Source organism: Cryptomeria japonica, chromosome 5 (assembly GCF_030272615.1).
Source record: "Cryptomeria japonica chromosome 5, Sugi_1.0, whole genome shotgun sequence".
NCBI classification, from domain to species: domain Eukaryota; kingdom Viridiplantae; phylum Streptophyta; class Pinopsida; order Cupressales; family Cupressaceae; genus Cryptomeria; species Cryptomeria japonica.
In genome coordinates this window covers 547505358-547577446 of record NC_081409.1, presented here as the reverse complement: position 1 = coordinate 547577446, position 72089 = coordinate 547505358, and the positions used below count along the sequence as shown (strand labels likewise).

Genomic DNA, 72089 nt, shown 5'->3' with positions numbered 1-72089 from the left:
AAGGTTGAAAGAACTCAATATCAGCCCAAAGGAAGCTGAATATGAGAGAAGAAAAGATATAGAAAGAAAAATAGAAGAAACAAATCAAACACTATATGAACAAATCTGCAGATTGCGAGCTGCAAGTGAGACAAATTCTAATGAATGGGAATGGGATTCCTATCATTCTGAATAATTAGTTGAAGAAACTTTCTTTGAAAAAGATGTAGGTGTCGATGTAGTTCATGCGTATGCGAGGCAAACATTAGGAACTAGCCCACTTGAATTAGAATCATATTCGGTTGACTTGAACTTAATCGGGGATGATCAAGAGCTACTTGCAAGAGGTCATTCTGACGAGAGTATCGTTCTAGACATTGAAATACATATCGAAAACTTTGACATCTCTATCATGACCCTTAATACCTTCGAAGCATCTCAACTTGAGGACCCCTTACCTCTAATCCCTCCTAAACTTATTGACTGGGAAAATGAAAGACATACTACCATTGATACCTTTCCTAATGACCATGCCATATCCTTATAGCTTGATGCAATCGAACCCGCAACAACTTTCACCAGGAATTTCAAAAACGCATCTTCCAGTCAAGTGGGTGCCAAATCTCTCAGTCGCAAAAGTAAAAATAAAGAAAATCATATCAAGTCTAATGCTGAAAACCATTTATTGGCAACATTAGACCAAGAAAAAGTAAAAAGAAAGGACGCATCTAATAGTGAAAACCTCTTTCAGGCATCGAAAGATGGGAGATTTGACACTTTACCTGAGTTCTATCAAGAAAGGTCATCCATATTGATCGAACCACCATTTATTGGCAACATTAGACCGAGAAAAAGTAAAAAGAAATAGTGCATCTAATGGTGAAAACCTCCTTGAGGCACCAAAAGATGGGAGATTTGACACTTTACCTGAGTACTATCAAGAAAGGTCATCCATATTGATCGAACCAACAAAAGCAATTAACATTGGGACAACAGAGCAACCAAACATTCTACATCCAACAACCTCTCTATCAGAACAAGAAATGTAGAAACATATGAAATTCCTCAAACAATGCCAAATCAATTTTGCTTGGTCATATGCAGACATGCCAACCCTAGATCTAGATCTTATTATGCATCACTTAAATGGCAGTCTAGGAGCCAAACCAGTTAAACGGAAATTAAGGAAGATGCATCCTCATATCGCTCTTTTTGTCAAAGCATAACTAAAGGAATTACTGGAGGCTAGGATTCATCAGACTTGTAGCGTAACCTCAATGGGTATAAAACATAGTTCCTATTTCCAAACCGGATAAAAGTATCAGAGTATGCACAGACTTCAGAGATCTCAATAATGCATGTCCAAAGGATGACTTTCCTTTGCCTAATATTAACATCATTGTGGATTTAACCACTGGACATTCCATGTTTTCCCTAATGGACAGTTTCTCAAGATATAATCAGATTAAATAGCTCCAGAAGATCAAGAAAAGACAGCTTTCACATGTCCATGGGGTACTTTTTGTTGGAACGTCATGTCTTTTGGATTAAAGAATGCAGGTGCTACATATCAAAGAGCCATGACAACTATATTCCATGACATGATGCATACATTTATGGAAAAGACTATGTTGATGACATATTGGCAAAATCATTTACCAGAGAGGAACATATAGGAATACTAGAAAATATCTTTGACCGATTAGAACAGTACAAGCAACAACTCAATCCCAAGAAATGTGCCTTTGGTGTTACTTCAGGTAAGCTATTGGGATACATTGTTTCTGCTATGGGTATCGAAGTAGATCTAGCCAAGGTCAAAGCAATCATAGAAATGACATCTCCGAGGAATATTAGTCAACTCAAATCACTACAAGGAAGACTACAGTCAGTTAGCAGATTTGTTGCTCAGCTAGCAGATAAATGTCAACCATTTACTCATCTATTGCACAAAAATGTTAATTTCAAGTGGGACCACCAATGTGAAGAAGCATTCAACAAAATCAAAGAATATCTCATGCAATCACCAGTCCTAATGTCACCAATTCAAGGAAAGTCGTTGTTACTATATGTATCAGCCACTGAAGTATCATTAGGAGTTTTACTCACACAACATGATAATGAAGGAAAAGAATGAGTTATCTACTACATCAGCAGAACATTAGTAGGATACGAGCTCAACTATTCATCAACAGAAAAAGCATGCTTGGCGGTAGTGTTTGCTTCTCAAAAATTGAGACACTGTCTAATATATCACTCCATCAAGCTAATTGCTAAAATCGATCCATTGAAGTATTTTCTCAACAAGGTGACATTAACAGGAAGATTAGAAAAATGGATCATGATCCTGAGTGAGTTTCATATTGAGTATGTGGATAGAAAAGCTATCAAGGGACAAGTTATTGTAGACCAACTAGCAAAGGCACCGCTTCAAGATGATCGTCCTTACACATTGAATTTCTAGATGCTAATATCCTAATAGTCACCACAAAGACATGGCAATTGTACTTTGATGGTTCATATACACAACATGGATCAGGAGCAGGCATTCTATTTATCACACCACAAGGTCATACAATTCCAAAGGCATACAAATTAATCTTTCCATGTACCAATAACACAATAGAATATGAAGCTTTGGTCACAGGAATAAAGATGGCCATAGAGTGAAACATTACACAACTACAAGTCTTTGGAGACTCTCAACTCGTCATCAATCAAATCAATGATGATTATCAAACAAAGGATGAAAAGATAATGCCTTATAAGAAGATGGTTGATGATGTCAAGAAATACTTTGTCGAAATAACTTTTGAGTAGATTCTGAGGAATGACAACAAAGCAACAAATGTCATGGAAACACTTGCTTCTCTACTTCAGACATAGGAAAATCAAGGGCGTTATGAATTCCTAGTGGAAGAATTGTTTTACCCTGCACATAGTTGTCCTAATTCCCAAATTATCTGTCACCTTGTTGGGCATGATTCCTCCTGCTATGGCCAAACTTATACATACTTGAAATATAATACCCTCCCTCCTGACTTGTCAAAGAACCAAAAGAGAAACTTTATTCGCCAATCCTCCCATTATACTCTTGTCACAAATACCCTTTTTAAACTAGGTCTGGATGGTACTCTCTTAAGATGTCTCGAGCAAGAAGAATTTGAGAAGGCCTTAAATGAAGTCCATAATGGCATTTGTGGCACTCATTCAAGTGGTCTTACCCTTTCAAAGAAACTCATATGCTTGGGCTATTATTGGCCAACTATGGAAGGAGATTCTTTTCAAATAGCTAAAACATGCAAACAATGTTAGATGCATGGAAATTTAATTCATGCACCAGCACAAGAGCTTCATGCTTTGGAAACCTCTTTGCCTTTCTGCCAATGGGGTCTTGATCAAGTGGGAAAGATACATCCTCCTTCATTCAATGGTCACAAATTCATCTTTGTAGCTACAAAATATTTCACAAAATGGATTGAGGCGGTACCTCTCACATATATTACAAGAGAACAAATTGTTGCATTTATCTTTAACTACATCATATGTCGCTATGGCATACCCATGACCATTATCATTGATAATGGGCGATCGTTCAAGAATCAAGATGTACAAGAGCTATATGAGAAATTCAAGATCCAATACAGATTATCCACACCCTGTTATCCCCAAAGGAATGGACAAGTTGAAGAATCAAACAAAACTATTCTGAAAATCCTCAAAAAGACAGTAAATGATGTTGACAGAGATTGACATATTCAATTGAACCATGCTCTATGGGCCTACCATACCAGTATCTGCACACCAACAAGCGCCACACCTTTCTCTCTTATCTATGGATCATAAGAAATACTGCCAATAGAAATAGAGATACCTTCCCTATGTGTATCCTTAAAAGGCCTTATCCCAGATGAAGAACAACAAGTATCTAGACTACAAGAGTTAGAATTGATCCATGAACGAAGACAAAATGCCTTTGATCATTTAAAGGTGTATCAACAAAGAATGTGACAAAGTTATAATCACAAGGTCAAACCACGATCCTTTCAAGTTGGAGAACTAGTACTAAAGGAAAATCCACGCAACTAGGCAGATCGAGAAAATAAAGGGAAGTTTGAATCAAATTGGTTGGGTTCGTTTGTGATCACAATAGTATTTGGGTCAGGAGCATATCAACTATCAACACCCGACGAGGATCAACTTGAAGAACCCATCAATAGCATGCATCTGAAGAAATTTTGTCTGAAAAAGAAGAAAAATCCAAAACAGTGAAAAAGCAGAAAATCAAAAACAGTGAAAAAGCAGAAAAATAAAAAACAGTGAAAAAACAGAAAAATCAAAAACAGTGAAAAAGCAGAAAAATAAAAAACAATGAAAAAGCAAAAAAATAAAAAACAGTGGAAAATCAGAAAATACAAAAACAATGAAAACAGAGAAAAAAACTAAAAATCAAATATGAGAAAAAGTGCAATAAAAATAGATGGTGAAAACCTAAAAACATGCGCTATTTGTTAGCTTTTCATTCATTTCAATCAATGTTGTTCATATCCATAATAAGCCTTTGTACATACGCAGGTGATTTCTCACCATGGTTTGGATCATTAGGTTTATCATAATAAGTTTGTTTCTCTACTGGGAGCAAAATCCTGAACCTAGCTGGGGGCAAAAAATTTCATCGTTTTGAGCTTAATCAAATACATAGAACAATAGTTAGACAACTCTTGTCAAGCGAAAACTGAGGCACATCTAACGTTGAACACATGATCAATTTATCAACCCTCAAACTATCACATGTCAGTCCAAGCACATCACACACTTATCAATGGATTATATCTTTGGACTACTGATTTGAACACTTTGGTTCAACTTATCTATCTTGATTTTCGCCATTGTGATTTCTGAGTGACTCCAGGATGTCTTTGACTAGAGGAACAAGGAAGGAACAAGGAAGGAAAATGATATTTTTCTTGTCTGATGTTTATAAATTAATCATTAATATGTGCAAATTTGTCTCAGGACATGATCATCGGAGTATCATTGAAGACATTTATGATTTGCATATAGAAATGGTTAATACTGCCTGTTTTACACAAGCAACACTCAAGTCATCTTGGTTCAATTATACCTTGAAGCTTGTGCTAACTTGCAATATCAAAATCTAGGAAACTAGTGCTCAGGTCATCATGGTTCAATTATACCATCGATGTTTGCACTCACTTCCCACATTTAAAAAAAGCTCAATGATGACAAAGAGCAATAACCCAGTGACTAGTGTGATCGCAGCATTTCATTTGCATTTGCATTTAGCTTTCATTTCATTCTTGCATAGGATCACACAATATTATCTTATCCAAGGCCAAATCTATCACAGGAATCATCCATGTATCATCATAGGTGTATACACAATCAAAATGATGACTCATCTATCTCCAGATGTTGTCGACCCAAAGCGATCTAATGCTATTCCCTTGAATGTGCCAACATCAGCATATCTGAATCTCCCTGCACCATGATATCAACAAAATGTTAGTTCTTTGTCCAATCAATCTTATCAATTATATCAATCCATCTCCTCTGATCCATTCTATCATGTCTTATATAGGATGTATCTTTCCTGGAACCAGACGTTTTGATCAAGTCTTATACAGGATATATCATTCCTGAAACCAGACGCTTTGATCATCTTTGTCTTATACATGAAGTGTCATTCATGAAATTAGACTGGATCTCAGTCTCATCAATCTAATCAATCTTGTCAATTCAATCAAACTCTATCAATCATCACATCATAGTGATCGAAGAACTCACACTTTCATCAATCAACATTGCAAATATCAAATCATTTCTAATCAGGAAATCAATTTCGCAAAGATTCAAACACTTGAACGGTCCATCATCTCAATTGATCTCCCGAGGGGGCATCATCGTATCGCAATTTATCAATCAATGTCTGGGGCATCTTATCAAACCAATATCACATCAACATCATCAAATTGAGATTATTCTTTGAACCGATGCATCATCACACCTCACTTCAAAGAGGGGCAAAATGTATACACCTAAAAATGGTCTGAAGATAATTAATTAAATAAGCAATTATTTAATTAATCCCCCTTCCCAATTTAATTAAATTCATTAGCAATTTGATTAAATTCCCCATTCACCTGCTTATTAATAAATCTAAGGATTTATTTAATAAGTTCATTTCAATGGTCCCTTTGATTAATTAATCTAAATTGATTAATCCTCCCCCCATTTAATTCATTTCTTCTAATCCACTAAATAATTAAAACAAATCAATTTACGAGTTGTTGAAAGTTAATTAGCCTTTTCCTATTATTTGAATTTTTAAATTCAAATTTCCCACATGCCTCCTAACTTCTAACCACCTAACCTAACCACCCCCTAACCTAACTCATTCCACCTAATCCTGGGTTTTAACTAACCCTATCCTCTTGCACATCCTAACTTCCTTATCCTAACCTCCTATGGGTTGGATATTATCCTTTTGAGACACATGGCACTTATGCCACATGTCTCCTCCCTTGGACACTTGCCCTCTTGTGAGCAAGATTCCTCGACACTTGTCACCACAAAGATGACAAGTGTCCCTCCCTCCAATCTCTTCTCCAACCTCCTCCAATTTGACCCTTGATATCTTCAGACTCAATCTTGACCGTTGACTCCTGCCCTTGGAAATCCTATAAATATCCCCCATCTTGGAGCACAAAGGATCCCATCTCAAGCATTGTTATTATAGGCATATCATTTCTAGCATTCTAGTTTAGCATTGTTATCATTTATTGCATCTTAGATCTAGCTTAATTTGATCATCTTCTAGCATAATTGCTTAATCATATAGCATAATCAATCTCTCATCTATCTTAATTGCATCATCATTTAGCATAATCAATGCATATCATTAGAACAATTAGCTTCTTGGATCAATCTAGCTTAATCATGCATTCATCTAGCTTGCATATCATATCATTTTAAATCCTCCATCTTGGTGTAGTCAAGTCACTGGGATTGCTCATCTAGATCGGAGAGAAAATCCACACTCGCATCTCTTAGGAGGAAATATGTTGCTTTGCCATGGTTCATCTTTCATTTGATTTCAATTTTCTAACTATGCTCGTAATGATCTATTGAGTGTTTGTGTTGCAGTTGTAGGTATCCTACTTCACACTCACAACACCTCCTACCTTGACTTCTTTTCTCTAGATTGTATGGTGTATTTGGCCTACTTTCATACTTTGGCATATCTGGTTGGAGAGGAATCATAGGATTTTTCAAGGAGAAAAGCTTTTGGTCCCACAAGTTTGGCACAGAGTTGTGGGAATGGTCTAGGAGACGGTGGAAGCAAAGTGTGAGGTGATGTTTCCTCTGGATAGAGGGGATGCTAAAATTGTGGGTACATTGGGTATTCAAGGTTTGTCTTTGGTGTCTGCTTGTGTCATAAGAGGTAGATGTGCGAAGAAGAAGGTTCAAAGGGAGGGTAGATGGTTGCCTCCTCCTAAGGATCTCTTGAAGATTAATTCTGATGGCTCTTTGCGTGGTAATCCTAGACCAGCTGTGATTGGTGGTGTGGGCAAAGACTGGTGGGGTAAGGTTATCTTTTTATTTTCTATTCATAAAGGGCAACAAACCAATAATTTTATGGAGGGACTTGCTATTATTTATGCCCTTGAACATGCCTATTCTCTAGGGTGGCATAAGGTTATTTGTGAATCAGACTCATAAATTATTGTTAATTTGTTGATTGAACAGAAGGTGACAGATGTGAACTAGCAACTTGCCTTGGTTGTCCAACAGATTTTGCAAACTAGTTCAAGGATGGAGTAGGTGTCTTTTGTCCACATCCCACATGAGTGGAATAGGGTTGTTGACTGTTTGGCTAAGTGGGATTTTGAGCATGATGGTGACTGGAAGGTTGAGGGTTGGGGGAATCTATCTCCTATTTATTGCCAAGATTTAGAGAGGATATTTGTGGGGGATATGGGTGGTTATGATGTTGGTGTTTTTTTTTCTTTCGGAGCTTGGGGTTCCTTGATTTCTATGTAATCTTTGTTTCTAAACTTCAATAAAGTTTTTACCCCTTTATTCAAAAAAAGTCAACACAACAAATGTTAAGTGCTAACCCATTATCAATTAAGGTACCTCTTATTTGTTGTTCATAAATGCAAGGAGTGATTGTAAGGGGATCATTTCTATTTTTAACCTCTATAGAAGGCAATTCATCTTGTGAGAATGTAATATAATATGGTCTAGAAGAAGAATGAGGAACCACCTTTTGTAAGGCATCTTGAATCAACTTATGGTATGAAGGTGAAGTTTGAATCAAGTCCCAAAGGGAGATTTTAGCTAAGATATCATGGAGTTTCTCAACAAGATTAGGTTCCTTATCAACATATTTCTTAGGATGAGGGGGGGGGAGGAAAGGAAGTGAGAAAAACATTGGGATATTTCTTTTTGACAGAGGCATTAAATGAGTGATTTATTTTAGAACCATATTTTTGTTCTAGTTGTCTTTCCAAACCACCTCTTACACATATGTATTTTGAAAATTTAAGGATATTGGGAGGTTTATTGGGGTTAGGATTCTCATAACCAGAAACATGAATGTTGTTGACTTGATTAAGCTCTTTGTTATCTAATGATGCATCTTTAGAAGGGAGAGCATCAAGTAAATTTCCAATGATTTCATCCTCTTTCTCCAAGGTACCTTTATGGGTAAGACAAGTTTTAGGAGAAGGACAAACATAACTCACTAGTGCTTCATCTCTAGTGGGAAATTCATTAAAATGAAAAGAGGGTATGGTATCACTGGGAAAGGTAGCTACAATATCATCTGCTTGCACCAAATGATCCTCATGGGAGAGGTAAATTTTAGGAGAAAGATGAACATCACTCTCAAAAGATTCATCCTTAGGAGGGATATCTTTGAAAGAAGTGCTCATAACCTCTTCTTGCACCAATATTTCCTCATTTGTAGGACCAAATTTGGGAGAGGGTATATCATAGCTACGGAGGAGATAAATAGCTAAATTGTCACCATATGCATAAAAGAGAACATCATGAACATCTTTATGGGCATGACAAAAGTGGGGAGAAGGGTTAACACTACCCATTAATGCTTCATCTCTTGGAGAGGGACCTTGTATGGAAGGTAAAGTGACATTGAGGAATGTTTTTATGATATCATCCTCTTGATCTAACATACTCTCATGGGAGAGGCCATTTTAAGGAGAAAGATCAACATCAAATTTCAAAACCTCATCCCTAAGAGGAAGAGTTGCAAAAGAAGTGTTAATAATCTCTTCTTGTACCAAATTATCCTCATGAACAAGAGAATATAAAAGGGATGAATTATCATGGTTCATTAGGGCCTCATCTCTAGGAGGTAAATCTTGATAAAGAGGATTGTCAAACACATCAACTTCTATAATGAAAAAAGCTTGTTCATAAAGAGGATTGTCAAACACATCAACTTCTATAATCACAAAAGCTTGTTCATAAATAGGATTGATAGAAGGTAAAGGTTCATAAAGCAAATTTTCATGCATGATAATATCCTTGTGAGTTTGTGGAGATTTAGAGGATGATTTAGAGGTAAAGGTGAAGTCATCAAGAGTTTCTACCAACATCTCAAGGTCATCACTACTAAATGGTATATGCATTATGTTGGTTATCCTTTAGCAAAATGATGGTTGAGAAGATGAGGGCCTAGGATAAGGGAAACCATCAAGAGCCTCCTCAAGTTCTTCTCTACTACATACTTCTTTGAAAGGATAGTCATCATAAGCAAATGGATTATCAAGGGCACAACAGTCTTGCAAAGAGTAATTTGACATTTTTGAAAATAAATGCTAACTATTGTAATGAAATAATCAAATGTAATAAAGCATGTAAACACACAAAATGCATAAAACAAGTTTTTTTTGTACTTTTATTTTAAATGAATCTACGAGTGTATAAACTATCAGAAGTAAGCATGAGATATGTTGGGTTCACCAAAATGTATAGTATGAAAATGGAACCGGGTAGAACATAAGACCAAGATCCACTTTATACCAACATTGGACTGCAAAACCACCTAGAGGAGTGATCAAATTTGACTAACTCTTGTAAAAGTGAGTCAACTGACACTTATAGGGTTTCTATTCCTTTATTGCTATGGAAAGTGAATGAATTATCGAGAAATGTTGAAGTGGTGTAAAATCATGGCTAAGGTATGAAGAAACTAAACACTTAAGTTATTGTAAAAGACTGATAGATAATTAGAAATGTTGTAACAAACACAAAACTAAGCATCAAATCTAACTGTGCATTTGTGACTAAAATTTGATACTAATATGGCAAGACTAGGGCACTATAACACCTAACTCTTCTAAGTATGAGTTGTTCTAAAAAAATATAGAATTTGAGACTGTCTAGAATCAACCCCTAAAAATTGGTGCAAAATCTTGAGGACTAGGGTGCCCCAACACCTTGGTCCTAGAAAATCATATCCAAATTTTAGGATTAGATTTGTATCAGGATCATGATGTTGTCTGAGGTCTTACGACTTCGTCGGGTACCTATAGTTGCACATAAGATTAAAAAAGGGGTTGTGGATAGGAGTAGGCCTTAGGTCAAACCCTGAGTTTGGAATTTAACCCTAGTTGAAATAAAAATTAAACTTTAATTGAATTGGAAAACTTGTCTTTTGAGGGCAAGGAATTGAAATGCTTAAATGCAGATGATTATACCTTCAATAGGTGATGCAATATTCTTAGGATAAGACCTCCATGTGTTGATGCAATAACATGATAAATCACATAAAATCAATGATAAAATCATAGACTAAACATAAATGGAAGATGTGTTGATGTAGTTTGATGCTCCTTGAATCAAATATGCTATTAAGGAAGAATAATTACTCTTGAATTGGATGATAATGTTAGCATAAGATAAGATGATGAAAATGAATTGAGAGGGATACCTTATATAGGGATTTCATAATTTAAATAACCTTTAGATCAACTTAGATTTGATATTATTTTGCATATAGCTAGATTTGGATAGGGTAGGACTATCTTATTATCCTCCTAAAATTCAACGAAAAAAGTGCGGGATCGGGATGGTAGGGCGTCCTAGTCTTGACAATTTTTTTTTGACTTTTGAGGAATGTGAGATAACGAGGTTCTAATGTCGGCTTGGTGACTCAAACTATAATATATAGATATGTGAGATGTGCTTTGAAAGTTGAAATTAGGGTAAGATTAAGATTAAATTAGGATAAAATAATAAAAAGGGGCACACTTTGTTGGCAAGAGACACTGAATAAGTGTAGATGAGTGTATAAGAGTTGTCATTGATGGCAACCCTGCTCAGAGATTCCTTCCGGTTTGTATAGATTCATCCTACCAGAAGTATGAAATTCAATTTTGCTTAAGTCTAGAAGGTGGAACATATTATTTGACAGTATGGGAGTATTTTGAGTAGAACTTCACTTTGGTTGCACATTTTGCTTTGCGGTGATACAAGTAGTTGGTTGGATGTCTAGAGTAGCTTATTCTAGAATCTTAGCCTCTGGTGTTGTCTTTTGTGCAATATTGAAGATCCGATATTCGACACTTCAGGAAGAACAGTGCTATTTGGCCGACTAGTGATGTAACGTGTTTTGCAGAATTATTAGAATGATTTTGGTGATTGATTTTGTGTTCAAGGTTTCTTAGCCAACATGTGGGAAGTGTGTAGTCAATTCTTTTGGGTCCGCATATATGCATTGGTGAACGGATTCAGCCAACACATCTTACACGTTTCATATTTTGCAAGTATTCTTGAAGCCGACTTGTTGGTGAGCTAAATTCATGTTGCGGATATATAAGAGATTGGAAAGTTCATTTTGGATATGAGAGAGTATGCAAGTGTTGTGTATGTGAGATTGTGTGTAGTTCAACGTACGCCATTGAAGGATCTTTGCTCTGGACTAAAGCATATCAATAGAACAAAGCATTGAGATAGTTGTATTTTGTGCTTAAACCGAAACTATTCCAGGCATTTGTAGATGTTAATTTATAGTTCAATCTTGTTGTTACCTTTTGTAATTCCTTTGTAAGGCAGTGAGCCTTCCGGGGTTGTATCCCTTAATGTAATTTGAGCATTGAGCTCTAGGTAGTGTGCCTGAATGCATGTGCATTCCTATGTAAAATTTTCACATACTTTTAACATGGTATTATCTCATTGTGGGTAGGTTCCCACCGTGGTTTTTTCCTTAACTGGGTTTTCCACGTAAAAAATCTTGGTGTTATGGTGGTATTTTTGCATGTGCTTTGCTTATGCTTATCTCTCTTGTTCATTTGCATTAAATGGTTTGAAGGACTGGTCAAGAAAGTTAAAATTTGCTAGAAACATTGATTCACCCCCCCTCTCAGTGTTCATTTATTCCAACACACCTAGGATCAAGGGCCCAATTTTATGATATGTAAATTGATAAGAAAGGACTTAGGTTTAATTAAATTCCTAAGGAAGTCTTGTAATGCATAGAGGAAAGGGAAATACTAAAATAGGTGCTAGGAGGGTGTGAAATTGGATACTCTAATAAAGGTGTACAATCTATGATGCTACAGTTAGCCCCCACTTTAGCTGAGTATGATCTTACAATCATATTCTCAGTAAAGTAGATATGAAGAAATAGAGCATCTAAGAGAAAGACAAACCAGGGATAGGATAATACTAAGGGATGGCCAAGCCCCCAAGCATAGGATCTTATCAACCCATGCAAGTAACCTTCAAATATAAACAAAAGAAAACAACATTAGTACTATAACACAAAGTTTTGAGACAACTAGTTGAAGAAACCTCGATAATCAAAATGTCTCAATCGCTAATATCATTCTCGACATTTTATTGCAAGAGAACAAGTGGACTTATATAAAGAACAAGGACATACACCAATTGAAAGCATAATAAACCATGATCCAACACTAGCAAAGTGTGTTATGCTATGGGTTCATGAGAGAGAGAGAGAGAGAGAGAGAGAGAGAGAGAGAGAGAGAGAGAGAGAGAGAGAGAGAGAGAGAGAGAGAAGAAACATGGATTCTATGGGCTAGCGAGTTGTGTTATGCTAGTTCCACTCATCTTGCTAAAATATCATCTGGTTTCAGAAGTTAAGCATCTCGTCTAAGACTTTGGTCTAGTTTCAAGCATGCAACAACCTATATAAGACATGCAATAAAAAAATGATGTGTCTGGTTTTAAGAACGAAACATCTCGTATAAGAGTTGGATCTAGTTTCAAGAACGTACACCCCATATAAGACATGCAATAAGGACAACCAAGCAATATATTATGCAAGAAAATCAACAACTTAAATTATAAAATATGCTACAAGGAGGCCATGATGTATGATCCCTCTTAAAAGGTCAACATGACAATATGTTAATGTATTAAGAAAGATATAAATTAGGATACACATCTTCAACACCAAGGATATATCCTTTAAGTAACAATCCATGCATTCCAAGCTAGGAAGAAAGATACTTGAATAGGCTTCGTTTCTTTAAGCAAGGAAGAAATAATTGTAAAAGAGATATCTTACAAAAAATGTAAAGGGTCATAGTTCCTAAGTATACTGATCCTGGTAGACTTGTGGTTAACGTCACCATTAGTGAAATGCTAATACCAAATACATTGATTGAGCTAGGGGCGATGATTAATATAATGACTAGAGAAATAATGCAAAGTTTGTAATTGTTATATTTAAGGCCTACACCTACAATATTGTAAGTAGTTGATAGTTGATAGTAGCACCAAAAGGGATTATGGAAGATATAGTTGTAACATTATATTATTGGAAGTATCATGCAGATGTCATGATCCTACAACTGAAGGCCAACTTGGTGGGTGCTTGCTCATCTTAGGTAGACCTTGGCTTGCTATTGTAGATGCTTTCACATGATGCATATTAGATGAAATGATAATTTCAAATGGCAATGCTACTAAGAAATTTGTTTTATATCCACTAGCCCAACCACATCAAGATGTTGATTAGACAATATGGCCTGACCTTAAGGATAATGAGGAAAATACCTTGAAAAATCTAATGTAATAGACAGAAGCCCGATACTCCATTTACAAGATGAAGATGTAGTCCAATTTGCCATATCAAAATGACTGCAAGAGAGATGAAGAAAATCCATCTTTCTTACCTTGCTCTTCTTATCCTCTGCATTCTTTACTTCCTACACCATCGTCAAAGAATTACTTATCTTCTACATGTATGCTTCATCAAATGTTTCCTTACACTAGTAATCTAGGTATCACATGCATGAATGAGTCTTCTCACCACTTAGGTTGAGATCAGTCCAGGTAAACACCTCGATATCAGCAACAAGTTTGATTAGCAACAACAAATACAGTTAAATTTTCTGCTCCAAGAACACATAACAACTTTTTCCTGGGATTATAGTGACATGAAGGGGCTTGATTTGAATCTTTGTACATATAGGATATATATTAAAGATGAGTGTAGACCAATCAAATAACCTTAGAGGAGGATGAATCTAACTATCAAGGAAATAGTCAAAATAGAGCTACATAAGTTATTGAATGTTGGATTTGTATGTACCCCATCTGCGACAGTCAATGGGTTTCACCTCTTGTTATTTCCCAATAAAGGATGGAAAAAGAGAGTTTATGTGGACTACAAAGAGTTTAATTCAACAACAAGGATCATTTTTTATCTTCCTTTAAATGATCATGTCTTAGACTCTCTAGTAGGCAAGAAGTATTCTCATTCTTGGATGGTTTCAATGGCTACAACCAAATAAGGATTGCGCCAGAGGACCAGGACAAGAAAATATTCACTCATCCTTGGGGAACTTATGCATATGCAATCTAGCCCTTTGGCCTTTGCAATTCTCCTACTACCTTCACTTGGACAACACATTCACCAATTCATTCCCTTCATGCAATGTGTGAATGATTTTAAAGTTTTGAAAGTTGTTTAATTTCATTCTAATTAACTTGATTATTATTTTTAATTTCTAGACATGTCCCTATTAATTATGGCATTTTGTGATTATTTGTGAACCACCCTCAAAGTGGATTTTTTAAGTCAACATTTTTCTCGCCATGTTTATGGTGAGAAAAGATGACCTTGCTTTAGCTTCGTTATTCGTCCCATCTTCGAGCCTTTGAGAACTCCATAGTAGAACGTTGCCTGACTAATCACGAGCAACACATCTAGCTGTTGATGGTCCTAATTTGCCTTTTGATGCCCCAAAAATATGTTTTTTGATCCAACCCTCTTCAGGTTTGAACCATTCCACCATTTTTGCATTTTTACAACTTGGATTAACCCAACGAGGCCCATTAATAGGCATGTATTTAATCAGTGACTAATTCAATTGAATGAATATATTAGAATATCTGAAAGATTGCTTAATCAGGTTTGTTGTTGATGCAGTTGAGCTCACCAATTTTGAAATAAAATTTTCTCTATGGATGAGTACACGAGACAATGATTATTCCTTCTCTTGGAAGATTTTCTATTCCTTTCTTTTTACACTTCCCTAATTAGAGATAATAGACTAACTTGCCAAACACTTGAGAAGGTAGATTTTTTACATTTAGTCCTCCAACCTTCAAACATCTCCTTCAAAGTTGTTGGAGAAGGTATTTTCCATTCTAGTTTTTAAAGTATAAATATCTAACAATTAGTGGCAAAATCACAATGCAACAGTAGGTGATTTAGTGTTTCATCATTGCCTTTGTACATCATGCATTCGAACATAATTGAGAAGCCGATCTTTTTTAAATGTTCTCCTATGAGTATCCACCCTCTCAGAGCCAACCAATTAAAGGGGCCTTCTTTGGGGAGACAATGTCTACTCCAACATAATTGAATCATCCAAATTCTTCTTCTGCAAATTTTTCTTCTAGCAACTTGTACCCATTTTTCACTAAGTATTTTTCTTGTTTAGAGCCACACCATATTAGCTCATCTTAAGAGTTTGTAAGAAGAACTTTTCTTTCAGATACGATTACTCTAAAAAGTTTATCCTACTCATGATTTAGGTTCAACTCATTAGTATCATTCCATTTCCAAACCTCTCGAGCATGTTGCATCCTCTTTTCCATGAAGTCTGCTGCTTTCTTACCCCATCCTTCTTTCACAATTATTTTTAGATCCCTTAACCTTGAATTTTCCTCTTGGACCCGAAAGCCCTCCCAGGAATCATCCCAAAAATTTGTTACTTTCTTGTCACCAAGTTGCCAAGTTATGTGGTTTGTGATCACGATCCTACAAGGCGACATAAAATTCCAAATTGTTGATCCTTTTAAGGGATTTTTGATGGTAAGGATTCACTCTCTGCTTTGCATATCTAGATATTTTTCTTCAAAATCTTCATGTATTTCTATTCTGGATTGTTGTATAGATTCTAGATCAGTTTGGCTCCCATATCCTTATTCATAATATTTCATCTTTTGATTCTAGCTCCTCCCACCTCTTTTGGTTTGCAATTTTTTCCCATGCTAATAATATAATTTTATCATGATCTTGATTCCCATTCCAGAAGAATTTCCTCATCTTTTGTTCCACCAGGATTAATGATGTTGGGTGGATTTTTTAGGCACGTTATTGAGTAAATAGGAATGGTAGAAATCACTGATTTGCGCATAAGAATTATACCTATAGGTGCCAACAATTTACTCTTCTAGCCTTCCATACGTCCAATGCAGCTCTCAACTAGTTTGTTCCAAAGATTCAAGCAGTAAGTGCTTGAGAAGAGAGGGACTCCCAAAAACCTACCTAGTAATTTACCAGGTTTAATACCAATAATTTTGGCTATCTTACATTGCTTGTCATGACTGGTATTGAAGATTTTCTTTTTGATTTATTCTAGTTGATCTTTTGTCTTGAGTAGTTGCAATATTTCTCTAGTGTTGATTTCATACTATGTGCTTCCCTAAAGGTTGACTCCCCCATTAATAGTATGTCATCTGCAAATTGTTGGTGAGGTGTAGCTTCCATTCCTAGTGCAATGTTTGACCCTTTCCAACTCCCTTCAACCCTTGCCTTTCATATTAGTCTTCCCAACACTACAACCATAATGATGAAAAATAATGGTGACTAGATGTCACCCTGTATCAAACCCCTTGAAGCAAGAAAAAGCCTTGTGGATTGCCATTTAACAAAATGGAAAACCTGGGAGTGTTGATGCAACTTTTGATCCAAGAGACCCACCTTGGTTTGAATCCAAAACACTCTATAACTCTCAAAAGAAAGGATCCATCAACTTGATTTGAAAAAGCCTTTTAGATATCCAATTTTACTAGCATACAGTTAGTTTTTTCTTTCTTTATGGAGTGTAGTGCTTCATGTGCAATAATAATCCCCTCAACAATCAATCTCTTTGGAATGAGCCCACTTTGTTCTTCTAAAATTATGATACAATATTTTTTTCAACCTATTTGTCATCACTCTTGCTATGACTTTGTATATTGTATTATATGAGGAAATCGACCTGAAATCCTCAAACTTCTGCACCATCGATTCTTTTGGGACAAGGGAAGTGCTATTTAGATCTTTAGATAAATATGGCTTTGCTCTTGATTCCTCCACAACCCCCCATAGGTCAAACTTGATAGTCTCCCAAAAAAATTGGAAAAAGGAAGGCAAAAAGCCATCAGGCCTAGGGGCACGATCCCCTTCCATGGAGAAAACAATCACATGAACCTCTTCCATTTGGACTAGATTCTATAGCATAGCATTCTATTGGTCAGTGATGATTTTAGGAATCACTGCCAACACCTCTTCACTGGCCTTTGCGTTTCTATTAGCATTTGTATTTAAGAAGATCTCAAAAAAAATGGATTGCCTCTGAATTAATTTCTTCTCTATCTATGAGAGTGATACCAACAACATTCTTAATTTCATATATCCTATTATAAGTTCTTTGTGCTTTCACCGAGTTATGTTTTTTTTGGGTGTTTCTATCACCGTCTTTCAACTAGCACTCTCGTGACTTATGATTCCAAAAGATATCTTCCCTTGCTACAATTCCATAATAATGTTGCTTCAATGACTTTTCTTTGTGGAGGTCTGATTCTAACATGCCCTTCCTAATCACCACTTTATTCAGCTCCTTAAGTTCCTTTTCTAATTTGAGCTTTTCTACAAAGATGTTTTTGAAGTGAACACAATTCCACTCTTTGAGTCTCAACTTTAAAAATTGGAGTTTCTTGAAGAAAATATATGCCTTGTTCCCTTCTATATGTGGTGAGTTTCTCCACCAAGAGTCCATGATTTCTCTGACACCCTCATCCCTCAGCCACATTGCTTAAAATTTAAAACGGCATGTGAGTGGAACTGCATCATTTTGGATGATGAGAGAAATGGGCAAATGATCTGACCTTGAAAAAAAGGAGGATGGAGGGTTCATATACTAGGGGTTAGATGCTCGGTTACTAGTAAAAAAAAACTTGTCAAGCCTTTCTGCAATATTAAAAAAAACCTTGTTTTCTGTTCATCCATGTGAATGAACCATTTGCAGGTCTAACTTCCAAAAAACCATTGTTGATGATGAATTTTGAAAGTTTGATTGAACAATTCCAATGCACCCTTTTCCTCCTTTCTTATTCTCTAGGCCGACCATAGCATCAAAATCACCTCCCATGATTGCCATCGAGTCCTTTACTATTTGAATGACTTGTTATAACTGGTCCCAAGTTGCTCTTTTCTAACCTGTCCTTGAAGGTCCATAAACATTAAGAAAATAACACTTCACCCTTAATTGCCTCAAACCATAATTTAATCAACTACCAATTTTTGTTTTGAACCACTTCCTCCACTCTGATTAACTGGGGGTTTGAAAGGAAACCCGAACTCCCTATAGCCTTAGAGGCCTCCATAAAAATTCCTTGCTAGTATTTCCAACTTCTCAAAATTTATTTAGCTTCTTCTTTGTCTAGCCTAGTTCTTCGAGCAGAACTATATTAGGTCACGATTGATTAAGACACCACTTTATCAGTCACCTTTTATTAGAGGCATTGTAGCCTTTGACAATCTAGGACAAGGTTTTCATTGCTCTTTCAGAAGTGCAAAACCCTTCCCAAATTTAAGTTTCCTCTATCCTTTTGCGCTTCCTACCAATTCTAACATGAATTTATTAGATTTCCTTCTGCTTGATTTCCTCTCTCCCACTTCGATCTTATTATAGTAGATAGAGTCTGACACACAATCCTCTTTTCCAATATGTCTTCCTTGTCATCCATGTTTAAGATATCTTCTTCATTTGAGGCTTGCATACTATCCTCCATTCCTTGCCCTGACTAGTGTAATCATGAGCACCTCTTCATTTATTGCTTGCACACATTGGTGAGGGTTGGGGGAAAACTATTGAATTCCCTTATCATGACAAAGGAGTTTCTCATATCCTTCCTCTAATAAACTACTTGATGAGCCATTTTACTAGGGCTCCCACCATTACCTACACTTTCCTCTGTTCTAATCTCCTCCTTAGTATCCATGTCCCCACCATCTCCCTTGTTGTTGGGGTTCGAGTCTCTAGTATCAACGTGGTAGTAATGGGCCTTTATTGAAGTTTCTAGACACTTTGGATTCATATGGGCCCTATTGAAAAAAAGAAGGTCGGTATTTGACTCCTTCAATTCAGATCCATCCACATTTACCATTGATTGTGATGTTTTCCTTGATCAATTTCCAACAATCCAACCCTCTAAGCTTATGCCATTCTCCACAATGGCCTGTATTACTTCCTTGATTCCTAATGGATCCTTTGATATGAGAGTATCTGCATTCTCTCACCATGTGTTACAATGACCACCTTCAACTCTGTTAGCATGAAGCTTCTCCCCTTTATTTGACTCTTTTTCATTGGCCAAAGATGTAATTTTGTTAACTAGAATCTCACTCTCTTGCTCTTTTTGTTTCTTATTTTTGATACATTCTTTTGTAGAATGACAATCCTCTTTACAGATCTTGTAGTTTTCCATTAATTCTTCCACTTATATTTGTTGCCTCCAAATACCTTCATTTGACCAAGTTTCTATTGCTATTGGAAGAGGGAAAAAAGAGCACCACAAAATGCACATTCTTGTGCATATGTTGTGATCCTTTGTCTCCACCGCTTCATCAACCTTTATGAATTGACCCAATTTGTTTTTGATGAGTTTTAGGGTTTCCATCTCCCAATATCCTTGAGGGAGATTGTAAAGACATATCCATATTGGAACTTACTCAATGGTTGCCTCCAATGGGTTGAAGTTTGGTGCCAGTCTTTAATAAAGAAACCCATCCCCCACATTAAAAAGGGGCTACTATTCAAGATCCATTTTTTTTTCTCTTGCATTCTCACATATGACTAGATAAAAGCCATTCAAAAGTGTTTTCAATATAATTTTTTTCCCTAGTTTTCATCACACCATTTACCGACCCTTGTAAAATAGGCCATTCTCCCACCAATTTCAAAAAGAAGGCTCACTCTTTTAGGCTCGAAATAAACTCCTTCCATTCCATATTATCAATATTTAAATAGATTATTCCATTATGCTTGGTTTAAATACTAACTTGATCTTCCTTAGTTGGGATTGGGTTTTCTTTTAGTTGCCACGTTTTCCTTTCTATATGCTTGTAGTTCAAACCTTATCAAAATAAGATTCTGGCAAAGCCCCATTTGGATGGAGAGGTTGTTTCTCTTCCATTGCTATTCAAATGACCAAGAGCTGGTTTGCTTTGCTGATTAAGTTGTTGATCCTCCCAAACCCTAGCAGGGAGCACCATGCCAACATTCTTCCTCTTTGAAAGCTGCAACCACGACTCCACAACTGATTCACACGACCATGTCTGCCAATCTGAAATCCTAAATGACCGCCATGAAAAGCCATTCTAACTGTAGACGTATAAAATGACCATATTCTTAAATGAATATTTAATGTTCATTTTATTCTCATTCCTCTATTTAGTTAAATCTAATTTAATTAAATCACCCACATTCCTCTATTTAAATTAAATAAATTATTCAATCTATTTATTTAAATTCACTTAAGCCTTTTATATCATTTAATTAAATAAATCATTTTATTTAATAAAATCCCTTCTCTCTACTTTTAATTAAATTTACATTTAATTAAATAGTTCATCCCAAATAAATAAATCTAATTTATTTAAATTCCCCACTTACAACCAAATTAAAATAAAACAATTTATTTTAATTAAATCCTATTATCCCTCACCCACTTGCATTTTCCTACATCTCCCACTTGCCTCCTAACCCTCTTCCTAAATTCTTCTAGAACCCTTCTAATCCTAATCAATTAACCTAAACCCATCAATTATCCCATTTCCCTAAATTTGAGGAGGTCACTTCTCAAATTTGGAGGAAAGTCTTCCAAAAGCATTAAAGCCTTTATGCTTTCAACAAGTTAAAGTCTTCCAAAAGCATTAAAGCCTTTATGCCTTCAACGAGCTAACTTGTTGAATATCCCCAAATTTGGAAGGACTCTTACAAATTTGTCCCCAAAGTCTTTCAAACCATTAATGGTTAACTAACCCTTAGTGGCATGGTTAGAGACTTTTTGCCTAGCTCAACCCTCATCTAACCCAGGGGTCTCATCAAGCATTCATTGCTTTGACCACGATTATCCCTTTAACCCTTGCACAAGAGTTTATCCTTTGGGTAAAACCTTTATCCATTGGATAACCCTTTATCCATTGGATAACCCTAACTTAACCTTAACCTTTACCCCCTAAGGTAACCATGAGGTCTTCTCAAGCATTTAATGCTTCTTACTTCTCCTCTCAAGCAGTCTTATGTTGACAATTCTCACCATTTCATTGGTGAGAATTGCAAGCCTAGATTGATAACTTTCAATCCTGACCCTTGATTAGATCATTCAATCCTGACCATCCATTGCCATGTTTTTCCTATAAATAGAGCCCTCATCCCTCCATTTTAGGATCCAAGTCTTTAGCATCATACTTATACTTAATTTTAGCAAGCATTTAACCTCTTTTTGTAATAGAAATAAATCTAATAACCATTTTAGAGTATTTCTATCATCCTAGGTTAAAACATATAACTAGTATATCATGTTAGAATATTATTTTTACTAACCTTGTCATCTTATCATCTAGTTTATTTCATTTGTTAGAATCATGCATAAATAGGATGCATTCATACTAAATTTGATCTAAAGCATCCCTCATTTTTGCCTTTGTCATCCCTAAGTCACTTTGCTCAGTGATCTGAGAGAAAAGACATTGGCTTGAGGGACCTTGTGAGATAGAGAACCATGGAACACTCCTTGGGAAGTTGAGCTATTCCTCATGGCTCCATAACTTGCACTAAGAGTCCCATGGGTGTGTGGGCAAGTCTTTGAATATTTTCACAATTTAAGTTTCATTGAACCGCTTTTCCCGCATACACTAATAATTTCATAAAATAATTTTAAATAAAATTCACACTTTTGAATACATATATTTGAAAATTCTACATTAATCTATTTTATTACAAATACAAACTAACTACTAACAAAAATAAAATTGAAATAAACATATTTAAAATTTTTTTTTCACCTTTTAAGCTAAGAAGCGAACACCGGACATTAATAAATAACTTTCTAATATCAGCATATAAAACTTTGTGAAAAATGTATTCACATTACACGCTGAAGGGAGGTCACAAGTTCGACACTCGCGAATTCATACTCCTGCTCTGCTCTTGCCGACCTACAATTTGCTCAACAGTAATAACAAACTAGTTGTAGTCCCATTGCCGAAAATGGTGAGTTCCCATTTTCTCTTCAATTCTGTAAATTTTCCCTTAAATCCTTTGGGTATAGACCATCTTTTTTTGCTTCGATTGGATGTCTCTGAACGATTATCTGGAGCTTGGATGGGTTGTCAATAATGTTTTCTTATTTGACGTCATCTAATTTTAAGCCGAAAAAATTAAACTTTCAGGCAGTATAAACATTCCTTTCGTCAAGTCTGATAACTTACAACCACTCACGTCTAATCGTTTTTAATACATTTATCTCTACAAATTTTATTTGATCTTCGAATCATATCAGATTTCAATAGCCCTAAAATCTGATTTATTGTCAATATATTGAAGGATTGGTTTCCGTTTGTCTCATTTAAAAAATATCTGGTATGGTATGCTTTCATTTTTTTTTCTTGCAAACTCTGCCAATTTGTTCTCATGGGCATCATTTTTGTGCTGGATCTTGAGGTAAGTCACTTACCATGGTTTGAGTGAGTTGTATTGTTTGGAATCTGAATGCAACGGGATGTTTTTTTTTTTTTTTGTGTTTTATTTGATTCTAAAACAATTCTGTTGTTATTTGCACACACGAGGAAAAACGACTTTCAGGCGGCTAAAACATTCCTTGCCCCGTGCCAGATTAAAATTATAGACGACTTCAATTTTAGGGTTTGAATGTTTTATCTTCTTGGTATTATTATTTTGCACTGACTTCCAAATTTCTTTGGCTTCGTAAATCCAGTGCTTGGAGTATTTTGCCAAAGGTGTTGCCTGTTGAGGGTGTTTTTATTTTTTATTATGGAACAGAGGATTTATTTTTCTTGGTAAATCCTAGCATTGAAGAGATGCACCTTTGTTGTATGAGGTTGGTTTGCCCTATGCTGAATGAAGATGTGACTGGTAATTTAGTTGATACCTCTACTAATATTAAAATGGGTATTGCAAGTAATAATGACGAGATTTTGCACCCTCAAATTGTCAAGGAAATTTGTGAAGTTTATATTTTTATTACTCTAGCTTCCAATTGGTCTTTACTAGTTTCTGATGTTAATGGAAACATTGTTATAATGAACTCCTTTAATTAAACCCTTTTCTTAAATAATGATGTATAAATGAGTAAAATTTATAAACTTTGTTTCTCTTTAAAAAACCTAACGGTATCATTTATTCATAGAAATTTATTTACATCCCACATTGGCCATGCTTTCCAAAAGGATACAGCCCTCAACCATAGCAAGAGAAACTTCAAATATACCAGTCAATCATGTCTTTTTGTAAACAGATGCACCCTTTAAGTGCTAAATCCCTGGGGTTTTCCTTTTGCAGCCTTTAGACACCTATCCATATTTACTATCGTTAATAATATTCATGTAGATCTGTCACAAGCCATCTCCATCCCCAACACCTAGCTTATCATCCAAGCTATTTAGTTCATAAAAAACTATCTCACAAGCAACTGAGAAAAGCTTCAGGTAAAACATTCACTGACATTCCTAGTGAATGTTGTTCAACATTGGTATAAATTATAACATACCTTGAGCATCTTTGGAAAGGCATAATGTATCAATTTACTTTCACATTCATTTCTTCTGATCGATGAGTGAGGTCTATTTATATAAATAGGCAAAAACATCCGATTTGGAATTACAAACTAACCACTAAGCATAAGCCATGCTGTTGAACAAGACTTAGAGAGTTGGCTCCAGAGAAAGCTTTGGGTTGCACTATAGAAAAGGCCATGACATCAACTATACTCCATTGAAGCCTGAAGGATTGATACAGTGACTATGCACTATATATATTGTTGGCAAAAAAATTCCTATTTCCACCATAGAGAGCATCAAATTTCTAAACATCAACCATCTCAAAGAGACATCAACTAATTTCTTGAAAGTTTATATAGACTTGTAGGATTTAAATGAGTAAGGTATACACAGCCAAGATGCAGTAATATCCCTTGATCCATATAGTCCTTCATAAGCTATAAGCATGGCTTTATGAACTTGTAAATAAGACAGATTCTTTACGCTCGAGTCTAACCAATCTCCCTACGGTTGCTGCTTCCATATATTCACAACAAAACAAAAGTAGATCTAAAGATATTATTTGCTATTGTGAGATAACTTACAGTTGCTACCTAGAAGACATGCAATTCAAAATGTGGAAGGCATGTACTCTATTTGGGGATGTGGTTCTCGTTTATTACTTCCAACTTTACCCGATTATTTTGACCATATACAATCTCCTTTCATATATTTTTAATGTGTTTGTCCTACTAAAGTGTGGTTCTTTATCACAAGATCAGATTTTAATTACACTCATGGTTTTGAATTGAGTGTAAGTTACTTTATGGAGTGACATTTAATAGCTTTATTATAGTGAGTGGTTCTCATAAAGTGTAAGAGTAACACTAATGTTCAATTAATCCAAAGACAATACTATCTCATCCAATTTCAGGCTACTTCAGAACCTACCGTTTCTGTTGTAGACAAAGATGACTGGCTACGAACAGGTGATCTCTATTACATTGATGATGAAGACTACATCTTTTTAGTAGACATGCTGAAAGAGATGATTAAATATGGTATAGCTTCATTTTTTTGAAAGATTCAACTTCTTAGTTTCCAGCTTGTCTTGCAAATTTTCTATGGATTCAACGAATTATTTTTTTTAGCTTTAACCAAAATATTATAATTTTATTACTGATACAAGTTACTCTGCTGAACTAGAAGCACTTATACTTTCTCACCCTGAGATTGTGGATGTTGCAGTGATACTATAAGTAACAATGGTCTTTGAATTCATTTGAATCTAATCTCATCTGAACAATTTTATGCAAAGAGAAAAGCATATACTTGTTTATTATACTGCCATAAATTTCTATTGTGATGATTATTTTCACCAATGGTTGATGGGAAGGAGAAAATGTTTTTCATTTTCTATATTATTATAATTATATATTTTGCATGTCCCATATTCAAAGATTCTTTGGGATTTTAAGAATTTGTCTATTTGAATATTTCCATGGAGAGTAGAATTTTTTTTTCATTCTCTAAATTTATGACATATTATACTTTTACAGAGTTCTAAAAGTTGTACATCCTTATCAAAATTTAAAATCAATCTAATTCATGATTATATTGCAATCTTTTGCAATAAATGCAAGGATAAGTTCTTTTGGTTCACCTTTACCACTAACCTAACTCCTGCCAATTCTAACACCACTTAGAATTGTTCTTAAATACATTTCAAAATAATGTATTATATGCACAAATCGAATTGTTCTTTCTAACATATTAACATACATATATTTTTCTATCGCCATAATTCTTGCACCCCTTCTGGTGCAAGTGCTAGTGTTAAATCACATGAAGTTGGAATCCAAACCCGTTTGAAATTGCATGAAAGTATTTTCAATGAATTTAATTTTTGTAATGTAATGTGTTATTGATAAATTCTAGGTAACCTAAAAACACGGGGTTGGAATAACCATATATGGCTTGAACATTTACAGTAACTCTGAAGATATTGAAAGGACACTCGCTGCCAAACCCAGCTTCAGATGGACAATATTCAGCATGTAGATTAACAAACTCATAAGCTGCACCTACTTCAATCTGATTTTTTGAAACATATTGGCAACTATAAGTCAATTGCTGCTGAAAACACCCCAAAGATTGTTTTGTCTGATATGTATAAACAGAACATCATAGTCTGGATAGAAATACCAGATTTAAACTTAGCAATATGCTCAAGATTCTCTGGAATGACATCATTGTATAGGGTCGGCACTGTAATCATGTGATGGTTCAAATGTATCTCAGTTCCTCATTTTATACTCCTTCAACATCTTTTATCACGTTTGGATGGTTTAAACTTTATTAATGTGTAAAAGTAAAATGCATAGGGTTAAGGATCCCGAGACCCGGCATAATTGTTCATTGAGATGCCAACTCCTAGCTGACGTTAACCTTCCAATCTGGAAAAATAAAAATATGGCATGAATTTCAAAATTCCAATTCGAGCATAGTAATTTCTGACTTGAGGAATTATTTTTCCTTTAGCTTCAAGCATATTGCACCTGCAAAAAAGTTTGCAAAAATAAAATGCTACTATCTGGTTCCTGTTAATTGCTTAATTCTTTAGTGCCCCTAAAAGATGTGGATACCAATATCTGAATAACTTTGGAAACCGGCTAGATCCACCGTGCATTGGTGACAAATAACTCAAAAAGCAGCAGAAGCATGAAATATCTTTTGTGATTTCTTCCGTAACCCGATATTCTTTATGATTGCTTCTTGAAAAGCTTTTTTATGTATTTATTTTTGCTTTAATAGAAGCTATATTGTGTTGTGTATAATCTAGATTGTTATCTAAGCTCAGATTGTCTATCGTGCAGGCCACTCTTGCAGATTCATTTTTGGCTGATCTTGAAGACTTATCCGACAATGATGTGCCACTTAGTGTAAATCTATTTGAACTTTCATAAGTTTTGCTTCAGATAAATTAGTAAATACAGATACTGTTTATTTATTGGACATCGACACAAGATCATATTTTCCATGTCAGCTCTGAATAATAGTAATGCTTGTTTTGAAGTTTCAAAAGTTTCTAATTAAGTTGTGCACTGGCAGGACCATGAGAATGATGATGCAGGGGAGGAGGCCGAAGATGTTGATGATGAGATGGCTGATATTGAAACTCTTAATTATGATGATCTGGATAGTGTTTCAAAGCTACAGAAGACGCAACGTTATATTGATATTATGCAAGTATGTGTTAAAGAAATATAGAATATAAGAAAATAAAATATTAATAAACAAAGTTTTATGCATATTGACACAGCTATGGAATATAATTATCTTTGTCTTTGATCCAGTCACTTCCTGTTATATTTGCTTTTTAGTGTTTTTTTAAAAGGTTTGTCATATTGTCATACATTTCTTTGGCCAGAATAAATTAAATAAAACTCCTAATCATCCAGGAGCAGAAAAGAGGAAGTGAATCAAATCCAAAGATAGATCTTTATCTTCCACAGAAAAAGTGGTTTATTTTCATCTAATATATTTTTTTTATGTTAGAGATAGTTCACCAAAATACATCAAATATGATATAACTGTCTTGTCTGATCAATATATCACTGACTACATCTATCCAAATGAGTATCCTATGAAGCACACATAATAAAAAATAACTACAGCCAGCCATAGCTACGTGAGTACATGAACAAAATTGTAGAACAACAAGAGTTCAAAACATAACAACATGATAGTACAGGACATCAGTCCCATGGCCCAATAATATTATTATTGACATCTGCCTGATCACAGTCATAAGCACCCAGAGGAGGTTCAATATTAGGATCTGCTACAACATCCCACCTAGGGATTTCCCACCTAGGGATTTCCTTTTCTTGCATGGCATCATTTACAGCTTCAATGTCTTTCTTTTCAATGCCCTTCTCCTTGAGCACTTGGTTCAAAAGCTCCAGTTCCTTCTGGTCCAGCATGTCCTTGTATTTGCTGAAGAAATGGGCAGATTTGATATCAGCCCTGTAAATTAGCAGCACTCCTTCCTGTGCCAATATCATAAATCTGCTTTTTAGGATTTCCAAGACAGCTGACACCTGCATCATGATCATAATAAAGGTGAGTTTATCATTAAACTCAGCAAGGCTCCCCACTTGGCCCTGAAAGACCTCTTCGTTCCTCCTTTTCCACAAAAACCATAGAATCTCACAATACAATACAGACCAAAATTTGTTCAAATTAGCATCAAAATAATCCACATAACCAGCTAAGATTTCAATCCAAGATAGACCAGGCCGGGAGTTCCAATGGATGGGAGAGCCAAGAAACAGAGACGACACAGCCAAGGCAAACTTGCATTCAAAGAAAAGATGCACCACATACTCAGGCACCTGACAGACAGGGCAGACCAAAGGGGTAATACCAATAGAACTCAGAACATCACCAACAGCAATTTTATTAAGCAGAATAAGCCACCTCAGACAGGTTTTTTTTGGTTCAGTTGGGGAGTGCCACAAAAAAGAAAAGATTTTATGCCATTTGGGGTCCGGCCAGTCAAGGCTCCAGCACCTATTCGTCCATTTAATAATGCTATCACAGTTCCTTCATCATCCCATATAGAGCTTTAACAGAGACATCCATCAATTTTGTCCCATCTTTCCAAACCAACTGATCCACAAAATCCTCCCCCAACAGGGTTCCACCTGGAAAGGCTGATCCAAAAGCCTTCAGAATCAGAGTGTAGGTCTTTTTGTGAGTAGGAGGAATACCATATTTATTGCATAATTCTGTCCAGGACCCAAGTCTTCCCCCAATTAACAAATCACTAATAGAGATTATGCCCAAAGAAAGCCAAATTTTTGCAGAACAGCTCTGAGTCAAAGCCAAGGGCATATTATTTAGTTGAAGCCCCCACCATAAGGATCTATCCACAACTGAATATGCAGGAGGGCCTCCAACAGCCCCTCTCGAGCCCAAAAAAGTCCTCATATGAGTCCAAGCTTTCCACAATGAAGAAAAAATTACAGTCAAAAGTTTTCACTGGAAATTCCCCCAACAAAATATCCCATATTGACAAATCATTCCATGTTTTGCCACCCTTAGGTTTTGAAAGTTTAATATTATTCCTGATCAGCACTTTCCATGGTTGATCCCCCCTCAATGCAATGAAAACCCACTTTGAGGCAAGAGCAATCCCATGAGCTTTAAGGTGTCTGAGACCTAGTCCTCCAAGTTTCTTAGTGGTACAACACCATTCCCAGGAGACACAATGTCTCTTTCTAGATCCTTTACCATCAAACCAAAGAAAATCCCTCAATATTTTAGCCAACTTGTTCACCTAGTAGTTGGAGAATAGCCATGTGGAGGAGAAATACATAGCATGTGAAGATAATACCTTCTGAACAACTTGGGATCTGCCTGCAATAGAGAGAAGGTGTGTCTGCCATTTTATATGTTTCTTTTCTATCTTGGCAAAGATCCATTCCCACATATCCTTTGTGGAAGGGGAAATAGCAAAGGGGATCACCAAATATCTAACAATTTTAGAGGGGCCAGACCAAATCCACCCCTTGTCAGTTGTCAGTAATCCACCCAGGAGGGGCAGCATTCTGCCCAATTACAGTAGATTTGTGGGGGGCAATCTTGGAACCAGAAGCATCACAAAAGAGCTGAAGTCTATCCAAGACATTTTCAAAATTCTTTACTGAAAGTTCCACAAACAGGGCTGTATCATCGGCAAATTGAGCATTGATAAGATTTTCCCCATTAGGAATCCTGATTCCTTTCTTTGGAGGGCCAAATTCATAGCTTCTCAGGATATAATACAAGGCATCTGTAGCAATATCAAAGAGAGCTGGGGCAATAGGACACCCTTTTTTGATAGAACGTTGGAGCTTAATTGGTTCAGAGATCACCCTGTTGACATCAATCACTGTGGAGGAGTCCTTAAAATGAATTCTTATCCAATTACAAAAGAATGGAGGAAAACCAAAGGCTTGTAGCATTCCCATCACAAATGGCCATTCAATCCTGTCATAAGCTTTCTCAAAATCTAACAAGATCATTGCCACATTTTGCCCATCCTCCCTAGCCCAATTCATGGCCTCCCAACTGGTAATCAGGTTTTCCAAAATATATCTGCCTTTTATGAAGCCAGTCTGAGTCAGAGAGATAATCTTCCCCAAGATTCCAGATAATCTTCTAGCCAAATTTTTTGCAATAATCTTATAGAACAAGTTAAGGAGTGTAATTGGTCTCCAATTTTTGACTAGAGTCCTATCCCCGTCGTTAGGAAGTGGTTTAATAATACCCATATTAATGTCCTTCCCCAAAGAACCCTGAGTGTAGGCAGCTTGATAGAGTTCTAGTATTTCCAAGCTAATCCACATTAAATTCTTCTTTTAAAATTCTGCAGGCAATCCATCAAGACCGGGAGATTTGTTATTTGCCATATACATAATACTATCATCAATCTCTTGTATGCTGATCTCCTTTTCAAGGTTCTCAATATCCTCTTCTGATAATTTTTTGGGAATCAGGTGCAGACATTTCACTAATAAGGCATCATTATCCCTACAATGTTCTGACGTAAAAAGACCCCTGTAGAATTCACTAAATGCTTTTATAATATCATTGGGATATTTGGATAGAGCCCCATTAATCTGCATTTCTTCGATCCGCTCCCTTTTCTGCTTGCTTCTGATAAGGTTAAAGAAATAGTTCGTTCCCTAATCACCTTCTTTCAGCCAAGTCATTTTAGCTCTTACTTTTTGCCCCTGGAATTTATAGTTCTGCATCTTTCGAAGCCTCATTATCACATCAACAAGCTCCTTTTCTAGCTCAAGATTTTGCCCCTCAACCTGCAACTTCTGCTCAATAGCGTTTAACCTAGTTTGTAAGGCATCTTCTAATCTGTTTGTGTCAAAAGCTTTCTTTTCTCCCACTAGCTGAAATATCTTCCTCCATACTTGAGTTAAGGAATTCAACCTCTCAATAGGGCTCTTGTCCTCATTACAGAATTTAGAGAGGCAAGCAGCCATCCTCAGAGCACTCAGATTATCTTCATCATGTAGAAGTGAGGTATTCAGCTTAAATAAATTCTTATTCTTTCTTCTCCTAATCTCGGTGTGTCTAGAGTCCAAATTAATACATGCTGAAATGGGGGAATGATCAGATATAGCCACCAATGCAACATTGATTGGGCTTTCACCAATAGGGTGCTGGAATGTGAAAGCAAGGGAATCAACATAGATTCTGTCGAGCCTATGATAGATTCTAAGCCTGTTGGATTGGTTGTTACACCAAGTCTACCATATCCTAGATAGGATACTTTTCTTATTCTCCAGTGGGTCTACTAAATTGAGTTTCCTTTTGACTTTAGCCTAGAAAAATTGCTCATTTACTTTTCCAGCTAGTTATCATACCTCCCAGTTTATCATCTCTGTTTTTGAGCATATTAAAATCCCCAATTAGGCTCCAATGTGTCTTGGGAAGCAAAGAGGCCAACCAGTCCCATAAGGTAGCTTGTTTGCTGTAATCATTTGGGGCATATATAGCACATATACCAAAATGCTTGTCTAAATATTGTATAGTAACCCAACAAACTCTATTACATGGAGAGCATCCTGAAGACACAATTTTATCCTTCCATTTGGGGCTCACCAATAATGCCACTCCACCCTTACCTCTCTGATGATCAGTAATGAAACAAGAAGTCCGATTCCAGATAAAATTCATGGTGTTTGATGCCTGAAAGCCAACCACCTTAATTTCTTGAAGGCATATAACATCTTTATATTTTAGCTTCCTACACCAATCTCTAACAAATGTTTCCTGGCACTCATCTCTAAGCCTGTCCTATTCCAGCTTGCAATGTTTATCATCATTTTAAGATTCAGATTGGGGGGTTTTTTGGTTCAAGCATAGCCTGTTAAAACATGGGGGGATCTCACCTCCTTTCTTAGGAGGCTATTTGTCTGAATCTGAACTAAACAAGGATTTTCTATCCATCAACTTCCTCTTCTTCTCTGAAGAGGTTTTCCTCCATCAACGACATCAGTCCCATCCTTTTGATAATTGGGGGTACTTAATATTATCTCCTTTCCAGATGTAAAGAAGCAATCCATATGATGGGGAGGTTCACTCATTCTTCTGATCTCACTAGCCTTAGGCTGAATAGATTCTAGAACTAATTGTTGTGCATTCTTAACTCTGACATCATAATTGCTTGATTCCTTCAATTGGGGAAAGACTTGAGGTCCATTATCTTTCTTTTTAGAGGCCGGGATAACCTTCAACTCCTTCTCAAAGAGGGGATTACCTAAGGAGATTTTAAGATTCTCCCCAAAAATAGACCATCCCCACTCACCCAAAGACCTATCACTCTGTTTATCATTAGAAATGTCTCGACTATTAGCAGTCATTGTACAAACTTCATCATTAGAAGAGTCAGAATTAACATTATTTACAGAATTGGGCTTATTAGGTTCAGGAGCATTCGAGGGCTTCATGACCTCGAAAGCCCTATTATTTACATTTTTCAACAGCAGGCACTCCTTTCTAGTGTGTCCATTTCTTTTACAATGGAAACAAGCATTCAAGTTACCTAAAATTTCCAAATCCCAGACCAGAGTGTCCTCAAAGTTCACAGAGACTTTATCTGGGATAATGGTAGCCGGGTCAAGAGCAATTAGGACTCTAGCATTCAAGTGAGGGAGAGTCACCCTCGATTCTTCAACTTGTAACACATTCCCCAAGGGTTTTAACAATTGCAGCAGAAAGGGCCAATATTCAGTTGTGACTCCATGAATCTCTAACCAGTTAGGGGAGGACCTAGCAATAACTTGCTCCAAGTTACCATTAGGGGACCACGGAAAAGCCCTAAACAACGACTGACCCACATTCCAATAATCTTTCTTAAGAACACGTTCTTGCATACTGTGATTCTTCAAAATGAGAACAAATAATCCTTTATGCATCATTCTAGAAAAATTCATATATATACCTTATTTTTTCCCCCAAACAATACAAATCCAATCATCAAAATTTTTTCTTGATGGCAAAGAATTTCCATCCATACAGACAAAGAAAATTGCCACATTTTTTAATCTAGTCTGTTCACTTCTAATAGCCTTAACCATATCATCATTTGGGGTGAGCACGAGGACAATAGGGCCAGAGGGGGGAGTCTTACCGTTACTTTCTCCTCCAGGATCTCCACCTTCGACGTTCCCTCCATCTCTATCTCCATGTCCTTCGACCCCCAATAGTCCTCCATATTCCCGATCGGAGATTCGCAGGAATCTTCCATGAAACACCGCAGAGGAAGGGCACACTGTTTTACTGTCGTCTGCTGAGAGCACAGCCTTGTATGATGGTTTTTGAAGATTATTATTATTCTCAGTCTGTTCTGGGGGTTTATCTTCGTCCATCGAATCATTATTAATTCCCTTAGCTCCTGCAAGGCCCTTCCATCAATGTGCCACGAGCGGGACAAGCTTAAGGTACCGAGTCTTGTGGCCGAACCCCAGGCCAAAGGGAATAAGGATAGAACCAGGACTAAACTCATACAAGATAAAAACAACACACACATACGAGGGATGAACACCAACCAAGGCAATAAAACAATAAAGGCAAACGAAAAACCAGCCAAGCAAAAACAAGACAACAAGCAAATGTGGCCAAAGGAACACGAAGCAGAACAACCAAGTTGCATGCACAGGCTCCGAGGAAGATGAGGTGGCCTTTCATCTCCCTCCAGGGGACCACCAAATATCTATAATTCTATCTTTTCATCTAATATATTCACAATAATGCCTCAAGAAAAATATTGCTATGCATTTAGTTTCAAGTAAACCAATTACAAAAATATGAAATTTTATAGAAGGGCTCTACAAAATCTCTGGTTGCAGCTTTGTGGAAATCAATTATTTAAACCTTTGGTCTGTGGATATCTGTTCATGCAAAACTAATCATGGTTGATGTTTTTTGATTTTCAGAAAATTGAAGAAGCTTTGCAAAAGGGATATGATATTCCAAGTAGTGGGATAGTGTTAGAAGATGAACCAGAGTATCAGCTGATTGTTGATTGTAATGCTTTGTCAGTTGATATTGAGAACGAAATTGTTATCATTCACAACTTCATTCGGGACCGTTACAGGTTGAAGTTTCCTGAGTTAGAATCTCTCGTACACCATCCAATTGATTATGCCCGAGTTGTAAAGAAAATTGGAAATGAGATTGACCTAACCCTGGTTGATCTTGAGGGTCTTTTACCTTCTGCAATTATTATGGTTGTTTCTGTCACAGCATCTACTACTAGTGGGAAGCCTCTGTCAGAGGAAAACCTTCAGAAAACATTGGATGCTTGTGACAGAGCTCTTACTCTTGATGTGGCAAAAAAGAAGGTTTTGGATTTTGTGGAGAGTAGGATGGGATACATCGCCCCCAATTTGTCTGCCATTGTGGGTAGTGCAGTAGCAGCAAAACTGATGGGCACAGCTGGAGGTCTCTCTTCATTGGCTAAAATGCCTGCTTGTAATGTGCAACTACTAGGTGCAAAGAAAAAGAATTTGGCAGGATTTTCCACAGCAACTTCTCAATTCCGTGTAGGTTATCTTGAACAAACAGAGATTTTCCAAAGCACGCCACCTTCTTTAAGAATACGTGCATGTCGATTATTGGCTGCAAAGTCCACACTCGCAGCTCGAGTAGATTCATCAAGAGCTGACCTCACTGGAAAAGCTGGTCGAAATCTACGAGAGGAAATACGTAAGAAAATTGAGAAGTGGCAGGAACCACCTCCTGCAAAACAACCTAAGCCTCTGCCAGTTCCAGACTCTGAACCCAAGAAGAAGCGAGGTGGGCGAAGGCTGCGTAAATTTAAAGAAAGGTATCTTAAATCTATTAGCAAGCATTAAGCAGCCAAGTTTTTTCTAACTATTTGATGAGGAAAATATTGGTGTAAAATGAGAATTATTAATTCTTATTGCATCCCAGATATGCTGTAACAGACATGCGAAAGCTTGCAAATAGGATGCAATTTGGTATACCTGAAGAAAGCTCTTTAGGTAAGACATTAGAATGCCTTTGTATGAAAATGCACACAAGGATTCTCTTTTATTTTCTTAATTTACAATCAGTTTAAATTCTTGCAAGGGTTGATTTATTTTTGAGATATGATTTATAATTTGCATGTAAATGATATTATTCATAGCTTTGCATTTGAACTATTAGCTACTCTTCGACCTTAATAAGAGAATGTTTTTGCTTATAGTTATGGTATTTTCTTTCCTTTTGAACAACAGGAGATGGTTTGGGAGAAGGATATGGTATGCTAGGGCAGGCTGGAAGTGGGAAACTACGAGTATCAGTTGGGCAAAACAAGTTTTCAGCTAAAGTGGCCAAAAGGTTTTTAGACATGCACTCAAAACATTCATTCCTGCTTCATGTTTTTTGAATGAGCTGTATTTAAAATCTTAAATAGAAGTTATAGACTTATATCTTATCATGCACAGGGATGTGTTCCTGGGGTTTTTCTGGTCGTCCCTGTGTTGACGTGTATTTTGTACACAATCATACACAGAATAAAATACCAATAGGCATCTTATCCTCTCTTGAGAAAATAGTCTCTAACTGCTGAAGATTCGCGTAAAGGATCAGTTAGGTAGACTCCAAGGTTCTTTTAGTAGGGTCTCTACGTGTGGACAAGCTTTTTTAGTGGTATGATGTGATTTGCTGTTTCCTCCAAGGGGTCTTACGCATTCTAAAGCTCGAAGATTTTACTAAACTAAAAGGAACTTTCAAAAAATAGCAAAAAGATAGGGTTTAAAGAGGTCTAATCTAGCCTAACCCTATGAATGACTTAGTATAGACGAGATTTGGCAAGACTCAACCAACTTCAATTTTGCCATAAGATAACAACTCAATTGAAATTAGTGCGATCTTCTAAGGTAATATAATGGTATTCAATGCATCAAAGATCAAGGACACTACTACGAAGGTACATATCCAAGACACAATGATAATTGAAGATTAAGGACTCAAAATGTTCTCCAGTCGACCACACAAGGCGTTCCTACAATCAGCAAGAAGCTAGTGGTTTGGATTACGAATCCTACCAAATATCAAATCTCACACTTAGTCTTTCAAATTAACAAACTACTTCGATTGAGCACGATTCAAGTGTATCAAACAACCATGAAGATAACTCAAGAAATTTGCAACAAAACACCATAACTTCAATATTTTATTGATTTCCAAGTCATCATGTACAACAATTGCTCGAATTTCTCTCTTCAAGACTCAATCTTGCTACAAAATAAAATTGCTTCTAACTCTAATCTCTCTTACATCAACTATTGACTATTATCTGACTATTATTCTATTACACTATTATATATTGAAATGAAAAATGGGGGTATAAATAGCATCCCCAGTTACAATGAAAGGTCCAGATTGAAAGTAAATCAACGGACAAGATCATGACACCTAAACCCTAATTAGGGTTTGTTACAAATGACCTCCTTTTTACTGAACAATATTAAATACATAGCCAAATATTAAATTTGGCACAAAAACCTAGGAGGTATCAACCAATGAGAAATAAGATGTCATGTCATCTGTAACAACCTTTCATCTAGAATCTTATTCCCTTTCCAATTCTCTTTCTTAGCATATGCAATGAATTTTGTCACGATTCCTTCGATTTCTGTGATTGGAATCTCGGGAAGATTCTTGATACTCTCTTCTAAGTGGATGACCTGATCGAATGCATCTAGAAGAGCTGCGTCCCAAGTAGGTTCAAGTTCCTTCGTTCTATCAATCAGGAGCATGGTGGCATACATCTGATCATACTGTTCATCTGTAACATCTGCGTCCTTGCGAAAGATGATCTTGATTCTATCCTCAAATTCTTGCATATCCACATCTGTCTCGACCTCGATCCTTCTGCCAAGAATGGTACGAAGTACCTCAAATACTCTGTCCTGGATCGGATTGATCACCTCCTCAACTTGACCACATCTAACATTGATGTCCTCGAAGAGAACACTCTTTATATGGAGTAAGGTTGACCACTGAAATAAACTGTGAGAATCACCTTCCAAGATCCTCTCCTGTGCTAAAATTCTTCTGGATGTATGTCTTATTACTTTCAAGACAGGGATGATAACGTCCTTGGTATGGGCAAATGCAGCTACTGTTACCATCAATCTGTGGATTATCTCAAGAACTTGGATAGCCTGATGAATAATCTTCGTCATCCTTGTAACAAACTCTATGGCCACTGTATGAGATCTATCCATCCAACTACATGTACGCTGGACCAGGTTCCTGAATCTCTCTGCTTCATTGATCGATTGAAGGGGCAATGCCTGCACTGGTGATCTAACTGGATCCTGACGTCCCAAAGGTTCATTGATGTGACTGAAATATGTCCTCCATGCACCGACCTCTCTCTCAAGCTTTCTATTCTTTTCCACTTCTTCTCTAAGCTTGTCCTTCAATGCCTCAAATGTGTCGGTGGCATCATCTAAAGTCTGCTCTGCTGTGGATGGTCCTAACTCAAAAGTCTGTATATCATATTCCTCTGCTAGGATCTCACCCTCATATTTGTCTGCTGCCGGTGTAGCTATCTGCAGTTTTCTGGATCCAGTCTCATCTCAAATCATCTTGGACATCTTGGTAGCCTTCTTCTTTTCTGTTACTTCATGTGAGCGTCCAACAAGGCTCTCTAAATCAATTGCATTGTCCTCGTCCTCTACTACGATCACCTTAGTCAATCTTTCCTTCAACCAATCTGGGATATTCGATCTTGTCTCTTGAACTTGAATCTCTTTATGTACTATTTCTTCTTGTCTGGGAGGAGATGTCATTTCATTATCTTCATCTAAATCATAGTCTTGGAGAGATCCATCTGATGAAACATGCCGTGCCTGTCCTTCCTTCTGCCTGTCATTCTGTACCATAGACTCCATGGACTCTTCTACTTGAATTGTTCTATTCTCTGATCTAGAAGAAGTACCTGGTGCTTGATCTTTGTTGGCCCCTTGCTTTCTCTTGGAAGACTCTTTCTTTTCTGACCTTTCCTTTCTCTTCGAACCTCTCGGATGGAGATTGCCCTCACTGGCACATCGAAGGTTACCTTCACCTGAATTCCTAGGATTAGGATTGCCTTCACTCACACTGGCTCCACCTTCGGCTGATTTTTCTTCCAAAGTGAAAGACATAGCTATGCCTTGTTCTCTCAACTTCTGATGCTGAACGTCTACCCATCTGCGAGTACAAGACAAGACTGGTGCCATCAAAGCATCTAAATCCACGACCTCGGGCTCATTCCAATCCAACCTTATTGTTTTGCTTTCTCTATCATAGGAAGACTGGATATGCCTGCCATTGTCCTGAGCTTGGTCGGCCACTCTGTAAATCCTGCATTTCCTGATGAAATCCAAAGGCAATCTAGAATGTATCTTTCGTTTCACTTCAAGATCATCTAGGAGGTTCATCATAAAATCCTCAATTTGATGCTCATGTCTAAATCTTCTACCGACCGTCTCCTCTAAATGTCCATGTGGATCAAAGCTATTTCTCCAAGCAAAAGATGAAAAAGAATACAAGGCTAACTCCTTCTCTGCGTCATCCATGGCTAAGACATTAGGACATACCTCAACTGAATTACCCAAAATAATAGGTACCTGAACTCCATTCTGATGTCTGTGTCTGAATGCCTTCACATATGCTGCCAACTGCCTTGTTACCTCAAGTAACACAATTCTGTCTGTCGGATACCTCGGCAACATGTATGGAGGTAAAGGACATCTATGCACTCTAATGTAAGTGAATTTGGGAAACTGAATGAACCAAGCACCGTACCTCTTGATGAATTCCTGGGCATCCTGAGATAATCTATTGTGAATCCCACCTTGCAACGTCCTTGTGATGTTCATCGTGAAAGTATCATTAACTAACTTGTAGTTTTTCCCTGGCGGATGATGCAAGTAGGTATAGGATTCACAAGCTCTGACCTCACCGGGTCCTCTTCCAATCACTCCTCTGTGAGGTAGTCCTGCGTACTCAACACTCCTGATCAAAGCATAGATGACGTATGAACTCATGTGGAAGGACTTAGTAGCCCTGAGTCTCCTCAACTGTACGTCTAAGCAATGGCTAATTATCCTAGCCCAATGTATCGTACCCTTTCCTTGAACAATCACCTGGATGAAGTAAAACATCCACTTCTCAAAATAGAAGGCATGAGGTGCTCCTGTAACTCGGTTGAGCATAGTAATCAAATCTCTGTATTCCTCCTGGAAATCAATCCGGTGCGGTGTGTTCGGTACCTTGCTTAGACGGGGACGACTCTTGAGTAGCCAGTTCTTGTTGATTATGCTTAGGCAAGCATCTGGATCATCATCGTACACTGATCTGGCTCCTTCAATGCTCTTATATATCATGTCCCTGTGCTCTGGAAGATGGAAAGCTTCACTTATAGCTTCCTCTGAAAGGTACGCCAAAGTGTTTCCCTCATTGGACACAATTGTCCTGGACTGTGGATTGTAGTGACGGGCACACTCGATCATCAACTCGTGGCACTGAATAGCTGGAGAAAAACCGGCCGCCTTGATGATGCCACTCTCTATTATTCTCCGGGCGACAGGTGATGGCTTGCCAATGTAAGGGACCTCTCGAAACTTCTTCGTGCTAAAGTTCCCCAAGTTTGTATCTCCAATGTTGCTCCACTTCGACACGATCTTGGTCTCCACTTCTTCGGTCCTCTGATCTTCTTTCATGAGAGCTGAGCGACTGGTGGATGCTCCCGCCTTCGGGGTCGCCATACCTACACAACATTTCATTGTAAGGACTAGATTTTGCAATAAATAACATAGATTAGAGAGAGAATTTTTTAGGAAACGTCATGATAAGTCTCTAGAGTTATCATTTCCTAAAAAACAACGATGATTGAGCTAAGAGATTCAAAATTCAAAACTTTAAAATTTAAAATATGACGATCAACAAATAAAACAATAAAAATCAAATCGCCATACCTCAATAGAGAGCTAACTCTAGAATGCAAAAAGACAAAATTCGCCTAGGCCAAATTGAGGTATAAATGATCTTCAAAGTTATCCTCAAAAGATCAACTTCGCCACCTTTGGATTGAACGTGATCTTCAAATATCGCCTCTGGTGTGGTCTTCAAATTCGCTCAAATGAAGTATCGCACCACCTTTGATGTAATAGCGCCACCTTGGATTTGAATGGAATTCGCACCCCACACTTCGCACTATCTTCGTTTTCCTCAATTCGCATGTAGAAGGATAAAATAATGATGTGAAAATAATAGTTTTCACCCCCCTATATATAGCGCTTGCACCTCAGTTCATCCCTTAGGCCGACTTGGAGATAGAACAATTTTTTAAAATGATTCTTTAATTAAATAGCAGGGCCGACCTCCATATATGAGCGCTCCAATTCGATTTATTTATTAATTAATTAATGATTAATTAAATGCCTTTCGTTTTAATTTATAAATTTCGATTTTTTAATAAAGGCAAAATAATTAATAAATGATCAACGCCATATTAAATGCTAATTTAAATAGGATTTTCAATTTTATCGAACTTAGCATTTAAGGAAAATTTGAAATGTTTATTTGGCGCCAAAATTGTGAAAACGAAAGGGACGTACCTCATCGCCCTGGTCCCTTGGAGAGGGACAGGAGCGATCCATGATTTTGTCATGTTTTCAACGTTCATCTCCTTCCTTTCCACGTTCAATATCAATCATTTTGATGGGTCCTTCGAATTTGATTGCCTTGCATGTGCGCATAAGTGCCTTTGGGTGTTCATCGCCCTGGTCCTTGCCCAAAGGACAGGAGCGATCTCCATGTTTTCACGTAGACCTCGCATTTTTGATCTTCGATCCTTCATTGTAGAGCGAATAACATCTTTGTTCGTTCCTTCTATGCTCGTTCCATTTGTTTGCATGTGGTGTTTGGACATTTAGAGGGATCATCGCCCTTGTCCCTTGGAGAGGGACAGGAGCGATCCATGTCTTTCTCCATAATCTTAGCAACTTTAAACTTCAATCTTCGTTGTGATGTCTTCCAAACGCCGTCCTTTACCTTGTTCATCCTCGCCTTGCCTTGACTGTGAAGGATTATGAGTGCTTTTGATGGGATCGCCTTGGTCCTTGTCCAAAGGACAGGAGCGATGTGAGCTTTTTAGCATGTTTGACGATGTTTGGACGTTCAAGACTCTTGCATGTGATCTTCAAACGATGTCTCGAACCTTGTATGATCTTGTGGAGTATTTGACTTGGCATGAACTCGAAACAAAACGAAGAATCCAAAGCAAATCGCCCTGGTCCCTTGGAGAGGGACAGGAGCGATATGGTCTCTATGTTTAATTTGATGATCATTTTACTTTCAAAATCCTTTTGTATCACCCTCTAATCATGCCATGGACCTTCTCCAATCTCGCAAAACTTTGACCTTACGTAAATCTTGCATGAAGTGGCCAATATATCCAACATCGCCCTGGTCCCTTCCTGAGGGACAGGAGCGAAGTTCATCATTATGTGCTTGTTCTTGTTTTTACCAACTTGCAATCATCTTCATTACGTGAAATGATGTCCTTTCGACCCTCTTGGTTGCTCGAAACTTGTTTGCCTTTTGAAATTTACGCCATTATAGAGATATCGCTCTGGTCCCTTCCTAAGGGACAGGAGCGATCTGGGTCTTAGAGTGTAAATCTCTTCATTGTGATGACCTTTAAGTGCTTGTGCTCGATGAAGATGTCTTGAAATGTCCTTGCCACCCTCGTTCCTTGTCTTAGAAGGTCTTGAACTTGGAGGAACGGCCTTGAACCACTGTATCGCCCTGGTCCCTTGGAGAGGGACAGGAGCGATCCATCCCTTGTGGCCTTCATTCCACTTTATCAGGTCCCAAATTTATATTCAATGGACTCGTCATGCTCTACCCCATTCATCCATGCCTTGATATCGTCTGCAACTTGGCAAGAAAATCAATTATAACAAAAATCGCTCTGGTCCCTTGGAGAGGGACAGGAGCGAACTAGGCCTTTTGGGACCCTTGTGGACGTTTAAAAATCTTCAATTTGTATTCAATGAGTTCATCTCACGCTCTTCCTTGCCTTTGGACGTAAACTTGTCTTGATTTTTGCCTGGATTTTGCCCAATGAAGGACATCGCTCTGGTCCCTGGGAGAGGGACGGGGGCTATAAGGTACTTCGCCCTGGTCCCTTGGAGAGGGACAGGAGCGAACTTTGCATTCTGGACCATTCTCCTTTGTGTTAGCACTTCAAATTATATTCATTTGGTAAAGCATCTTCCTTTGGACCTCTTCAAATCATCAAGTCAACGAAATCTCGCAAGGACAAGGCAAAATTTGATTTGTAGCTCCGGTCCTTCACTGAGGGACAGGAGCGATTTTCCTCCTGGAGGCGTTTCGGTGCTCATGAAAATCTTAAATTTATATTCAATGGAAAGATCTCGCCGTTCTCCATCACTTCCAATTTGAAATTCGTCTTGACTCTGCAGGAATAGTGAGATATTTGGAAATGAGCTCCCGTCCTTTACTGAGGGACAGGAGCGATTTTGCTCCTGCAGGCCAAAATAACATGATTTTTCACATTTTAACACTTCACAAGGCAAAAACAAATCATTTCCAATGCCCAGGATCAAAGATAAAAAAAAAAGTCAAAATTTAGTCAAAATATTCAATCGGACAAAAATTCACACTTCTCTCTCAACACTTAGACAAATTTAAGCTCTGCATCAACATTCCAATTGAACATTAAACCATTCTGGCGAATTCATTGCATTCAAAATTTGCATCCTAGAAAAGGAAGCTCAAAAGCTCTCAAAAACGACTGGATTTTGGCCCGAAAAGACAAAACTAAAAACCCTAAGGCTTGACCCTAAATCCAGACAACTAACTGACTAACAAAATCCTAAAAACGAAACGAAAGACAAGGGAAAAACGAGCAAAAAGAGGGGGTCCCCATTTGCGATGGGGCGATGTGTGAAATGGTCACAACACCCTGCCCCTGTGATGTTTCACTTTTTAGGGACCCAGGGGTGCATCAGAAATGTCCCCCGACTTTCCCCTATACCCGCCTATCCAGAAGTGGCCCCAAAACTGCTGTCAGCTGTCCCCAGAGAGCAGTCTCAGTTATAGAAAAACTCTTTCAAATGTTCTGAAATGAATTTGTGACCAATTTGGGGATGTTTTACAGTGTTCTATAATCCAACCACATTATTATTAAGGAATGGAACAATGAAATGTTGATTCCCTTATTAAAGCTATGTCCATACTGTTAATTTTAAGCAATTAGATGTTAATTTAAACAATTAGATTATAATCAGACTGTGAATAAACAGTAACAGCAATAAAACACAAGACACAAGACACCAATACCCTGGGAAAACCTCCCTCTTGGAGGTGAAAAACCCCCAGCCTTTAAATATGATATGTATTATCTCAAATGTAGACAATTTACAAGGCAATGACTTATCTCAAGTTGCTGTTCAAGATATCGGTGACGAATGCAGCCCTTCATTAATAGCAGATGATTAGGAGAAGCAGCAGATGTCTAGATCAGATTCGCACAAGAGACCTTATGAAGATCTTTGACAACTTCGCCTCAATCAACCTTGAAGAGTTTGCACAATCGCCTTATACAAGTTCGCATGAGGAAGGATCGCTGCTAGGAGAGCAGATAGCATTTGATAATGATGATTGACTAATGGCTTCATTTGCTGTTATATTTATATCCATCTTAGCGCCAACCCTCAAGTCGGCTTACATTGATTATCGAATTATATTATATTGTCATTGTAATTGCCTCCCACGTTACATTTGGGTCCAGCCCAATAACATATGTAATTGCCTTCCACGTTACATTTGTGTCCAGCCCAATAACATATTTAGTGTCACCACGTTACAAGTTACAATTAATTTTCTCCACGCTACATGATTGGGTCCAGCCCAAAATTCGATTTACATAATAGATAATACATGTGTATTTTAATTGTCATTGACAACATTAAAATACTAAGTTACCGGTTCGGGTTCGGGCACCGGTTCGGGTTCGAAGAACTCGGTATGCCAGTACGGCAAAATTTTGAAAAGGGGTTTGGGTTCGTTAGTACAAATACTTGTAAATTATATATATATATATATATATTTTGATATTTATGAAGCCTATAAGCATGAATTAAAATTTGCATGTCACATAGCATCATATAAACAACAAAACAAACATAAACTTGTAATCATAGCATCATGATCATACCATAATAGCATCATATACATCAAGTTTAATATCAAAATGACAAAATATTCAAGTATCATTGTTTCAACTTTCAACAATATAAACTTAAAGTTTAATTATCAAATGGATCATTTAATTCATCCTCCTCCTCCTCCTCCTCCTCCTCATTGACATTGACATTAGATGAGCCAATGCCACTTGCACTTACACTATAAGTTGGCTCAATTTCCGAGTCATCAAGTGTCAATGCAAGAAGCTGAGAAGCAGGAGCATCCAAATCAGTATGCTCTGGCTCTATATCCCACATCTTTGTTTCCCCTTGTGTGTAGTCATGTTGTTTGTGTGAAAGAAGACGTAGGTTGGAATGCACATAAACTAAATTCTCCGCTCTTTTTGATAGCAGCCTATTGCACTTTACTGAGTGGATGAAAGAGTATGTGCTCCAATTTCTTTCTGAAGCAAATGAACTAGCAACCTATGAAGACAAAGTAAACAATTAAAGTTATACATTAATAAAAATAAAATTACTAGCAACCTATGAAGACAAAGTAAACTATAAATAAACTAAAACTTGTAAATTTAAAATTTTAATTAATTAAACTTACTTGTGATAAAACTTTTATAGCGAGGGGTTGTAGGTGTTGGAAGCATGTGCCATGGAAGTACCACCAGCTATGAGCATCCTTCGTGGATCTATGACGAAGTGCATCAACACTTAGACCATTCCCATTTGTGAATTCTATGAACTCATTTGTAGCAACATCTTGCAAATCATCATAGGGATATAGTCTAAGAAATGCTGCCTTGTACCCATCAGATACTTCTAGATCTCTCCATGGTGGAATCCTTCTTGGTTTATCAAGAAACTGATTGCTATAGTACGTAGGTGTCAAGGCATAGGCAAGAAGGTGCAAAGGAGTGGTCATCTTATTCCACCTTTCTACAATAATTACTTCCAGTTCTTTGAAGAATTTCTCCTGAGGATCATTCTCTTTTTCATTTATAGTGACCTTTATTTTTTCAAGCATTGAGTCAATGCCATCATAAATCTGACCTATGCAAGGCCTATCCATGTCTGTATAGCGAATCATGCTCATGATGGGCTCAGTGATACTTAGGAGATATGTAACAAGATCCCACCATTTCTCATTCAATATTCTATCCCTAATTTTTTCTGCCCTCTCAGTGCTACTTTGCTTCCATACAGCCCAATTGGTGCTGATCACCATATTGCATAGTGCCACTCTAACTTTCACAAGTCGTCTTAAGACGATTGTGTTTGATGCAAAACGGGTCTCAGCAACCTGTAACACAAATTGATGCCAAATGATTAAAAAATAAAGCCAAACTTTAAAGAAGAATACACAATATAGCTTACACAATGATATTATGAACATTGAAATAAAAAAAAATCAGAAAATGTAAAATTAAATTACTATTTCACTTACCTTCAATAGCTCCAAATTCGAGTAGGTTCTAAAAATCCCTTGAGACATGTGGTTTGTGATGAACATCTGGATGTCCTCAACCTTTGCATACACATCTCTGATCCATTTTATGTTTTGCCCAATCCTTTGTAGCATAAGATTGAGTGAATGTACTGCACAAGGTGTCCAAAAGATGTGATCATAGCATTGCTCAACCAACAAACCAACAGCTCTACAATTTTTTGCATTGTCCGTTATGACTTGGGCGACATTGCGGGGTCCCACAGACTCAATGGCAGAGATGAGAATTTCTGCAATAAATTGGCCATCTTTTATTTGGCCCTCACAATCCACAACTCTCAAAAACATTGCCCTTTTAGGGGACACCGCTATGACATTGATCAAGGGACGGTTTTTAGCATCTTTCCACCCATTTGAAACAATTGTTACACCTGTCTCAACCCATGAATCCCTTATGGGTTTCAATGCATCTTCAACCCTCTTCACCTCTTTCTCCAATAATGTTCGACGTACCTTCTCATAACCAGGGCTCTTATACCCTCTTGGTGCCTCATTAACACTTTTTATCATTTGCTTCCAATATGGGGAGCGAACAACATTGAATGACAACCCATTTGCATAAATGCACCTTACTATATCTTGGTCAGCATTGTCTCTACTCTCATTTTGGAATGCGGTTTCTAAAGGCCCCTTTGTTCTTTTACGTGTCAAGGGTGGTTCACTTTGAGGTTCATTTGTGGCAAAGAAGGCGTGGTCTTCTACTACAATACTGGGATTAGAAGGGCCTTGCATTCCCTTTGTTTTCTTTGATGCGGTTTGGTTCAATCGACGGGCTTCCCTCTTTTCTGCCGCCTCATGCTCCCTAATATATTTCATCACTGTCTCATCTGTTATAGGTTTACCATTTTTTCCAGGGCATTTTTTGATGCCTCTTCCTTTTATTTCACACAAATGGCCTACCACCTGATAATATGAACTATTACGTTCAATATTACATCCATGGCATTTCCAACGGAATCCCCCACCTCCCAGAAGTTGTTTTATAATGTCCACATATTTCCATAAGGGAGAATTTGGATTATTTCTTTGTTTTGCAATTATTTGTTCATTGCCAATGGAGGAAGATGTAGATGCAATTCTAGTTCCTATGGCAAGAAATAATATAAACATATTCAAAAACAAAAACTAAATAATGAAAAAAAATTTCAAGTTTCATGTTTGACAATTTGTGAAACAAAAATAGTTGGAAAAAAATGTTTAAAAACCTACTTCTTGTAGCCAATGGAAGCTTGAAAATGTATGGAAATGATGCTGCAACACTTGTTGAAGCTTCAAAAATCAATCTTCAACTCCTCTTTGATCTTGGAAGCCAAATTTTGTTCACCCTTTCTTCAACCTGCTCTCATAAAACTTTTGTTTGCAACACAAATGAGGTGAAATGAGTCAATAAAATGTTTTAGAAGTCAATTTTAGGTTATAACTTTCACTTTTTACAAGGCGGAATTGAAAAAAAATAAAAATTTGCATTGTTTTTTGACTTTACGGGCCGCCCAGCCGCTCGGGTTCGATTGGGTCCGCTCGGGTTCGACCCCAGGTTCGACTGGTCGAACCCACTTTGGGTTTTTCGAACCCTGGTCGAACCCAGTTCGAACTGGACCCGTACCATGGACCCGATCGAACCCGGACCCGTACCAGGGGGGCCCAGAGGCGAACCCGGTAACCTAGTTAAAATACAATAGATAGGTATCCGAGCTAGCTACTATTTCAACACATACACCACAACCTGGCTTAAACTGTTATTCCTGTCACAGCCATAATACTACTAGTACTAATAATGCTTGTGAACATGAGGCCATCATGGCTGAAAGATGAAACCAATAAATTCTACAATATGGCAGAAAAAGTTCCATAAACCAGATTACAATGTTCATTTTTTAAAAAGAGGGGTAAAAATTTACTCATCAGAAGCAATCGGTACAAATCAGAAGAAACCAACAAGCCCAGCAAGGGGCCATAAACCAGGAAAGAAGACAACCCGCCAGTCAAAGTCCTCTAAAGGTCCCCAAATAACCTCACTTTTTTCCATAACTAAATCTTCTATCATCCAGGAATACTCCATGGACAAGTGTCCCCAATTCTCAGCACTCCACATCCCCATCTGCTTAGAAACCCATTTCGCCAAGCAATCTGCCACCTTGTTCCACTCTTGGGAAATGTGACAAAAGGTAACAGAGTCCAAAGAATCACTAAGGTTAGAAATCTGATTGATTACCAAGGCCAATTGCCAATTCACTCTACCCCACTGCTGCTTGTTCAACATATCAAATACAAATAGGCACAACCCCTTTTCAAAGCAAAAAGAATAGGTAAAGCTTCCATAAAGTTGTTAGTTTGTTGTCCTTTATACATAGAAAAGTAGAACAGGATAACCCTCAAATTGTCTCTACTGATACCACCAATCCCAACATGTCTAGGATTTCCTCTTGAAAAACATCAGTATTAATTTTCAACACTCCATGAGGATGGAGCGACCAACAACCATCCCAATGGATCTTCCTTTTGGCATTCCAACCCTGCTTAGGCAAGGAGAATCTCTTGCCACATTCAACCAGACCCAATTTTTGCACTACAACCAAATTCCTTGGATCCACGGGAGCAGGCAAATCACATTTTGCCTATTAGTTGTCTTTTGAAGAACACTAATAATTCTCATCTAAAGTTGATGAACTTGCATTTCTGTATCTTGGAAAATCTTGCAATTTCTCTAGTCATATTTGTCAAATAATCAAAGTGGGCCCACTACTCCAAGCAATATGAAGAATATAATTTTTAGCTGGGGCATTCCACAGATGACCCCAGAATTCAACTAAAAAAGAGACATGACTACAAGCCTGATTCCAAGCCCCCCACCAAAATTGCTAAATCTCCTTAGAAAAGGGACACTTCAAAAATAAATGCAAGGAGCATTCGTCACTGTTATTGCACAGAACATGTATAGGACCTTGAAATTCTCTTTTATGTAAATTCTCCCAAGTGAGGCATCTATTTTGCACAACCAGCCATGAGAAAAAAATGCATTTAGGCAAAGGAACTTGTTCCACACCTATTTCTATCAAGGAACACCAGTTCGCCCATAAATCTGCCTGTCCAATTCCTGATAACCTGAGGCAACTGAGAATCTGCCCTTCGGATCTGGGCCACAGGCAAGAACATCTCTCCCCAACGGTTATAATGTTTCCCTCTGTATTGTATACCAGATTTTGAGTTCATATACAGCTATAATTTGTGTGTGGTTAAAGTGGCTTTGTATAGATCTGAGTTGCACTGTTATGCCTTATTGAGTCATCAGTAATGGAATGCTACAGGGATCTAAATTTCAATGATATAATTGATATTGCTTTACCAAATTACAGTATACTGTGTTTGTCAGTTGTCTAAGCATTAAAAACCTTACTTCAAACATAGAGAGAGAGAGAGAGAGAGAGAGAGAGAGAGGGAGAGGGAGAGGGATACTAACTTAAGAAAATGCCCGCCATTTTGTAGTTATGCCTTTCAGTCCTTTGTTGTATATGCACATTAGCAATGAAAAGTAAAACTCAAAAGATAGCAATGAAATTTTGTTAATTTTTATGTCAACTTATGTGAATTCTCAGCTCAGCTCTAATATTATGTAATAAAGTTATATAATGAATATGATGACTGCCTTGTCATATGAATAGTTAATTACTTATGTTTTAAAAATTTACCTATTTTTGAATTGACATCCATCCCGTCCTTTGCTGTCCCAAAATGCATCCTTCTGTATGCAGGCAAGAACATCTCTCCCCAATGGTTATAATGTTTCCCTCTGTATTGTATACCAGATTTTGAGTTCATATACAGCTGTAATTTGTGTGTGGTTAAAGTGTCTTTGTATGGATCTGAGCTGCGCTGCTATGGCTCATTGAGTCATCAGTAATGGAGTGCTATAGGGATCTTAATTTCAATGATATTGCATTACCAAATTACAGTATACTGTGGTTGTCAGTTGTCTAAGCATTAAAAACCTCACTTCAAACAAAAGTGTGTGTGTGTGTGTGAGAGAGAGAGAGAGAGAGAGAGAGAGAGAGAGGGTTACTAACTAAAGAAAATTCTCAATTGAGAAATGTGATGAACCCTTGTTGGTTCAATACTTCAACCTGCTGTAATTTATTATTCCTTTTTTTTTGTGTTTTAAAATTAGAGATGGTCTTTCAGAAATAGACAGAAGTTGTAGAAGGGTTTCTTTAATTCTCAACACATTGAAAGAATAATGAAACTAATCAACCGAAGCAATAAACTGGAGAATTTAGAAGCATACCCGCAGGTCCTTAGCCAATTTATTGAATTAAAAGAATTCAATCAACAACTTACAAAGTTCTGATTTTTTATTCTGAAACAATTCAGATCTGCTCTTATTTAATACTAAGGGCACCCAAACTGTGGAAGATGGCGCCAATAAATGAGCAAGCTATGTGTTTGGGAAAAGAAACCTCCAAACCACAGAAAAATTAACAGAAAAACAGTAAATAGGAAACCTACAACAAATCTGCCTTGTAAGAAGCCAAATCTGCCCCAAATTAATTCAATTTGACTTCCGAATGAAGCCAACCAAACTGCAACAATTCGATTGATCTTTCACAATCTCAAAGCTACTGAATTCTGAAGAATGCACGCTCTCCAAAACAGGTCCAAACCCTAGCCGCCATAGCCAAGTGCTCAAAAGAAATGTCAAATGCGCAATATCAATGAATGAGGTTTAATTTCATCTTGGCTGCCTAAATACCCAAAAAGTACGATTTTTAGCAATTAGGTTTTTAAAAATCATAACTTGCTTCTAGCGTTCCCAACTTAACCCTAAAAGCAACGCCCAACTTAGGAGATATTAAATTTTCACTTAAATAAATTTGAGTGATGCACTTCGTGGTTTTATTTTATTATTTCATTAAAACATTAATTGCTTGTGGGAATCACTTAAAAATTCATATCTCCCTCATTATTGCTTAGAAACTGAATCTGTCAGAAGCTGTGGCCACAGTTTGCCATGCCAATGAAAATAGGACCATGTCTATTTTTAGCAGTTTTCCCCTAAAAATTAGGAAATCCTCATATAATGATAGAAACTGATTAAACGAAGACCAGAACTGAACTCAACACTGAACTAGAACAAATAGACAGACCACTCCTCAAGATATTGCATCACTGACCCCCTTATCCATACCATTTTAGCCTACAAGGGTCCAAAAATAGGCTAACTCCTCCAACCACTGTCCCTGACTAGGCTAACTCCTCAAGATTTTAATATTTTATGCATCTACCATTTTGTAGTTATGCCTTTCAGTCCTTTGTTGTATATGCACATTAGCAATGAAAAGTAAAACTCAAAAGATAGCAATGAAATTTTGTTAATTTGTATGCCAACTTATGTGAATTCAAAGCTCAGCTTTAATATTATGTAATAAAGTTATATAATGAATATGATGACTGCCTTGTCATATGAATAGTTGAATTTTTATATTTTAAAAATTTACCTATTTTTGAATTGACATCCATCCCATCCTTTGTTGTCCCAAAATACATCCCTCTGTATGCAGGCAAGAACATCTCTCCCCAATGGTTATAATGTTTCCCTCTGTATTGTATACCAGATTTTTGAGTTCATATGCAGCTGTAATTTGTGCGTGGTTAAAGTGGCTTTGTATAGATCTGAAGTTGCGCTGCTATGCCTCATTGGGTCATCAGTAATGGAGTGCTCTAGGGATCTTAATTTCAATGATATTGCATTACCAAATTACAGTATACCGTGGTTGTCAGTTGTCTAAGCATTAAAAACCTTACTTCAAACAAAATTGTGTGTGTGTGTGTGTGTGAGAGAGAGAGAGAGAGAGAGAGAGAGAGGCACATTTACCAACTTAAAATGCCCAATTGAGAAATGTGTCCTGGATATGGAGTATATTGTTTTCAGATTTTAATAATTTATACATCTTGCCATTTTGTGGTTATGCCTTTCAGTAAAACTCTAAAGATAGCAATGAAATTTTGTTAATTTGTGTGTCAACTTATGTGAATTCACAGCTCAGCTTTAATATTATGTAATAAAGTTATATAATGAATATGATGACTGCCTTGTCATATGAATAGTTGAATTCCTATATTTTAAAATTTTTCCTATTTTTGAATTGACATCCATTCCGTCCTTTGCTACCCCATAATGCATCCCTGCATTTTCTGTTATCCCTGTCCTGGAAACACTATGGAACATAGCCTCTATTGTGTCATATGCACTCTTTCATGAATGAAATAGTAATCACTCTTCTTTGGTTGTATAAGTGATTATTTATGGGATAGTGTAACCAAGGTTATCATTGTTTTTGGTTATTTTGTTGTTCCGTAGCCTAGATTGATGCATGATGTGACATTACAGATTTAAGGAGAAGAATTATGGAAGCAGCGGTGCAACTTCAGGTTTAACATCAAGTCTGGCATTCACGCCTGTTCAGGTTTGTAGTCAAATTCAATATGGAGTACAATTTTGAGGCCAAATGAGTTACCACTGCATGTATCCTCTGCTATATCTTTGCTGGTCTCTTTCTCACTTGTGTGACTATGATTGCTAGAAGCTATTTGATTCTGTATTTTGATTGGATTTTATCTACACAGTTGTTACACAGTTGTATCTTGAAGTCAGGAGTGAGTGTTTCATTGTTATTGTGGCATAATGTTGATAAGATTTGTCTTTTTTGTGTTGCAGGGAATTGAACTAACAAATCCACAGGCACATGGAGTCTACCTTGGAAGTGGCACACAGAGTACCTACTTTTCGGAAACGGGAACCTTTTCAAAGATCAAAAGGACATAGAAGAGACAATGTTGGCCTGTGTGTTTATGTTGCATTATAATCATGTAATAGATTATTTTCAATTCTCAGTTCTGGGAGATTAACCATACATTTTGATCACTACAAGTGGTAAAAGAATGTAACATTATAATTTCACAGAACTTTGGATTTGCGTATTTTTCTTCATAATAGATGTCTTTGAGGACAACTATCGGCAAACACACCCAATTCATTGTTGTCTTTGTTCTTGTTGTATTTTTTATGATATTCTCAATCATTGTAATTAGTCACATATACCATGACTCTTGCAATCACAGTTTTTCTGCAGGGTGGCCAATGTATTAGTGCAATTGTTGGTGAACTTTTTGAGTCCTGCACAGTAATGTCTAATCATGGGAGAGGGCCTGGAGAAGGTGAGGATAGTGTAGGTGAGGGTTGGCTAATGATAACCAACTGCCTAGTTGAATGCCCAGCCTAAGAACAGTGCCATTATCACCTGCACTACAATAAATCTTTCTGCAGCACAATGATAGTTAAGAAAATAACTCACACAATAAATGAGAGAAAAATAGTCCTCTGATTTTGTAATCTTCATAAATGGAAATTTCTCATAACAGAATATTATTGTACTCTATAGTGTAATTCTGAGCCTTTTGGCAGGTCCATGGCATAAGTTGTGTAAGATACTAAGAGATAAAGTTTAATTTTGTGAATATTTAATTCGGCTAACATATTTTTGTGGTGGAGATGGTCCACAAATTAATGTTTTTAAATTGTTTAAAATAGAGCAGCAGCTGCATTGGTACTCATCTCCTGTATAATAAATAGTACTTCAAGTAATATAGCAATTTAAAAATTTTTCCGCCGATTCTATAAAAAATTAATCGGGTCTGCTCTAATTTTTAGGTATTATATTATTGAGGGGCGAGTTTCCTAAGCTGTGTCAGTTGGACTCTAGGGTTCACTATAGTGTCTTGGTGAGTTTTCCCGAGCATCTCACAACTATTTATTTATAAAGTAAAAGAAAAGAGCCCCTACTCAAAGAACCTGAAATAAGTCCATTTTGTTTCCTGGGGCATTCTAGCTATAAGATGTAACCGACAGAATGACCGTGGACTTTACCTTTTATATGGCCTTTTTCTTGTGTTAAAATAAAGTTATTTCATGGAAAATTTTGTAAGCTATGCTTTTGAATAATTGAGTGACCCAAATACTTTTTTAGATCAATTTGTCTATTTGGCAAGGAAAATGCAGGTTGAGGCGTCAAAATACATTAAGACCTCTCTTTTTCAAAGCAAGCCATCCTTTCATGCTATACAGTATACACATGAAACCGAGATTAAAAACAGGTTTCAGCAAATTTATTCCCAATCTTCTCTTGAGAAGTTCAGTATCTACTCATCATATTGCCAACTGCCCATACACAGGCTATTTGTCTTCAAAATAAACAGAAGCAGCAAAGGATCCCAATTGTTCAATACAGCTTGCCATAGCTATATATTAGAAGCTACAATGTCATAGGTATAACATTGAGACCGGGGGAAAACTGCGAAGGCCTTGTGCTAATTTTATGCAGTCAGCCACAAAAGAGCAAAAACTCTAATTTTTTTGTTAAACACATCAGATGAAATCAATCTGTAAAGAAAAGACAGGAATATCCAGAGAGTTAAAACAGAATGCAACAGGAAGTCATTTACACTCTACATATTCCTACAGGCGATCAAAATAATCCCATCAAACACAAATAGTCCTCTTTTTGAATTTTTGAACATACATATTAACTAGAGAGAGTCAAGGGCCAAACCATAGCTCTTAACTGCTTGATCTATATCAATCAATTCAGCAGGAGCAGAACCTGAGTGTCTTCATACTCTAATCATCTTCCTGGAAAAGAAGAGCATCAGGAAGTGGGATATTGAGAGCTTTGGCCATGGTGTCCATGCAAGACTTGAGATGACTTAGTTGCCAATTTTCTTCATCTTTGTACCAATCGTTCATCGACAACAGTCTAGAGTTCACATTTTTGAACTAGGTGTGTGATGCTAGGAAGATAAATCTATACATTTATGAGGAACAAGGAAATTAACTGCCTCATTGATCTTTGGAAAAAGAGGAGGGAAAACCATATAAACTTCATTATTGACCTTTAGCAAAAGAGCATTGAAAAACCACACTTTGGAATTTTATCTCCTCATAGCACAGCCACAATGAAAGGAGGGTTGAGACAGAGAGGGAGAGGAAAGGAGAACACCACACGATGAGAAAGAGTGGGAAAGAAGAAGAGCCCTTCTGATCCTTTTTACAGGAAAACAAAGAAACCCATAAAAGCTTGATATTATCATATGAACAGAATGCAATTAAAAATTAAGAAAATCCCTTTCTTCCACCTTTCGCTATTATCATCAATGTCAATTTAAAAGTTATACCTGAAAGACAAATAACAATTCAAGCAGAAAGATTGGTTCCTCAGGTTTGTAGTGCCAAAAATTACACCCAGTAAAATTAGATTTGACCTTACATGTGAAATGGAAATCCACAACAGCCAATGCTGGAAGATAATTATGCATTCCTTTCAAACTTAGAATAGATTGCAATGTAAATCACTGAGGGAAGGTAAATCCTTGGCCTCACTTAACAATGAGTGACTCAGATCACATTAAATATGGCCCTTTTTTGAAATGTTTTTCGACCAAGGTCCAAAATCAATAATCATGAAAGATTATGGGGTGGTGAATAGATATGGAAATTAATTATGATGGGGGTGGGGGAGAGTTGGAGGCATTTTTTACTAGCAAGAGCCTTTGTCTTTGAAATATTGAAAGGGGCCTTTCAGAATTTGTTTACAAAATACTTATAGTTTAAAAGGCCTACACCATCTGAGAAGCTTAGAGGTTAAAAGGCCCACACCTTCATCTGCCAAGCTTGGTACTTTGTCAAGTTTATTGCCATTCCTTCATATGTGTATGGAGGAGAAACCATCCAGCTTACCTGCTAACCAATTAGTTTCATTGACAGTAGATTGTAATTGCCAAGATTCTACATCCCCTCCATTTAGAATTTGGGGGCCTTTCAGTTTACAAAATACTAAGAGGTTAAAAGGCCTACACCTTCATCTGCCAAGCTTGGTACTTGTGTAAGATTGGAGAGGATTGGTTATATGGAACTCCCATTGGATGCAATAATGCAAGATTCTGGTAGCTCTCAATTGTCAGAAAAATAAATAAATTATATTAATGTCCATGAATGACCAATTATACATGAGAGAGATTAAGGCTTGTGAGGCAATTTGGTCTAGTAACATCATCTCCTTTTATCGCTGTGCAGGCTAGGATTATTTAGCATAAACATTGATGAGTTATTAGTTGACAATGCAAAGTGAAGAATTGAGTCATTTTGAGTAAAGTGACGAAACTGAATGTGGCATTTGGGTAGCAGCTGTGTTTGGGACTCGTGTATTTAAGAAAATATTTAATGAATAAAATTTAGTGAGTGTAGAAATTCAGTTGTGTACTTTAAAGGGAGTCTTCAGACAAGTCTGACCCAACTGCTTAAGCCAAGATATTTGTACTGCACTAGGGAGGCTTGGTTCTATTGAAACTCCTATTATAAGTAAGATTGCATGAGTGAAAGAACTCGGCCCAGGTACATCTCATACATGCTTGGGCTGAATGGACAAGCCTGGGTAGTTACCAGTGTGAACCGAGTCAAACCTTGTAGGTTTTAATGAAAAAAGGAAGAGATATAAAGGAACACAGAAAGTTAAAAAGGAACCTTACTTTATCAAATTATGGTTAATTTTTATATAACCTGGTGAAAGATAAAATTTGGTTAACTGCTGAACGCAAACCAACAACATAGCTGGATAAATAGCGGAGGTCTACACCATGAAGGATGTTAACTACATTGCATAGCAAGTTACAAGATTAGCACAATTAGGCTTGTACCAAAGAGGCGGTAATATGGGTAATGTGAGATGCCCCGATATCAATGATTCTTATTCAGAAATCTCATGGTGACACAGACATGATGCCAAGAAGTTATGTCAAATATTTGGTAACAAACTAGAATTTGCATCATTGCAAGCAATTGAGAAACAGTCAAAATCATGTAGTGAAGGGGCCAATAACCCCCTCCTAATTATTTTTTATCCAATTATCGGAGGTTATATTAGCCCATTTTCTTGAAGTAGAGAAATTTGATATTTAATTGCTGATTTGAGGGCACTCATTTTCTTTTATTATGCTGAAGGCGTTCCCTAGATGAGATTGCGTCCATCAATGGTCATCATAGAGAGAGAGAGAGAGCAAGACGATTGCACTGTCAACAACCATCGATTCATTTCTGTCGGTGCATATTAATCTTACCCTGCCATATCTGCCATCATCTATGCCTCTGTAAGCGATGTGACAGCAAAATAGATTTTTGTCCACTCTAGTCTGCGTTGAAAACTGCAAGCATTCACAAGCTCCCTCCTCTTCTTCTTTGTCTCATTTTTACTGTACAAATCCCTCAAGTTCTTGAATGAGGGCATTTTCTACCCATTTGTGCACCTGTCATTAAAAAAGGGCTGAGTGTGAGCATGAGATCACAGAACTCATTTTGGTCAAGAAATCTGTTGCCTTTGAGATCAGCCGCTTCAATCATCTCTCTGAATCGATCATCTTTCATCTCTTCCATCCCCAACAAATTTGCATTCTTTTTCAAGATCTGCAAAGTTAACACACCTTTCTTTGCATCTGCCAGAAGACTGATGCAAGACGATCTCTTTTGCCTTTCCATTGGCCTTTTTCCTCTCTCTCTCTGCAGCTACACACACTTCTCAGGCTGATTCTGCTTTCCACTACCTTTCTCCTCCTATTTGATTAACACATATATATGCAAAAAGAATAGATGTGACTCTAAATTCTTCGTTGTTTGATATGCTCTTTGATTTCCCTGTGGCGGTTCGCTTCACCTCTTATTTCACTGTTTCAAGTTTTGGACTGGAACTGAATGGTCGTAAAACTTGTTTGAAAGTTTTTAATGCCTTTCCAACGAATCTATTTCTACCAAACATGTACCTTCCATGTCTACTTCGATCGCATCAGCTAGAAAGTAAACCTGCTTTAACAAATTCATGCTGTACATATCTTCTAACCACAGTGAACCATGAGACTACAATTCGATGAGGCATTACTGTCAAACAGATTAAGTACCATGTCCATGATTCCACATTTTGCAGACATGTCTACCAGAGTAGTTGCAAATACAAAACCTGACATAATTCCCTTATCCGTTACACTCAGATGGATGTCCAAACTTTGTTTTCAAGCTCCCATTTTGGCACGGGCTGGGATGATCAGTTTCTTTTAAAAATTGAAGAATTTCTGTACTTTCACACTCGATTTGAAACGGTCCCCTGTTGCCTTCAATGCCTTACAAGTTGCAAAGCAGCAGTCTCTGCCTTCCTTTTCATGAAAGGGTTGCGACTGTTTCCACTCCAACATAAATTGTAGTTGACATTTGTACAATTCAAGCATTCTAGAATCCAATGCATGTGTACCAGGATGAATGACTGATTTTGCAACCAAATGTAGAGGTGCATATGAAAAATAAGGAGCCGTTCTGTATATCCTTAGCAGAGATTTTGGGCTTAAGGGCGTAGCATGCATTCTCTTATGGTATCATGATAACTGACTAAGAAAGGCTATGTTGGGATTTGTGATACCTCGAGGTGCTTTCACATACTGAAATATGTCTGTAAATCTCTGACCTTTACTCCACATGAGGTATGCAATTACCAGTGATGTTGATCAAGAAATTCCCTTGAAATACTGCACACACTCCCCTGCCTAGTGATCTTACCTCCTCAAACTAATCAAACACATCACACACTATGCTTGTTATCAATTTAGTACATGAGTTATATCATTTTGACGGAGAGATGCCAGTGAGACCACCAAACACAACAAAATTGAAGAAAACAAATAGAGAAATGTTTTTGGTTGGTGCGGATCACCAGTCCGTCCGTGTGCTTCCGTATCAAAGACGAAAGTGATTGCAGAGCTCTCCCATAAACTCCTCTTCCCCCAATTTATTTGCCATCACAGGAAAATAGATTTCTTCTACCTGCAAACAAATGTTGAAATCTTAAATAGGATTGAAGGCTATTCTGTGTGGGTCAAGGCATAAAAGCTGCCTACATTCTCATACCTCCTTCGAGGAAAATGCTCTGCCATTAGTTTTCGTCTGGAAGTTGGTATTTTGCCACTTGGACGGACAAGAAACGCTGGCGATATAATTCAACACATAAAAATCAATGGATTTGACTTCTCTAAATTTGATTTCAGACGTCCTTCACTCTTTCCCACTCCACAAGAAGAAGCGCCTTCATATACATTTCTTTCGTGTTTGCTTGCACTAGATATAATCAATGTGTAAATTTTAATATGGTTACAGGGATGTAATTAAAGTTCAATTTTCTACCATGCAACCAAGCTTACCACTAACTCAACGCACTTACAAAGAACACGCTCAGCAAAATGCAGCTCCTTCAGAGAATTAAAACTATTTTCTAAAGCACAATGATCGCTACTTCATGTTGCACTGATTAATGATTGAGAGCATCCTTGTTTGATTTGATCAGACCATCACAATCACCTCAAATCAAATTTGATTTCAGACGCCCTTCACTCTTTCCCACCCCACAACAAGAAGCGCCTTCATATACATTTCTTTCGTGGTTGCTTGCACTAGATACAATCAATGTGTAAATTTTAATATGGTTATATGTAGACCATTGGATGTAATTAAAGTTAAATTTTCTGCCATGCAACCAAGCTTACCACTAACTCAACACACTTGCAAAGAACACGCTCAACAAAATGCAGCTCCTTAAGAGAATTAAAACTATTTTCTAAAGCACAATACTTTAACAATATTTAATGATCGCTACTTCATGTTGCATTGATTAATGATTGAGAGCATCCTTGTTTGATTTGATCAGACCATCACAATCACCTCAAATCAAAAGGCCATCAAAAGGCCAATTGGGCCATCCTTTGGCATCATTGCCTGTAGATTGGCTTAAACTATTACTGGTTCAACTTGTTTCACAACGAACAGAAACAAAGGAACATTTAATCATGTTTTCCTTACCATGTATTCAGTTTTACGTTCTGTATTCTTTGCTTCAATGATGTTTTACGAAAGTTATATAGATATCCTTCATCCAAAATCATTACATTGCATTATAGGCGACAACTTAGTTTAATGTTTTCTTATTTAAACTTGGATGTGGAATAGTCCTTAACCATAGAAATGACTAAATATGGATATTATATACTAAATTGTTCACAGAGAAAGCAAATTGATTACCATTAGGAATTGCCATAAAATCAATAGCACTCTGTAACACAGACTTCCTAACTGAAAATATTGTAGGATATTGAGGGGCTCGTAAATGAAGACCCAATAATAGGCTATATTCCATTATTCTCTTGGACTCCAAGAACTCAGAGTCACATTGTATTTGTCTGAAACAAGAGGCACGTTTGATCAGTACTGTCTATCCGACGGTCCCATGGATAGATAGTGGTATTCTTGTAAAAAATTCTAGTAGAATTGCAGTGGTGTAATGAGATCAATTTAAATTTGAAGGGTCTTTGCCTTACTCGTTAGTACTCACTTTTTTCTCCACTATTTCTGGAAATCAAAGTTTGCTTCCATAATAACGGCAAGCTCCCCGCCTTTTCTCTTTAATTTATTTTGTTCTGAATGATTTCTCTTCTCCTTTTTCTTAATAATCTTCTTTCCTAGATGCTATGAAAAACCTTATTAATTATTTCAGAATCAAGTGATGTTCATTTACAAGTTTAAATTGATCTTCCATGTGAGATTTAGGGGAATTGTATCAGTAGTCGTTGTAGCAAGCTTTGCACACCCACAGATCTTAAAGAGTACATCAGATTTTGATAATTTTTTTGGTTGTCCTCATATGCGACTTAAATGCTTATAGCTATTGTTCTAGCTTTTGGGTCGTAAGATGCACACTATGAGATCTGTTATGCGTGCAAAGGTCAAAAAGTGGTCATTTCAAAGTGTCGTTGGATACCTACTTAAAGATGTCGTTGTATATCAGAATCAAGTGATATTCATTTACAAGTTTAAATTACTTAGGGGAATTGTATCAGTAGCTGTTGTAGCTAACTTTGCACACCCATAGATCTTAAAGAGTACATCAGATTTTGATAATTTTTTTGGTTGTCCTCGTATGCGAGTTAAATGCTTATAGCTATTGTTCTAGCTTTTGGGTAGTAAGATGCATACTGTGGGATCTGTTATGCGTGCAAAGGTCAAAAAGTGGTTATTTCAAAGTGTCGTTGGATACCTACTTAAAGATGCCTCAATAACCATGCACTGCAACCACAAATGGCCAATACTTATGAACAAATGGCTAGTTGTGCACTATGGGTACCAATAGTTGGAGAACTCCTCCAATTAAGTCCAAAATTTTTAACTACTGGGGATAAAGTGGGTGGCTATTGGTATATGTGAAATTTATTAATGTGCTTTTAGTTATATTTTTTTCAATTTTTTTAAAGTTAGTAATTTGGGGGTTGGGTGAGCAATGAGTGAACAGTAACATTTCACTTAGGCAAAATCTCTATTTTTAATCGACTCTAAAACAACAACTTAGAAGATTTTGATATACAACTCAGACTCTTTGCTCGATAGACCAAATCTCAAGGAGATTCTCTATCCATCCACCCCTTTCCCTATCTCTCTCCCTCCTCTTAAACCTCTATACCTATTTCTCTTGTCTCTCCATCTCTATCTCTTCATATCTCTCTACCCTTATATATCTCTCTCTCTTGACCTTTTATATCTCTTTACCAATTGAATTCATGTACACCACAAATGTATGCAAATAATAGACTAAATTTTTTCCTAATTCACATTCTATACCTCTCCGACATACCCATTGCACACCAAGGTGCAATTGCTATTTAAATATTAAAATTAATATTGATAATCCTCGAATTAGGATGTGGTGTTTTGAATGGAGTCTTTGTAACCCTCGAGGCAAATTATAACAAACTTTATGACAAGTGGATTAGGGTGGTTATAGTCTTATTTTAGCCAACAATTATGTTGAGTGGTAGGTAGAAAGTTAATTTTATTTTATTTCCTCAGTATGGGCATTGAGATCACCCACTTTGAGTTGCATGCATCTATTTATATGAGGAGCATTTCTTCTTGAGGGCATTCTCACTCAAGGAGTGCATTGGAGCTTCAAGGAGTTTTAGGAAAGTTCAATTGGTCATTTGAGCATTATTTTAAGCAGAATTGTATTTGTTGTAATGATTGTCATAACAGTTATATTTGTTGTAGAAACTAGATCTTAGTCCATATAAGTTGTTAGAGTTTGATCCAATTTGTGCAAATCTATGTGTTTGTCTAGCTAATTATGGATGCTATTTTTTATTTGGATATAATTTGGTGAAGGTTTGTTTACATTGCAAACTTGGTTTTATTGGTTTTTTTTGGGACACTACAATGATATCAAAGTGCCTTTCTTGCCAACCTATGAGCATGTGGTGATGTAGGTTCATACAAACAAGTGATAGGGAAATCAAGCATTTGTGAAGGGAAAGGAGAAAAGAGGTATCTATGGGTGATATAAATGAAAAAGCCCACTTTAGGGATGTCTTCAAGGCTGAAAATAGAGAGTTGGCTAGAGAATTTCAATCTACCTTGAGGGAGTCTATGACAAAGATAGTAAGGAATTTGAAATAGATGAATCAACAAGAACCTATTAGGAAGTCTACTCCAGATGGAGCAGGATTAAGTAATTCAATGAATTCGATTAACCCTATGTTGGAGACATTCAAAGCCAAATTTATAGAAAGTGTTCGGTGTGGAGCCTGATTAGTCTCCAAGTGGGAGATTGTTGAAATGTGGTGACTGATCAGCAAAGTACTGTACACTCAGCACATATCCTCGTAGGGGGTTCGGGGGCGGGAGCCCCTGAGAAATTTTTTTTGCCGTTTTTTTGTTGATGAAAACCGACATTGTAATAAAACCCTAAAAAGGCCGACTTTGTTTGTTGCCCTAAAAACGCATGTTATAAGCGGCTGGGATGCTTAAGGCATTGTAAGGTTAATGTACTATTTTTGCTGGATAATAAGCAAGATTGGACGGCTGTGTATGGTGGACGTAACCCATTCTGGGTGAACCATGTTAAATCTCTGTGTTATCTGTGTCCTGTTTTATTTCTTTATCCTTTTTATTTAAATTTGCATATAATTGTTAGTTCATATTTGCTTCGGATCTGCTTGAAACCCTAACAGAAAGAAATGAGACGGGACTCCGAGAAGAAGAACAACTTATACATCCACATGAATAAATGGTGAAGCATCAAATAGAATATAATGCTTTGGATCTTGCCATTTGTCAAGACATTTCTTTTGTTGAGTATTATGAGATGATGACAAGAAATAAACATAGGAGGAGAAGGTGTGAGCAACATTCCTGTAAGTGCATTCAACATCAACTAGGAAAGATTGATATACCCACGTATGATGGATTAGGCGATTGTTTAGCAGGGCGTATTTGTAGAAGTTGGATACATATCTCTCCTCAAACCCCATGTTTGAAGAAGAAGCCATTAACTTCGTTATTTTATACCTTGAGGGTGTGGCTCATGAATGGTGGTACCATGACATGACAACCTAAGGACATAGTACAATCACTACTATGGATGATTTTAGTCAAAGATTGATGGAAAGCTTTGACAAGAAGGATCCAAAGATTTATTTCAGGGAGCTAGCACACTAGAGGCAAGAGGGTATAGTTGAGCATTATGTGATAGAATTTTAGAGGCTGTCAATAATGGTTCTAGATATGATAGAAAGGAAGATTCATAGTTCTATTTGTAGAAGGTTTCTCCAAATCACTCAAGGGTTTGATAAGAGCATTTGATCTAAACTCCCTACAAGAGGCTATCAAAAGAGCTCTAAGTTTGCAGGATTTGGTGACTATAAGAAAATCCTACTCCAAGAGTACACCTCCGATGTTGCAATAGAAGCCTCCTTATAAGAGCATCCCTCAACCTAAGTCAGTACCCCCAAAATTGAGCCATATGGATGAGTAGAAGAATGAACTTAGGACAAAGAATCTGTGCTTCTTTTGTAGAGAGTTGTGGACTCATGGACATAGATGCTTGGGTAAAGGTCTAATACAATACATAGAAGCTGTGTTAGTTAAAGATTCAAGTCAAATGATTACCCATAGGTATTTGAAGAGACTATCAATCATATTGTTGAAGAGCACATAGCCACATGGGGAAGTATACTTGTTGCTCTCTAGAGCCCCAACTATCTTCCCTTCAACGTATGTGGAGTGCTAGTAGGACAAAGGATGATTGCTCTCATTGATAGTGGGGCCACTTACAACTTTATTAATGAAGGTTTGGTGATGAAGAGATGATTGAAGGTAGAAGAATATGAAGTTTTCAATGTTGTAGTAGTTGATGGATCCACCATTCTATGCAACAGAGTAATTAAGCAACTAATATCACTCTGAGAGACCACAAAGTATGTGATGACTTTTATATGATTGGCTAGGGAGATATTGATACGATTTTAGGAGTAAAATGGTTGTACTATCTAGGAGAGTATTCATAGAATTATCAAACTATGGAACTTAACTTCAAAGAAAATGGAAAAAAGATTGTCCTTAGGAGAATCTCAAATGGATCTCCATAGGCGGTGATGACCAAGAGAATGGAGAGAATCTTTTGTAAAGGCTAAGTAACATGGACAATAAATTGTTTGATTCTTCCCATGAAATCCCCATAAGGAAAGGAAGGTATACATCACGTTGATATTCAAAAAGTTCTAAATAAGCATTGTGTAGTTTTCATTGACATGCCTCTAGGACTACACCAGATAGAGGGTTTCAACATGCTATAGAATTAAAATAAGGGACTAAACCTATTATCACTACACTATACCGCCATCTAAGAGAGTATAAATAGATAAATAATGCTATCACAAAACTTCTTGACATGGGATTCATAAGACCTAGCTTCAATCCCTTTGCATCTTTAGTAGTTCTTATAAAGATGAATAATGACACTATGAGGATGTGTATTAACTATAAATCCTTGAACAAGACAAACACTAAGAATAGATATCCTTTTTCAAGGATACACAAGCTCATCGATGAATTGCATGGATTTATGTACTTCTTCAAGATTGATACGAGATTAGGATACCATCAAATCCACACGAGGGACAAATATGTTGAGAAGATATCCTTTTGATGCCATTGCAAATGTTTTGAGGTTTGGTCATGCTTTTTGGACTTACTAATGCCCCAAATATATTTCAATCATGTATGAATTAGGTATTCAATAAGCAACTCAAGATTTTTATTTTTTATTTTTTATTGTTTTTTTGGTTTTCTTAGATGACATATTGATTTACAATAAGACTTGGAAGGAACACTTGAAACACCTAGACATGGTTCCAATTATTTTGGAGCAACAATCCTTTTATGCTAAGTTTTCCAAATGTGAGTTTGGATTATTTGAGATTCTGTGTTGGGGTCATTTCATAAACTCCAAGGGTGTCTCAATAGATCAACAAAAGAATCAAACAATCCTTGATTATCTTCCAACTACCAATCTAACTTAAATTGAAAGGATTTCTTCGATTATGTTGTTAGTATAAAATATTTGTGAAGAGTTTCTCTCAATTGACTACACTCTTGATTGATTTGACAAATGAAGCCTTTGTATGGTTTGAAGTTGCTTTTAAGACTTCTGACAAGTTGAAGGAGGTAACAAGTTCATGTCCTGTACTTTCCATTCCTCGTTTTTCATTACCCTTATTGAGTGTGAGGCTTCCAAAGAAGGCATTGGAGTTATCTTAAGTCAAAGGGGACATCCGATAGCTTTCAAAAGCAAAAAATTGAGCAATTTAGAGAGGTATATTCCATATATGATAAGAAGATGTTGGAAATCATGCATGCTTTAGAGAAGTTTAGACAATATTTGTTTTGTGGAAATTTTGTTGTGAAGACCAATCATAATATTTTGTAGTTCTTCTTGGAACAAAAAAATTCAATGATTAACAACAAAAATGGGTAAGCAAGCTTCAAGCTTATGAATTTCAAATAGAGGACATGGAGGGCAAGAGGAATGTTGTAGCTAATGCACTTAGAAGGCTTCCATTATCTATCTTTTTGGCTATCAAAAGGCTTCTATTATTGTAGAGTATGCCAAGATTAAAAATGTTGCTGACATCCTTGAGGAGGTTGTGAAAGATGATAGGTGTGTCATGATGGAAGGCTTGATCCTCTAACAAACATAATCTTTTTGGTGCCTAGGTCTAAGATCAAGGAAAATGTTTTGAAAGCCTTTCATAATACTCCAATAACAATACATCAAGGTATTATAAGACATACAAGAAGATCCGTGAAAGGTTTTCATGGAAGGAATTGAAGGAGGATGTCCATAAGCATATTGCAAATGCATAACCTACCAATAGAACAAAGGAGAACAATTTTTTTTGGTTAGGCCCACTCTAACCACCAAGGTATAAGGTAGAGACTGTATTTATGTTGTGGTTGATAAATTAACAAAGTACACAATGCTTCAAATTTCAAGGAACCTCAAGTAGCAACATATTCATCAAGGAGAATCACATTACATGGCTTGCCCAAGAACATTGTAAGTGATAGGGACAACATATTTCTTAATTATTTTTGGCAAGAATTATTTCACTTGATAGGTATAGAGTTCACAACTAGTACCATCTACCATCCCCAAATTGATGGAAAAACATATATAGTAAAAATTTGGATCGAGGGGTAATTGAGGAACTATGTTTTAGAAGAATGGCATTGAAGGGCATTATTGATTTTTGTTTTGTTATTGTAAATTCAACAATAGTTACAATGATGGGGATGTCAAGATTTTTTTCTATGTGAGAAGGAGTCATTTAACAAAAAGAACCCTTTGTTGTAAAAAACATACAAGGTTTCTCTCTTTCTTGCCTCTGCGATGTCTGCTCCCGCCGCGGTTTCTGCTCTCGCCTCTGTTGTGCGTGCTGCTTCCCTGTAGCTACGCGTTCCCTCCTAGGTGCGGCCTGTGCGGTGGGCGGCGAGGGATCGACTTTCCCTTCCTTGGATGTTCCTGTTTCCTCCTCGGTTGTGGTTGTGGCGGCTAGGGTTTCTGGGGATGCGGTGACGACCTCAGGAGGCCTTTCTACTGGTTTTAAGTAGCTGCTCAAGCGACAATCTAGTGATAAAGGGTTTATCCCTGTCTCGTGTGCTATCTCAGTGAAGGTGAATAAGGAGGCCGAGTTGGATATAGAACATATTGTGTCTGTTTTTTCTGATCATGGTGTTATTTGTCGGTTCAGGGTTTTTTGGCCTAACCTCCCTGAGTTGCGTGATTGGATCTCACATTATTGGGAGCCTCTTATTTCTAGTACTGTTCATATTTACCCTATGGCTAAAGGCTTTTTTATTGCAAAATTTGAAAATGTTGAGGATAGAAAGAAAATAGTGTGATAATTATTTTTGTTGGAAGGACAACTTCCCTTTAATGGTTAAACCCTGGCACTCTGATTTCAATCCTTTTTCTGAAACATTTAATAAGATTCCGGTTTGGGTTAGCCTTCCTTATCTCCCTCTTCATTTGTGGGCGGATTCTCTTTTTGAGGAAGTTGGTAATGCTCTTGGGGATTTTCTGTTGGTGGATGATGATTCGTCTGACGTTCTTCACTCCACCTTTGCCCGTATTTTGGTTGAGCTAGATGTTTCAAAAGGACTGCCTGCTGAGATCATTATCAATTCTTCTATGGGTAGTTCAATCTTTGGACTATGAAGGGATTTCCTTTAGGTGTCGAAGATATTTGAAAATGGGTCATGTGGCTGAGCGTTGTGGGCTTGAAAAGAAGACTTTGTTGGCCTCATGGTGGAAGGGTGCTTCTAATCAACATTACATGGTTGAGAAGAAATCTGATATTCATATGGGCTCTCAAATTTCTGCGCAGGATACTACTGTTTCTTCTCTGACTGTTCTAGCTTCTGGTGGTGTGGCTGTTGAGGTTGGTCTGCAACCTCATGTCCCTTAGGTTGATTCCTCGGATGGAATTGTGCCTCGAGTGTCTATGTCTGGTGATTGTGCTTTGGATGTCAATTCTGGTAGTGTTCATGTTGACACTTTTCCCGGAGGGATTTTCTGTGCCTCTAAGAAGGGGGGTGTTGTTGATGCCCCTTCTCAGATTTTTGGTGGTTCAGCGTTGGGTTCATCGGATTGGTTTGATGCAGCTGCTAAGGTGTAAGAGGGCTGGATAACTGTTAAGGGAAATAAATCTAAGACATGTACACCCTCTTTTGACATGACTCTTCATTTCCAAAAGGGCAGTACTAAATGTAAATCTTGAGGGTCCTTGGCTGTGGGTGATTGGGCTGGAATTTTCTTTGGCCCTTTCATTGGTTTTTGGTTGCTTGTTGGTTTTTTGTGCAGCTTTTGTTCAGGTTGTGGTTGCATGTTGGCTATACCCTCTTTGTGTCCCTTTTTGAGGTCGGTTTTGTCTCTACCCCATTGATGTTTTACTGAATATGTTTCTATGGGGCTGTTTATTTGTAGTGATTTATTTTGGCTTAATATATTGTTAAGTCCAAATTGATCTTTTTTGTAAAGGGTTTCGGGTCCCTTCAAAACCTTCTTTTGCTCTAATAAAAAAACAAATTACATAGATCAAATGGTTGCACTTGAGTGAATAATTCTACAACAAATCACACTATATATGTCCATTGGGATGAAACCTTATAGGGTTCTATATGGTTACAATGCACTATCTTTTATTGATGTATTGCTTTCAAATAAAAGGGTGCCAACAGTGAGTGACTTGATGAATTGCAATCCAAAAATATTGGAGACACTAAAATATAATTTACAGTGAGCACATGAACAAAACAAGACTTATGCAAATAAAAAAAGAATAGAGAGGTCCTTTGAGGTGGTATATGTTTTTTTAATTTTTTAATTTTTTAAATCATAGCCATATAAGCATACTTCCATAAAGAAGAGTAGAAGTGAATAGATCAAAAATTGATATTATGGACCGTATAGAATTGTGAAGCGGACATGAGAAGTGGCCTATGAGTTGTAGGTCCCATAGAACATAGGATTTATAATATTTTTCATGTGTCTTTTTGAAGAAAGTCTTGGGTCAACATATTGAACCCTCAAAGGAGTTGCCACCTTTAGAATATAAGGATAAATTGACTTTAATCTCAAAAGGATTGAATGACACCCATAAAAAAAAAAAGAGAAACAAGAACATCATGGAGTATCTAGTTAAGTGGAAAGACCTACGAGTTGAAGATGCCCCATATAAAGGGTATGATATTCTCGAGTATCCTAATTTACATTGGTTGAGAACAAGTAATCTTGGGGAAGGAGGACCTGTCACGTACCTTTTTGAAGATTGGGGGTTTGGGTTTCCATTTGACCCATGCTAGGAAGACATTGGTGATAAAAGGTCAAGATTGCCACTAGGGTAATGCTAGGGACATGTAAAAAATCAGAGATTAAGGCTAAGACTTGATGCATGCCAGATCACTATCGAGGATCAAGGATATTGACCAACCCATGCTAGTGTGCAAGGAATGAGTTGACTAAATGAAACATTAGGATTGGGGGTCATGGCTTCCATGTAACCTATGCCAAGTCAAAAGGAAGGATAGATCTTGAACCTTTGACTAAGAATTCTATAATGATTGTAATGTTGACCTGTGTTGTAGCATGCAAAGTTTGAGTTTTGGGCCTTGGCACCAATTTTGGTCTAAGCCACCTAGTTTAATATATGGGTAGGTAGCATATAAAATAGGAAGACATTTCAATTGTAATGATCCATGTAGTGTTATTGTATTTTTTTGGCACTTGGTGTTAATCATTCTTTTGTAGACAAAATCCCATAGGAGATTATGATCAATGGATGAAAACCCATTTATGGATGAAATCAAAGGTCAAAACCCCTTTGCTTCTTTATGGCATCTCATTTAAAAAGTGCATTGGAGCTTCAACGAGTTTTAGGAAAGTTTAGTTGTTCATTTGAGCATCATTTTCTACACAATTATACTTGTTAATATTGTAATGACCATCACAACAATCCTACATGCTATAGAAACCAAATCTTAAACAATACAAGTTGTTGCTAAAGTTAGATATAATTTGTGCAAATCCTATGCGATTGTCTAACTAATTATGAATGTAAATTAATATGATTAATTGTTGTTGTTTAGATATAATTCTGAGAAAGGTTTATTTTGCAAGCTTGTTTTCATTGAAAAATATGGGAAGGGACAATACAACATTTAAGAATGAAAACCCTTCCAGGGCGATGGAGATTGGTATGAAACTTCACTAGTTTCAGGGGTCATGAGATGCAACCCCTTTGATTTTGATATCAATCTCATTCATAGATTGTATAAGAGCTTATTGGAATTTATTGCTTTTGTTGTGTTTGTAAGATTTTTAGACGCTTTTGGTTTGGATTAGTTTCTAGATTTTAGTTGGATTTAGTTTGCTAGAGTGACTGTTGTACAATAGAGATTTTCTATTATCCAAGGTTTCCAAGTTGCTTCTTTCAAATTGTGAACTGTTATTTTGTATTTTGGTGCAAAAGTTTCCAAATCTAGGGTATTGGAATCATCTTGTTGGTGTAGACACCTAAAATTGTCCTGTCTAATTAAATAAATATTTTTATTTATTTAATTATTTTAAGCTTAATTCTTCTATTAATTAAATAAATCTTTATTTATTTAATTAATTCATTTATCCTCTTCTCGCCTTATTTCTCATTTAAATAAATACTTTTATTTATTTAAATTATCTTTCCCCTAAATTAAATAAATACTCTCATTTATTTAATTGATCCCACTTCTTCTATTAATTAAATAAATCTTTATTTATTTAATTAATTCATTAGCCTTTTCTACTCATGACACATGTCATTCATCTCTTAATTCCTACACTACCTACCCTCTCATTATTTTCTTATTTTTTTTACCTACCCTCTAATCATAGCCGACCTTTTATCTTTTACACCTCTCAATCTTATCCCTCCATTTTTTATAGTGTCTTCTATATAAGGAGATGCTTCCTTCATTATCAACCCCAACTCCTGGACTAGCATTCAAACTTTCATATGCGATCAAGCCTACTTGCAACCACATTTCCATTCTTTGTTGAGCTCTTGTGCACACATAAAATCTAAGAGCAAATATATCAAGCAAGATCAATGGAGATAGAAAGAATGGAGATCCAAACTCTATTGGACATGTGATGGTATAATCTTTGTGATTTCATTTGATTTACATTGTCTTAGGTAATCTTCATATGTTATGGTGGATCTTTGTTGTTGTTAGGCTAGGGTTTTGTGGTTGAATCTATTTAGTCTTTCAATGTTGTTGTTTCCATTTTTACCATAAACATTTTGGCACGCCCGATGGGACTCTTGTCCCTTTTGCATTTAACATTTTTTGTTGCAGATTTTGTGTTTTTGAAGTTGCAGATCTCACATTTTCGACAACATTTCGACATTTCCACGTCTACGCATCTTGGAATCATGTTTTTTTAATTTTCTGTCGCATCTGTGACCTCTATAATCGCGTCTACGTTCGACATTATTTTATTTTATTTTGGAGATTGTAGGGTTGCGTCTCTATTTTCGAATCAGGTCTGTGCATCTTTTAAACGTGTCTGTGTTTTGGAATCGCGTCTGTGTTGTCTAGGCTCAGCTATGAGGGTTTTAGGCGCGTTTGTGATCTTCTACTGCGTCCGTGTTAGGTTTAATCGTGTCTGTGTTTCTGATTTCACATTTTTCAATTTTTGCTCCAGTTTTAAGGCTTCATTTCGTCATTTGGATTTCAGATCTGGTTTATTTCGGGCTAACATCTTTTGATCTAGCTAACAAAATTGGTGTAGCTTGTCCTTGAAGCAAAAATTTCTTGTCGAAGGCCCCCTTTTCACAAAGCCTTTTGGATCTAAATTTACCTAACTTGTGTGCTCGCAGGAGGGGTATTATTGCAAAACTACTAACAAATCTTTGTTGCAGAATATTGGCAAGGGTTTTTTTATCTTTATTGTGTGCCTTGTTTTCATAGATTACCAAACACTTCAATTGGTGCACTAAAATTGAA

General features: G+C 36.9%; 1 protein-coding gene across 2 annotated transcripts; it reads left to right on the top strand.

Moving 5' to 3' along the window:
• The first annotated feature begins 22618 nt into the window (after nt 1-22618).
• LOC131034555 (U4/U6 small nuclear ribonucleoprotein Prp31 homolog) lies at nt 22619-53111 on the top strand. Of its 2 annotated transcripts, none has more exons than XM_057966067.2 (8): nt 22619-22775; nt 27157-27222; nt 27392-27529; nt 34285-35177; nt 35285-35355; nt 35593-35695; nt 52470-52545; nt 52797-53111. In XM_057966067.2, exons 1-8 carry the CDS (start codon nt 22773-22775, stop codon nt 52902-52904), a joined length of 1458 nt encoding a protein of 485 aa, XP_057822050.1. In that variant the 5' UTR covers nt 22619-22772; the 3' UTR covers nt 52905-53111. The 2 variants fall into 2 exon arrangements, with proteins under 2 accessions (XP_057822050.1, XP_057822049.1); XM_057966066.2 differs by lacking the exon at nt 22619-22775 and adding an exon at nt 23142-23225.
• The last annotated feature ends 18978 nt before the right edge of the window (nt 53112-72089 follow it).

Coding starts and splice junctions, on each gene's coding strand:
- LOC131034555 (XM_057966066.2), top strand. CDS start 23,196: ATGGGCATCATTTTTGTGCTGGATCTTGAG. Junction 27,530..34,284: donor GTTATATTGATATTATGCAA/GTATGTGTTAAA, acceptor TTTGATTTTCAG/AAAATTGAAGAAGCTTTGCA. Junction 35,696..52,469: donor TCAGCTAAAGTGGCCAAAAG/GTTTTTAGACAT, acceptor GTGACATTACAG/ATTTAAGGAGAAGAATTATG.